At 37.6% G+C, this 72089-nt stretch overlaps 4 protein-coding genes and 2 pseudogenes across 8 annotated transcripts; 2 read left to right on the top strand and 4 right to left on the bottom strand.

Moving 5' to 3' along the window:
* Nucleotides 1–5994: 5994 nt before the first annotated feature.
* Nucleotides 5995–11073, bottom strand: LOC113340993 (non-specific phospholipase C4-like). The gene is made up of 5 exons (XM_026586034.1): nt 10872–11073; nt 8222–9618; nt 7016–7422; nt 6745–6915; nt 5995–6623 (listed from the first exon to the last, which is right to left on the bottom strand). Exons 2-5 carry the CDS (start codon nt 8830–8832, stop codon nt 6280–6282), a joined length of 1533 nt encoding a protein of 510 aa, XP_026441819.1. The 5' UTR covers nt 8833–9618; nt 10872–11073; the 3' UTR covers nt 5995–6279.
* A 600-nt stretch (nt 11074–11673) lies between these two features.
* Nucleotides 11674–12843, bottom strand: LOC113340994 (ethylene-responsive transcription factor WIN1-like). The gene is made up of 2 exons (XM_026586035.1): nt 12529–12843; nt 11674–12436 (listed from the first exon to the last, which is right to left on the bottom strand). The coding sequence occupies exons 1-2, from the start codon at nt 12606–12608 to the stop codon at nt 11947–11949; spliced, it is 570 nt and encodes a 189-aa protein (XP_026441820.1). The 5' UTR covers nt 12609–12843; the 3' UTR covers nt 11674–11946.
* A 1792-nt stretch (nt 12844–14635) lies between these two features.
* On the top strand, nt 14636–18767 carry LOC113341011 (phospholipase D alpha 1-like). 3 transcript variants are annotated; one of them, XM_026586052.1, is made up of 5 exons: nt 14636–14791; nt 14901–15022; nt 15634–15708; nt 16099–17998; nt 18093–18767. In XM_026586052.1, exons 2-5 carry the CDS (start codon nt 14909–14911, stop codon nt 18527–18529), a joined length of 2526 nt encoding a protein of 841 aa, XP_026441837.1. In that variant the 5' UTR covers nt 14636–14791; nt 14901–14908; the 3' UTR covers nt 18530–18767. The 3 variants fall into 3 exon arrangements, with proteins under 3 accessions (XP_026441837.1, XP_026441838.1, XP_026441839.1); XM_026586053.1 differs by having other exon boundaries at nt 14907–15022; XM_026586054.1 differs by lacking the exon at nt 15634–15708.
* Nucleotides 18768–38382: 19615 nt separating this feature from the next.
* On the bottom strand, nt 38383–38491 carry LOC113341113 (annotated as a pseudogene).
* Nucleotides 38492–41590: 3099 nt separating this feature from the next.
* Nucleotides 41591–41717, bottom strand: LOC113341101 (annotated as a pseudogene).
* Nucleotides 41718–44079: 2362 nt separating this feature from the next.
* On the top strand, nt 44080–46529 carry LOC113340887. Of its 3 annotated transcripts, none has more exons than XM_026585938.1 (5): nt 44080–44426; nt 45206–45462; nt 45561–45651; nt 45895–45961; nt 46215–46529. In XM_026585938.1, the coding sequence occupies exons 1-5, from the start codon at nt 44371–44373 to the stop codon at nt 46266–46268; spliced, it is 525 nt and encodes a 174-aa protein (XP_026441723.1). In that variant the 5' UTR covers nt 44080–44370; the 3' UTR covers nt 46269–46529. The 3 variants fall into 3 exon arrangements, with proteins under 3 accessions (XP_026441723.1, XP_026441725.1, XP_026441724.1); XM_026585940.1 differs by having other exon boundaries at nt 44087–44426; nt 45201–45462; XM_026585939.1 differs by lacking the exon at nt 44080–44426 and adding an exon at nt 44609–44756 and having other exon boundaries at nt 45201–45462.
* Nucleotides 46530–72089: the final 25560 nt, after the last annotated feature.

Here is a 72089-nt window from a genome sequence, read left to right on the forward strand (position 1 = left end):
CCAATCTCACACTGATCAAGGTACATTTGCGCTCCTTACGTCTCTGAATCCCAACAGGACTCTACGCACTTGATTCCCTTAGCTGATCTCACCCACAACTAAGAGTTGCTACGACCCAAAGTCGAAGACTTGATAAACCAATTTGTCTCACACAAAAAAGTCTATTTAATAGATAAATCTGTCTCCCACAGATATACCTATGAGTTTTGTTCCGTCTTTTGATAAATCAAGGTGAACAGGAACCAATTGATACACCAGAATTATATTCCCGAAGAACATCCTGAAAGTATCAATCACCTCACAATAATCTTAATCGTACGGTAGCGAAACAAGATATTGTGAAATCAGAAACGACGAGATGAAGATGTTTGTGACTACTTTTTATCTTTCCTATCAGAGATTAAATCTCGAGCAAATCTTATAGAAGATAGTACTCAATCACGGTAGAAAACAACAAGATCAGAAAACGCAACTACAGAGAAAGTAGTTGGGTGTGGCTAAGGGTGCACAGGAACCGACCTGGACCGAGGAACCGTCCCGGAACCGGTGGAACCGAGCCGATATTTGTCCCGAACCGAGGAACGGGGTACAGGTACCGGTCCATAAAATAGGAACCGAGGCTGATGAGGTACAGGTACACGGTCCTGTATAAGTCCCGTACCGTCCGGACCAAAAGAACCGACCATTCGTATCCATTAGATTTAGGGGTACTGAACAAATACAGCCGTTAGATTAAGGGGTGGGGGGTATATATACTACCTTAACGATAGGGTTTCTCATTTTCGTTTTTCTTTTCCTTCTTCGTCTTCGACTCTTCTGGTCTTCCCTCTGAGAGACTGATATAGTTCTTGAGTCTCTGATTCTCTGAAGTCTGAAAGTGAACTCCATTAATCAGTGAACACGGAACACCGAACAAGAACAACACCTCTCGATCCAGAAGAAAAAGTCAGTGATTTCAATGATTTGATTAATTTTGTTGTTTGATGAAGAACAAAAGAGTTAAGGTTGAACTGAAGTTCTGAAGTTGTTTTGGTGAAGAATCAGAGAAAGGTAATTTTTGGGTTCCCGTAGTTTGAATTTATTTTGAGTAAAACTGAATAAGAACTGACGAATCTTATATGGTTTTGTTGTATTGAAGTTGAATCGGTTATATGGAGATTTAATTTGTGCTTAATTGTGAGATTGAGAAATAGGGTTCATCATGTTCTTCCGTAATTTAGAAATTAGGGTTCGTGGATTTTAATTGAGTTATCTGTGATTTGAATTCAAGGAGGAATTAGGGTTTAGCTGAGAACTGATGCTAGTTAGAATTGGAAGACATGAAGATGGAGTTTCTGAAATAGTTATGTTGATCTTTGGTAGTTTATTGCAATGATTTGATTAATTTTTTAAATTAATTTTGTTGTTTCTGAATTTGATAATGGCAAATTGGAGATAATCAAGTATTATTTATGCTAAGAGAATTTATTTATGCTTTATTCTTTATGAGGAACTGTCATGATTAATTTACCTGTATCTGGTTTTTGAAAGTTTTGAATAGGGTGTATCTTCTAACCTTTTGAACTTTTTGATTGGTTCATTTGATTTTAGGCGAAGGGATCGAAGAAACATTTGAAGAGGCTTAACGCCCCTAAGCATTGGAGGCTTGATAAATTGGGTGGTGCTTTTGTAAGTATAGAAATTTCATTTTACTTGAATTATCATATGTTTACATGATGCTCCAGGTGACTGATAGAGTAGTTTGTTGTTTAATACTAGATTTTAATGGGTATTTTGGAGAGGCGTTGCTCTGCTCTAGCTAAACTTGCTTGCCATAAATTCAGTAGGCAAGCTGCTAATGTACACTTTTTTCATGATCATTAGATAAGCCATCTTAAGCAATATGGAGGTTATCATTGGTTGTGGCATCGGCTGCTCAGTTTACACTAGCAATATGGAGTTCCTGCCTTAAGTCATACTTATAATTTGGCTTGTGATAAATATTTTCCTTCCATGAAATCTGAGTCATGCTTTTCTCCTGCTCCTGCCTTGGCTATACTTTAAAACCCCATTATATTGATCATATTTTTAAGGTTTCAACTACCTGGTCTATACCTCAATCGACCAATGTTAGGTGTCACTTGAAATGATTGGCATTATAAAGAGGCAGATATACGTGGGTGGTGAATATTCAGGGGCTGACGCATAAAGTCATGCAATCTAAGATTCTCTTTCTCTTTCCGCCGCATCCTTTCATCTCCATGTTGGTTCTTCATTCTCCTGTACTGATTCCTATTGATTTTGTTGGTCTTAGGTTTTTTCAGGTGAGGGCTTATCCCTGCTGTTTGGTTGGGTACTGAACTGAGGGTTCAAATCCTATTGTGTTTGGTAAATCCTATTGTGTTTGGAAATAATAGATATAGTATAATAGTTACTAACTGCTATTATTTGTTTTTGCAGCGTTACTTGGTCCTATCAACACTGATGACACCACAAGTGCTGCTGACATGGATTAGAAGATCAAGATTCAAGACTACTGCAGCACTAGCTGCACTGCTAGTTGTTGTTTTTCCAGATTTTCTCATTTTCAAGACTTAGTGTGGCTACTGCTACTTTTTTTTCCATATTTCCAAGACATTGTTTGTTTGGTTTGTTAGTAATATTACTACTTATTAGTTGCTGCTTTGAATAAGAATTTGTTATATAGAAAAAATAGGTAAAAAACAGGTAAAAGAAAAGGCAGAGTGGCAGATAGTTTTTTGCTGAAAAGGTACCGACTGGTACCGGTCCCGGACCGGAACCGAGGTACACGGTACCGGTACCGGTCCCAAAAGTTCAGTACCGACCTCTGGGGGTACAGGTACTCGGCCTCGGCAAGAACCGAGCCGAACCGTACCGTGTGCACCCTTAGGTGTGGCTTCACAATCCCAATGAAGTCTTCAAGTCGTTAACCTACAGGATTTTGGAAAAACCTAAGGTTAAAGGAGAATCGACTCTAGTCGCAATTAGTATCACACAGGAGGTGTGGGGATTATTTTTCCCAGTTGCTAGATTTCTCCCTTATATAGTCTTCAAATCAGGGTTTGCAATCAATGTAACCTGGGTAACAAAGCATTGAATATTCATCGTTAGATGAAAACCTGATTAGACTCAAGTTAATATCTTTCAATCTTTAGATCGAACTTAGCTTGTTACACACAAATGAAAAGTGACTTCATTTAGATATGAGTAACCTTACCTAAACGTGTGCACCTTTGTTGGCTCAACATTAGTTAACTGAAGTTAGCCATATGAACACTTTCATATCAACCTTATTCATCTTAACCATAACTAGTTCAAATGACTCAAATGAAACTAGTTCTAGAGTTGTTCAATTGTGTATATTCTTATAAAAGTATACAAGACACAATTGAAGCACAATCGATTTTGATTCACTCGAATCAATTCATGAACATTATAGCCACGGTTAGCAAAAGATTGCATTCCTTATTATATAAATGTATTAGTTCACAATCAAACCGATTTTAGAACATAACCCACTCAAGTATGCAAACGGGTACGCATACCTCAGTGGTCGGACTAAGTTTGGGTTCGCCAGTATGCGAATGAGTACGCATACCACCAAACTCAGTAAAGTCCCGGAACTTGAACCTCACGCCAGTACACCTACTGGTATGCAAACTTAGTTCTCGTACCTCTACTAAACCAATCAGTACGCATATTGGTATGCATACCATGGTTCCCGGACTTGGATTACAGATATGCAAGTACGCATACTGTGCTTATATCCAATTGTTTTAAACTCTCATTTCAACCATTGAAACATTCTCGGAAGACGACAATAGCTGTCTCATACAAACTATTATCTTCAAAGAAATTTTCAAGTGATCGAATGATCAATACGAAACATTCTGAGTCTACATCAAATGAGTGTCTCACACAAATCATGTAAGATGTTACCAGGCGATTTTCACATGATTATCTTTTGACTTTCGTCAAGAATATAAGATGAACTTGGTTAAAGCGAAAGCTTACCAACACATATTTCGAGAAATACGTAAGCGAGTTAAACTCAGCTCGAAATATCAAATGTGTATAATCGAAGTCTATATAGCTATACGACTTTTGTCTCAAATAGAGATAGAGTAGATAGACTTTTGAGTGATAGATGAGTCAAGTCTCCACATACCTTTTGTTGATGAAATACCACAAGCTCCCCTTAGTAGTTCTTCGTCTTCAATCGATGAACGTCGTGAAGTCTAATGCTCAAGTACACTTTCTATCCTAATCCAAGACTTCGCTATAAGTAGACTAGAAGTCAAGACTTATAGTTTTGGCAAATAAACTTGACAACAAGCTTGAGATATCAACGCTTGCGAGTTCGACCGAGCAGTGCTCTAACAACTGTCATTATTCATATCTCTACAGTTTTTAAAGGGCCTATTCACTCTCTTGTCCGCCATTTTGAATAGAATCAGCCAAACCAAAACTCTTCTAGTCAAAATATTGACTCATCTGATAATACCCAAATTTTTCTGGATGATAACAATAATTCCCCCAGTTCTTATCCTTCATATCATGGGACGATTTCAGAGCAAAATCACTCTTCTATATGTTAGTGATCAGGTACCCTAATTTTCTCTCTTATGAATTTCATATTAGCTCTTATATTACACTTACGGTTTTGTGAATTTGAGTCTTTTCCTAAAAGCACAAGTCTGTCTGTCTAGAAACCCCAATTCCTTCATTATGAAAATTTTATATCGGAGTGTCCAAGGCTTTGTAGCCAAAGATACTAGAGACCACATGAATGATATAATTAAATTATATAATACTAATGTAGTTTTTCTAGGAGAAACTAAATTAGTGATGCTAAAGACAAATTTTTAACGCAGAGATATCGCTATCCAAATTCCATATTCATTGGATCTGTAGGATTGTTAGGTGGTCTCATCCTTCTTTAGAAACATGCATGGTTTCCCGTGTGATGTAGCTTGTAGCAAAGATAACATGATTCATCTTTTAGTTACTTCCAATTCTTATAAGCAAGAATGGTTGTTATCTTGTGTGTATGGATCTACACATAATGACGTGAAAAAAATGCGACGGGAATTCCTAAAAGATCTCAATGACAATGTTTTCCATCCATGGGGTTGTTTTGGGTGACCTTAATACCCATCTGCGTGATAAAGGTCAGACATCTAATATATCATCTTTCAACAATTGGATATGCAACACTATTGATGCTGCCAGTCCGATGGACATGGGTTATATAGGCAGTTATTATACTTGGCGTAATAAAGTTAAAGGGAATGGCTATAAGAGGTCTAGAATAGCTATGGCACTCCTTAATGCTCACTGACAAAGAGACTTCCCAAAATCATAAGTCTTTCATCTACCTTTTTTAGGCTCAGATCATTGTCCTGTTATTCTAGTTGCTGAAGAAGATTACATGAAACCTAGAAACTCTTGGAAATTTTATAGATGTTGGCTAAGAGATCCTACATAATCTTAGTTAATCTCTAGGTCTTTGGAAACACCTTCGGACCATAACTCAAGTCAAAATCTCAATCAAACTATGAAAAATATGGCTAGGTGGAATAGAGAGTATTTTGGGAAGATTAACCAACATATCAAACAACTCAAGAGTACATTGTCATATCTTCAACCTCTTCCTCGTACTGATTAAAATAGCTCCCAAATTCAGTACATCATAGATGAACATCAACACTGGAAAAAAAATAGCACCTGAATTTTGGCAGCAAAAATCAGGAGATCATGAAATCAAAGATGTAGTCGATAACACCTCTTACTTCCACTCCTTAGATAATAAAAGAAGAGACAGAAATAACGTTATATCTCTTAGAGATCATAATGGATAGTGGTGCAATACAAGAGAAGAACTAGCTAGCTAGCTTTCTCGCTAGCCACTTTTCTGTAATAGAAACAACTACATCCCCATCTTTGCAAAGTACTCCATTTAACCTCATTCAACAATTGTTGTTTCATTGTTATATATCGAACAATTAAATCTAGGCTAATATTGCATTAAGTATATTTTTCCAAAAATTTCTAAAAACCGATGACCCAAACAGAGTTCCAAGATTTAATTTAAAAAGGAACCGTTAGCACACATAAATAATGGGCATGCAAATGAGTAATTTAGGTTCCACAATATTTATCACCAAACAACAAATATACCAATAATTGTGAGCAAAGACACGCATAAACAAACGTTAGTTGCACAAATGATTAAGAAAGAAATGCAAGATAGATTTACACATTATGGCCCTAGATCATTTAACTGATACTGCAAGCAAAGCAAGAACCCATCTTGTTAGCAAAGGATTTCTTCTCTGCTGGCTCTTGAGATCGCTGGCCAAATGGTACCACAATTTCAGAATCATCGGCTCCATTCTTCTTTGCATTCTCACAATTTTCGCGAAATTTTTCAAAGGCATCTTGAACATACTTGCAACCTTCTGCACAAGTCATGTTTTCGACTAGTTTGTCTGGGTATGTGTCTTTATAACAGTCCCCATTCAACGTGGCAGCCATTTGTACAAGTTCCTCCTGAAATTCACTGAGCTTTACGTTCTCCTCTGCTTCTCGTGGTCGTATCTTTTGTGGATCCGACAATGTGACTACAATTAGCATACATTTTGTTAGCCATAATTGTCAATATGCGATCATAGGTTTTATCTATAGCTTATAAGAGAAAGCAAGTGATACAAATGCATCGAAAATAATAGCGTATAATGTTACCTGGGCAATCAGTTCTCGGAGTATCCCTGGAGAGGACGGATTCAAAAGTACCAGCCCATGCATCGCGCTTTGTCAAAAATTCTTTCAAATTGAAGATCTTCTTAACCGTTGCTGGAATTGATGAATGTTCAAACTCCGATGTCGGATCCGGTCCTGATGGTCCATGCACAACTGAAAGAAACAAAAACTCACATTTTATCACTCTCTTTATTTCAGTGATTTATACACATAATATGTCATTTAAATGAAAGAATTTCGAAGATATACAGACCAATTCCACGTTCAATCCATGGAGAAATCATGATAGTTGGAACACGAACACCAAGTCGATCAAATTGAAACTTATACGGGTCAGGACCTACAAGTCCGTCAGGACTTGGAACTCCGGTAGGAGTAGGGACATGATCATAAAATCCACCATGTTCGTCATATGTGATAATAAACAACATTTTCTCCCATTGTGGACTCGCTCTGAGGGTCTCGTAAACATGTTTAATTAATTTTTGACCCTCTGCGACGTCATGAGAAGGATGATCATCGTTGCCCGGAAACAATTTCAGATCGAAAAAACGTTGTTCAATCACTGTGTAGTTTGGCAGCGTCCCCTTTTCACAATGTTTCTTGAAATCCAAATCAAATGGATGAAACTTGCCAAGATATTTCAGTTTTCTCAAGTTCCTGAATTCATCAAATGTTAATGCACATTTTATTATATAGAAAGCAAACCTTAAATCCCACAAAAATTGTGTCAAGTATACTAACCATTTGGGTAAATTAAATAGAGTTTGTCATCCAAAAGAAAACATTTTCCATGTTTTGTTTATTCATTGTAAAAGGCCACATGACATTTTGCACTCGCCTTGCTCGCGTGCTGGGATATAACCCTTACGTGTTCAAAAACCGAATCCCTAGCAAGAATATCCTAAGGCCTAAGGAGTATTATTGAATTGCATCAACTCTTACAGCTCTGCATTGGCATATCCCAATTCCTAGAGCATATCACCTCTTATATTCACTAATTTAATGGGATACGCAACATCGGGTGATGAGGTGAGAGCATCCAAAGGCCATGTTTCTCTACCTAAGCCCTGGCATCGCATATTATATGCATGCGTAATAAAATATGCAATAATGTCTGTCCTGGAAAAACCATTTCAAGCTTAAGCATAATGGATATTCTTTGTTTCTTATGCTTTCAAGTAAATACTTGTTAATAATGATAAATAATTCTGGTATTCCAATTCATGTTATCGCGTTTACGAGTGCATAGCAATATAATGAGCGTGTAATTGTGAGCAGTCAGATTTTGCATCCATGTATACGCATGTCTATAATAAAAAATCTAACGGTCGAAATGTGGGTATCCATTGTGCACTTCTGCGTGTGACAGTAATTAACATGAAAAAGTTGGGAACCAGATGAATTTAGAATCCAAATGTAAAAGAGGAAATGCGTTGATAAGAACCAAATTACTTACCTGTAAAAAAGAGTAGCAGGTGGATTCTGATAATAAATCCCGAACGAAAATCCGGCTTCATCTAGTGATTCAAAAATTGTTTTCTGAGGGAACCCGGCAATCAACTTATTTCTATCGTTTCTCTCCGCACCATTCGAAGTGGCTGAATGAACGAACAATCGGTTCGGTTGAGTGGAAGCCGGAACAGAAGCAAACCAACGATCAAACACAGCAAACTCAGAAACCAGTTCCTTGTAAATAGGTACAGAATCCGGTTGAAACCCATTCATAACTGTACTGGACATCCCTTTTGTTAATCTCTCTGCATTTTGAGCAAACCCTTTCATTTCCGGAACATTATCTTTCGAAGCTGTTGATGCTTCCCATTGCATACCAAAAATCTGCTCGTATATGTCTTGGATTGAATGACCAGGGTCTGGGTCTACATGTTCCGATTTGTCGCCGAAAAATATCTTGCTCGACGTTAGATCATTTGCTGAAATATGATTGAATTCTGTCCCGGTTACTCCATTGATTTCCGGGTTCAATGTCTTCATCCATCCTAGCATGTGATCAAACGAACGATTCTCTTGAACTAATACTACTATCGTGTCGATCGGAAACGTCGACATCTTTTTTGGTAGTTAGTTTTTCTTCTAAGTTGTGATTATATGGGATTTATAGGTAAGAACAAGCTAAAAAGATAGACTTCTTAGTTTGATGCTTGAAGGGAAAGCAAGAACAAGCTAAAAAAAGGTGTCTTACTTGCTTATATGCATCAAACTGACAAAAACGTAAACATAAGATATTGGCTTGGTCTGGACCATTTAGTTAGTGGGTCCCACTGTGTTTGAATTGAAGTCTTGTCATGATCTTATTGGTTGGATTTCTTACATATTGTTTTATCACCCAGATCAGCACCACGCTACTTGCACATGTACATGTGTGCGCATCTTGGTATGGTCTTCTGGTTTTTGTTTTGATCAAAATCTTCAGATGTGAAGATCATACGAACCAGACCTAACCATGCATGTCAAAGGTGGCGAATAACACGCGATTAGCTCGCGTATTTTCTAGTTTTGGTGATATATGATGCTTGACGAAATGTACCTACGAAACCTACCGGTCCACGAGCCTATATGACCTATGTGCATGATGGGGATAAAGAGTATGGGACTGACAATATAGTAATCATGTGATAACCAAACACGTTTTTTATTTAATGCACACACGTCATAACTTGTTGAGAAACTCCGCATATTCTTGGGAATTTAGACGATGCTAGAGGTAAGTAGAGATGGGAAGCTTCTTCATTCATAACTTTGTGCAGGAAGAGAGGATTTTCGGGTCCTATTATCTCTCATTACGTGTCGCAAAGGTATTGATCATATTCATCCCGACTCATCATGGCTACCTGTCTGTATGTATGAGTGTTTAGATAAAGGCCATATCATGGAAACAAAATCTTGTTATGCGTTCAGACATATATGATTCACAACCTAGATTCAGAGTTGTCCTAAAGGAGTTTACACGGGAAACGTAAAATATCTTCTCGATAGATGTAGCATAAATGTTGGACATAAATTGAAGAAATGCAAAAAAAAAAAATCAGTATAGAATAAAACTTAAACAACGTCCTATACTATTACTAGTTTATCCTAGCTTAATTGGGGGCCATCCGAATTAATTGGGGGTCATGCACTAGAGGAAAAAAAAGTCACCAGAATCTAATTTGGGTCACCCCTTATAAAAATATTTTTTAAATGGCTAAAATGCCTATAAATGATTACTGTTAAAATTTAATTAATTAGTGATAATCTTAATTACTTAGTGATAATGTTACTTAATTAGAGTTTAACTTTTTTTACCAGATTTTTTGTCCGCAATTTTTAGTCTAACTTTTTTTTTACCCAGATAGTATGAAAAATCGTCAAGGTATTAAAAGATTTCATTGACGACCCTCAACAGTCGTTAATGTTTAGACTGTTTAAGTGACGACTCTAAACTATCGAAGATTCATTAATGGCGGAAATGTACGACAGTTTTGGGTCGTCATAAAAATGATCAATTCCCTGACGACCCTTTGGAAGGGTCGTTACTGTTTTGGTTACGCATTTGACGACTTAAACAGTCGTTAATGTTTTAGAAATGTCGTTATAGACTGTCGTTAATCTCTAAAAAGAGTCGTTAGTGTATGACAGTTTAGAGTCGTTATTGTTTTGATCATGATGTACGACCCTAAACTGTCGTTAATGTCGGTGAAGGGTCGTTAATGAGGGTCGTTCTACTTGAAGAAAAAATTGGGAGGCGAATAAAATTTCATGGCCCCCAATTAAGCTAGGTAGTTTATTCTTATTCAAGTGTTTCACGATTCTGACTCTTCATTATGCTAGCAAAAAAAGAAAATTGTGATAAAATAACTGAACAAATATTTCTTGATAAAGTACCTAAACATTTTCTTGATAAACAACCTTAGAAATCGAACTAACTTCTATTCTTTCTACATTTGCTCAAAATACTTTCACCTACTCTCAAATTTGTTCTCAAAACATTGTATTTCAACTCTTCTAGAAAAAAAAAATTCTTTTTTCTTTGGACGCCATTCCAAAACTATCTTTTCATAGCGAAAGAAAATCAATCAAACTGATGGTGAAATTTTTGAATTAATTACCTGCTTAAAATAATGAGACCTCCCAACTGTATAGAGTCCCAAAAGTATACCACCATACCATTTTGCTTAACTTTGACATAATACTACGGTAACTTGGATAGATATGCTTATTCTCTTCTGGCGGAATTCAACCCAGCGTCACTTTGCATTTTCTGGTGTAACAATTTCATTAATACTTTTTTTTATAGAGGTGGCCAGACTCACAGGTTTCTCTTTCTTTTGGAGAAGTTAAATCATGGCAACCTGCGTTTTATAAGTAAACTAAACACAAAGTTGTCCGAAAAGATTTTTCAAAAGCAAACCAACCAGTCATTTAGTTGAATGGTAGATCAATGTTTCCAAGCACCATTCATTAGTATAGTCTTCAAATCAGCCATGACGATAGTTTTTTTAACAAAATAGCCTAATTTTTAACTCGACTTTCTTTATCAAACTCATTACAAAAATAGTACGCAAACATTAAAAGCTTTGTTGTGGTTAGGTTGATATTATTCATTTAATGCTACTAGTGAAGAAACTTATCAACCAATTCAATTTTCTAGCTTCAATATGAATGGATGTTCAGGTTTAGGGTTCAGGGTTCAGTCTCGTGGCTATTCCCTTGATTTTGCGCCCCCGGAGGCACAAGCCTAACTTGGCCACTGGTTGGGTAGTTGGTTCCATGACCATATTGTAACCATATGGGGTTTTTGGGTAGTGCACTTGTGCATTAATGTGCACAATCGTACCGGAACTTACCTTGTCAACGGAGATCAAGATGGATGTACTTATTTAGTTATTTATGAACTACATGTGAAAATTTATGAGAAAGTACCATCATAAAACCGTCACTAAAACTAACGAGAGAAATCGCTGTGGAACAACATGTGAAATTTAATGAGAAAGTCCGGCCACCTTCACTAAAAATAAACGACAAATCGCTCTGCTAACAAAGGCGCACAAAGTTATCATCAAACTTGCAAATAAGAACAACAATTTTACCTACGTAGATGGATGTACTAGTTCTGCAAGCCAATTTAGTACCTTGCGGGCTTGCAGTAGCCGGCATTTGACGAACTCATACTATAGAGTAGAACTATTTCCTATTTAGTAGCTCTTCAATCATTTGCAATGCAATTTTATCCTCGTCTTCACAAATCTGTCCACCATCTTGATCAGTTTGGCTTGTTACCATCGCATTCTTGTCTAGGGACACTTCTGCAGCAGGTAGATCATTTGAAGTTTGTTCATTGTTCTTTCCAAACTCAACGGTCATAATCCAGTTTGATTCAGAATGAGACCCAGCACGTTTTTGCCAAACTCCAATATGAGAGTTTTCAGTATCAAGCCTAAGACAAGTGAGAGAAGGTGATAATGTCTTGCAACCACGGCGAAGTTTTGCACTGAGAATTGTAGAGAGTTCCGCCGAAGATTGGGACACATTATTTGCTTCTGTTTCTGTCGTACTCTTATTGATGGAGAAGTTGGTTTTTGCATTTCGGCCACTCATCAGTATAGCTGCTTCATCATATGCTCGAGCCGCTTCCTCTGCTGTCCTAAAGGTTCCCAACCAAACCCTCCTTTTCCTATGCACAAAAGAAAAAAACAATTATGAGAAATTGTTCGTTATAGCGCGAACCAAAGAGCAGTAACTCAAATTTGTCATTTTGTAACTTACAATAGAGGATGGCGGATTTCAGAGACCCATGAGCCCCAATGCCGTTGCCTGACTCCTCTGAACTTTTTTAATTGTACCATTGTTAGACGCAGGATATTTGTTGATCTTGATATTTGGACAGAGAAAATGAGAGAGGATTCATTCAAGTTGAGATTACGAAGGATCAGAAAGAATATATGGTTGCGTCGCGTCGGTGCAGTAGTAGTACTAGGTACTCTTTGGTTGAAGTTTCTTACTACTTTGGTACCAAGAAACTAGTGTTATAAATCCATGGTGGATCCAATTTATCAAAATCAGCCTAGCACCCAGCGTGACAGTTGCTATTTCATTTGGGCTCTTTTAACAACCCTCATTTAGTTCATAATTAAAAACTAAAACCTATTATTAAATGTCGGCTAACTTAAATAGTGTTTGCTGTTGATGACTACCTCGATCACATATTCATATTATTTTCAAAGGCAGACCCGGACATATCTTAAGAAATGAGGGTAAAGTCTACAGGTCGAAGTAGGAGTGGCCTGAAAAAAGTAAATCCGGAGCGTAAATAATAGGCATTTGGAGCTAATTGCACATGCCAGGCTCCGCCCTGGACTCCAGAGCACGCTCTTGCAACATGTTTTAGCAGAGTATGCAAGTTCATGAGCAGCAATATTACACCGCATCTAGATGAATTTTTTTTAATTTGTGTATTTCACCATGAAAAAATTGGACAACAATGTACTAGAAATAGTAGAAGTTAGTACTTGTGAAATGGACTAGACACCAACTAACTACTTCAAGCATAAATGAAATGGAGTTAGGTTTTAAACATTGGGTTAGGTGCATGATCATAGGAAGGGACGTCAGTTTCACAACCATATCCTGGTACCTCCCTATCCTTAATGCTCTAGGGTAGTTATGCTGTGATTAATGTGTTGTCCAGCAGATATCAATGTTAACTACCTTGGATTGGTGAATGGATATGTACCTGACATTTGACAATTGTGTGAAAATTGAGGAGAACCTGTCACTGCTGCAGGTATTTATTTGTAACCATATATATCAAAAGCCTAACATGGCTATAACATTTTGATCCCACTGTTTCTTGCAATCAATGAATCAAGGTGGAGATGCACATGCAGCTGCTTCTTGGTTACTCCTTTTGATAATGTATTTAGCAGCCAACTTTAGTGCCTTCTTTCGGATTTGTTGCCTTAATTTCTACCTAATTAGATCGGTTAAAACCATTTCACTTTAACAATGCCTTGGAATCACTCGAGGTATAAGTCATAAAAACATTAATGAAAGAAAGTGCATGAGTACACCTAACTGGTCGTCAGGTAAGGCTTGATAAACCGGACTTCCACTCTCCTGCTGTCAAATATTGATCAGAAGCCGGACGCCCCACTGTAATGCTTATTCTCATAGTAGACGTAGGCTCTGTATCGTGTGCCAGATGGATAGTATTTTGGGTTCGTTCTACGGGATTAGCTTTTGGTTTGCTAACTTTTCTTGTTTTAGTTGTAGGTAAAGCTAACAGGTAAAAAGTGACTTTTCAAACTTACTGTAGTTGAAAATGCAAAAGGTAGTTTAAGAGAAAACATAAATTTGATTTCTAACAACACAAAATAAATGTATTTTTGAGTTGGAGGTTGAAAAATCAGAAATCAGTTTGGCGATAATTTCTCACTACAACTTCTCGTAACAGAAAAGGTAGATTTTTGTGAAGCAAAATAATTATGCTTCTGATTTCTGTTTTTGGTATCCAGACGCGCTCTAATAGTTCGATTGGAAAAGTCAGTTTGGCTGTCAAACTTCAAAATGACTTCTAAAAATCGAAAAAAATAGCTTTTTGTGAAGCATTAAATGACATTTTTTCTATGAAATATAAAATTATTTAATAAAAATTAAAAAAAGAAGTAAAATGAATTTTGAGTATATGTTCTTTTTTTTCCACCTTTGTCGAATTTGACTCCCACGTAAAACAATTGGATCCGATTCCGAATATAAGACTTCGCTTTCTTGGCGGGGCTAGGCTCTAGGAGTTAACTTAGGATCTCACTATTTTGTCTTATTATTATTACTTCTATCACCACAATTCTCTTGCTTGAATAACAGATTGTTTCCTTAACAAAATCCGGATTCTTGAAAAACTTTTCTTCCACTTTAAATCATTTTAGATTCTCATTTTCCATCTATGCATTGCTCTACAATGAAGCTATAAAAACTCTTCTATTATCACCAATTTTTTGTCACTCGTTTAGGTGTTAACATTTATACAAAGGTATGATTTAAGTTTTGCCTTATATTTGCTTGTTTGCTATTAGATTTCTCAGAGTTCTGTTCGATTCTTCGTAAAATAATAATCTTTTTGTTCATGACTTTATAATAAGGTGAAGCTATGTCGATGATTCTGCTACATGGTACGCTTCATGCTACAATCTTTGAGGCAAGTTCATTATCACACCCTCACAAAGAAACCGGTGGCGGTGGAGGGCCTGGGTTCCTCCGAAAGGTATGCGATATGAACCAGTAAATAAATATTCATATCATCTTGATTGGATGTCACGTGCTTAGAATTTCATATTCTTCTAGTACTTCATTCATTTTTGGGATACTAAGAAGATGGCACACCATTAAGATTATATTTTCTGATTTTGCAACACTCACACATTGCTCAAATAAGAATACATACCATACCTTCTTTTAGCATTAATGAACTACTGTTGTAATTTTAATGCTGATTTAATCTCAATATAAACTATATTTACATCTCTCCAAAATAAGATTTTTTCTTTTAAATATTCCAAAATGACATTGACCAAAATATTGTAAAACTGATATTATTAAGTTTGGATTTATTTTTGTGGATTTCAACCTCTTTGATTTATCTTGAAATTCAATGTCTTATTTATTTGGCGATGAAATTTGAGATATCCTTCCTCCATATATTTATGTTTGCATCTTTAAATAAAAAATTTACATTTTAATTACTTTTCTCAAAAGAAAAATTTCTTATATATTATTATTATTATTATACGTAGCTATATATTTTCATTTTTTCTTGATTAATATGTTTTATCTATCTGTCGTTATGGTTTTCTTCTTTTTATTGGAAATTTGAAGAACGTTGGTAAAAAAACGGTACCAAAGAGAAGATTGTTTTCAAGGATCAAGAGAATATTATCATGCCAAACTCAGGTCTTCTTTACTTAAATCTAACAACATAATTGTGGGTAATTTGTCGTTTAGTATCTGTATTTTGTCTATAACTCAGCTTTGGAACTCAATTATTTGAAAAATAAAATAAAAATAATCTTTGGATGAAACTTGTTACCCGATTTAGTTAACCTTATTGAGAAATATTTATTTATCTGTATAAAACAAATGAAGTCAAATTTGGTCTATGACAATCAACGGTTAGTCTATTTATCATTTTCCAAATTTTCGGATAAATGGATATAATCTTAGACAAAATCCAAGTAACAAACGAACAAATTACAACCTTAAATCTCATTATTTTATGTTACCACGTATGTCAACTTGTTTTGTTTTCTACTTTTCCTAACAAGTGCTAATTGTTCATTGTAGCTTGTGGAAAATATTGAGGAAACTGTCGGAGTGGGTAAAGGAGCTACCAGATTATACGCGACAATCGATCTTGAAAAGGCAAGAGTTGGTCGAACAAGATTGATTGGGGATGAAGAAGTTAACCCTCGGTGGTATGAGTCGTTTCATATTTATTGTGCACATATGGCATCTAACATTATCTTCACTGTCAAAGACGACGATCCTATCGGTGCAACTCTATTAGGAAGAGGTTACTTGCCTGTCAACGAAATCATCAACGGGCAAGAAGTCGATGAATGGCTTGAGATTATGGACAAAGATCGTAATCCTATTCCAGGAGGTGGTAAAATCCATGTGAAACTACAGTTTTTTGATGTTACAAAGGACCGTAATTGGTCTCGTGGGATTATGAGTCCTAAATTCCCTGGTGTTCCTTATACTTACTTTACTCAGAGAAATGGGTGCAAAGTTTCTCTTTACCAAGATTCGCACGTTCCAGACAATTTCATCCCAAAAATTCCACTTTCTGATGGAAAATTCTATGAGCCACATCGATGTTGGGAGGATATCTTTGATGCAATTACCAATGCACAACATTTTATTTACATAACGGGTTGGTCTGTATATACCGAGATAACTTTGGTGAGGGACACAAGGAGGCAAAAACCGGGAGGAGATATTACCCTAGGAGAGTTACTGAAGAAGAAAGCTCGAGACGGTGTTAAGGTTCTTATGCTTGTTTGGGATGATAGAACATCGGTTGGATTGCTAAAGAAGGATGGATTGATGGCTAGCCATGATGAAGAAACTGCACAATACTTTGAGAACACTGAAGTTCACTGTGTACTTTGCCCTCGTGATCCTGATGATGGAGGCAGCATAGTTCAAGACTTACAAATATCTACAATGTTTACTCATCACCAAAAAATTGTTTGTGTTGATAGCGAGATGCCGGGAAGAGGATCACAAAAGAGGAGGATTGTGAGTTTTGTTGGAGGAATTGATCTTTGCAATGGAAGGTATGATACACAATTCCATTCACTTTTTAGGACGTTGGACACGGCGCACCATGCCGATTTCAATCAACCAAATTTTACTGGCTCTGCAATCACAAAGGGTGGCCCAAGGGAGCCGTGGCATGACATCCACTCAAGACTCGAAGGACCTGTTGCTTGGGATGTTTTATATAACTTTGAGCAAAGGTGGAGAAAGCAAGGTGGGAAAGACCTTCTTATTGAGCTTAGAGAGCTTGCTAACATAATTATTCCTCCATCTTCTGTTATGTACCCGAATGATCGTGAAACATGGAATGTTCAATTATTTCGTTCAATTGATGGTGGGGCTGCTTTTGGATTCCCTGACACACCTGAGGAAGCAGCAAGAGCAGGGCTTATTAGTGGGAAAGACAACATCATTGATCGAAGTATTCAAGATGCATACATAAATGCCATTCGTCGGGCAAAGAACTTCATCTACATCGAAAATCAGTATTTCCTTGGAAGTTGTTTCGGGTGGAAACCTGACGATATCAAAGTTGAAGATATTGGCGCTTTACATCTTATTCCCAAAGAACTCTCACTTAAAATTGTAAGTAAGATCGAAGCAGGAGAAAGGTTTTCTGTTTATATTATTGTTCCTATGTGGCCAGAAGGTATCCCCGAAAGCGCATCTGTGCAGGCAATACTAGACTGGCAGCGAAGAACAATGGAGATGATGTACACCGACATTGCTCAAGCTCTTCGAGCTAAGGGAATAGAAGCGAACCCAAAGGACTATTTAACGTTCTTCTGCCTAGGTAATAGGGAGATGAAGAAGGACGGAGAGTATCAACCAACAGAACAACCAGAACCTGACTCTGATTACCTTAAAGCTCAGCAAGCTCGACGTTTCATGATCTACGTTCATTCCAAGATGATGATAGGTGCACAATTGGCCACTTTTGGAACAAAAATCTTTAATGCATCAATTACATATAAACATATATTTTAATGTGCATATATTCTTTTGTCATGCAGTGGACGATGAATACATAATTGTTGGATCAGCGAACATCAATCAAAGATCGTTAGATGGAGCAAGGGATTCTGAAATAGCTATGGGGAGTTATCAACCATATTACATAGCAACAAATAGGGAACGAGCACGAGGCCAGATCCATGGTTTCCGAATGGCACTGTGGTATGAACATCTAGGCATGCTTGACGAAGCTTTCCAACAACCTGAAAGCCAGAATTGCATCCAGAAAGTCAACAAAATAGCTGATAAATACTGGGATATGTATTCAAGTTCTAACCTCGAACGTGATTTACCTGGACATCTTTTGACATACCCTGTTGCAGTTACTTATGAAGGAAATATTACTGAATTACCAGGAAATGAATTCTTCCCAGATACTCAAGCTCGTGTTCTTGGTACTAAATCTGATTATCTACCTCCTATTCTAACTACATAAATTTGTTTGTCCATTGATAATTCACATCAATAATGTTGCTCATCACTTGATACGTGATATTTGCATTTGTTACTAGTAGTAATTTACCATTTTTTTTCTTTCTTGTAATTGAAAGTGCATGATCCTGTCAAGGAATATGTCATACTGTACGAATGTAATAACTTGTAATTCAAACCATCTACTTCTGTAGCGCATTCAAAAGATAATATATTAAAATTCTTTTGATTGATGACATTAATTTTCCGTAAAACCCATGTGTTCCGCTAATTATATGTTTTTTTTTTTTTTTTTTTTTTTTTTTTTTTTTTTTCTTTTTTTTTTGCATTACTTCGTTAATGGTTGAGTCAAAAGAAGAATATGTTAAAGAATAGAATAGTCGTAACCAGTTAAAGGTAAAGGAAACTACCAATGGTTAATTTATATCACATTGACAAATTACAGAACTAAAGTAAGAATATGGTTAAAAAACCTAGATAAATTGGGGCCATGCGCCAGTGGATAAAAAAGGTCACTCCACCCTAATTTGGGCCACCCCTTATCAATTTTTTCTAAATGGCTAAAAAGCTCCTACATAATTAGTAATAATCTTAATTAATTAATGATAATCTTACTTAATAAGAATTTAACTTTTTTTTTTCAAATTTTTTGTTAATCCATATGTATGAAAATCGCTGAGATCATGGATAATTTTTTTTACTTTTTTTTACCCAGATCCGTATGAAAAAAATCGTCATGGTATTGAAGTGGTTCATTGGCGACTCTAAACAGTCGTTAATATTAGACTGTTTCAGTGACGATTCTAAATAGTCGTTAATATTTAGACTGTTTCAGTGACGACAATAAACAGTCGTTAATGTTTCGACAGTTTTAGTGACGACTCTAAACAGTCGTTATTACTTATAAAAGAGTCGTTATCTTTTCAAAGAGTAATTAATGACGGAAATGTACGACAGTTTGCAGTCCAACCACATCTCTGCTTCTTCTTTTTTTTTCTTTTGCAAAAATAACGTTGGTAGGGAGTCAAACCTGCGACCTTGGGTTCAATAGACAACACCCTGACCATTGAGTCACGCTTCATTTTTGGATTTCTTAGGCATATGCATTTTATTTATAAGTAACTTGGAAAACATATGTAAATTTTCTTAAGCTTTTAACCTATTCATTAGTTTTTATAGGAAAACATACGATTCAAAAATTGACCATGAATAATCTAAGATTCACGATTTAACATACGATTCGATTCACAAATTTTCAAAAACGATTCACGATTCGATTTACGATTTAAAAACCCTGCTAGGCACTCTTAGGCCATATGAATGTAATATTCTGAAATTTATCTTTCCTTTAGTATCATTTGAGTATAACGGAATTAGTTGTTTCCATCTTCCTTCCAATGTCCACTTTAATTGATTAATCACATTTTATTCCAGTCAACATACACAAATCTAACCGTGTAAATCCTACATGGTCATACAATTAAAGTCTGTATCTAGAACTAAAATTTGAATATTAATCAAATTAAAATTTAAATCTCTAAAAATTAAAGTTTGTATCTAAAACTAAAATTTAAACTATCGAATGAAAAAATACCACACTCGAAATCCTTAAAAAAAAGTATTTGTAGTGTTCCACCAACGTTCTACTATAACTCGCACAATTTGAGTCATGTGATTTTTTCCTTTCATGAAATATAAACGCTTCAAAGGATATCTTCGCAAGGACTGTTGAACAGCTTAGTGAGGGAGCCCGAACACTTCGGTTATCTTAGACCACCCACCTCTTAGTTTAGGTAAACCAACTCGCTCATGATGGTTAGATATATGCGTAGGTGATACACCAGGTCCAACTAGTTTCCTAACATTTACAAACTCTTTTTCTTTATCCTAGACTCAGACGCCATCACATACTGTGATTGACAATTTTCCTTTATCTTTTCTGTTTCTTTTTCTTTATCTAGTTTTTTTGGTACTCATTCTCAAAGAAATTAAGCAAAATATCGCTTTAGTTTGCTCTATAGAAAAGAGAAGAAGAAATTTGTGTGAATGAAAACTGAAAAAGAATGGTGATATTTATACACAATACAACACCGCCAAGGGCGATCGAGTTTAGATCGCTGGAGGTATAAACTCGACCTAGTAGTCAAGTTCTGATCGCTAACGGTCGAGTTTCGACCATTTGATAGAGACTCGACCGCATACCAATGTTCCCATAAGTGGCGCGGCCAGTTTGTCAGGCCACTTAGCATGGCATATGGGTGGGTTAGCCATGGTTCCACACCATAGGAACCGTCCCAATACTCAAAACAACTTACAATTAGGGCTAAGGTTTTATTTGATTTCTTTCTCGGCTTTTTCGCCGACTCGGCTTGGCTGAAATACGAATGACGAGGAAAAGGGCAACCATCTGTGTTGGTGATTACGAAGAAGAGCAGAACAACAACAAGAGGAAGAAAGAGACTATTGGAAGCGTAATCGATGATGATTCATGTGAAATTGTTCCGGAGGAATTAGTAATCGAAAATGTTTTAACGAGACTACCAGTTCGGTCACTCGCCCGATTCAGCTGCATAAGTAAGTACTGGTACAATTCAATTTTCAATGATACAAGATTTGCTGCACAACACTTATCTCATCAAAATAATAATCGAAAAATCGTCTTTAGCCTCCTTAATGTATTCGAACAAGATTTGGGGGAAAGTTGTTGCATATTCAAATTACAACAAAAATCACAAAATGATAAAGATGTATTTGTTGATTATGAATTATTATCTAGGGATCGCTACGAAATCCCAAATGAACTAGGTTATTGTAATGGTTTAGCTTGTGTTACCACAATGAGTGAATATGATGAATAATATGGTGTGATAAATGTAATTAACCCGGCGCGTAGCAGCGACGGAACCAGGAATTCGTGTTGGGGTGGGGTAATATTTTTTTACGTGAGCTCTCTATTTGATTTTTCTCAACTGCGATTAAGATGAGTGCAGCAAAATACCTATGTGTTCCCCTTGAAACATTGAGCTTTGGATCAAATGTGTTCACCATATAACTAACATTAAGGGGGTAAATTTTTATAATGAAAATATTTGTGTTGATTTTACTCGGCGGCGAAGGCCGCTAATTTTTTTCTTCAGGTTTTATAAGTTTACTACCTCGGTTTAGTAAAAAGAAAAGGCAAATAACACATAAAACAAGATGGCCAAATTGGGGGATTGGACAAATTGGGGGATACTACCGGCATGGTTTTTCAATGCCATCAATCGATCGACCATGCCGGCAGCATTAAAAAACCATGCCGGCATATATCCCTCAATTATTCCATGTATCCCCCAGTTTGGTGTTCTAAAACAAGCCTGTTATTTCTGATACTCAAAAATATTGAAAAAATAGTAAATTTTACCCCATAACTAAGGTGCATAATAATATTTTTATTTATAATAAAAACAATGACAATCAGTTTCCTGAAGGGATTCATAAAATCTAGTTAGCTGAAAAAGAAAATGTTTCTAGGATAAACAGTTAATTAAACGAGGTTAATATAGATCTAGTATTCCTACTAAAATAATGTACATGGGAAAACCACGTAATTTGAGAAATATGTACTTACTCTCCTGTAAATTAGTCGTAAACTACATATACTGGTGTTGTTAGATACTCTTCCAAATTCCATCAAGTTTGCTTCTCTTCCGTATACTGATGGGCTATCTTAATTACTACCTAGGCTATTTCATATTTTGAGACAATTACTACAGCATAAATGAGGTTTTACTGGATTTGGGGGCTACATCCTAGGTAAGCCACCCCCACTTCCGTCCCTGGCACGGAGTGAATCACTTGTCCTCCTTTATTTGAATCCGATTACAATTCGGGGTGGCGGCAATGACATTGGACTATATCTATGTCATGGTGTTGGTTTTGATTCATCTTTACAACAATATAAGGTTGTAGTTATCTATATTACAACAGCAGCAGCCAATGTGCATCAGAAGGCGGAGCATGCATTTGTTTGCATGGTTTATACATTGGGAGGAACTAAATGGAGAAAGATAGTTACTAGGTTTTCTGAAATCGAACCCAAACCACAACCAGCTTCATCTTCATTTCCACTGTAGGTGTAGATAATCCACAGGGCTAGGTGGCAAGATCCTAAGCTATGATACACCAAAGAAAAAAGAGCGGTGAAGCACAGGATAGAACCAAACGGCGCAAAGAGCGAGGTATCACGTGGGTCGGACGTGATGGCCCAATAGGTGTCGGATGTGATGTGACCATTATCCTCTGACAGGTCGGGCGAACAATCATAAAGCACTTGGTCAGACGAAGGAAGATGGTCAAACAAAGGAACGAGAAGAAAGAAGGGTGACATCGTGTTAATCGGACGATTAAGACTCGTCCTCGGATGAAGAACTATCGGTCAAACTAGAAATTCGGGCGAGCAGTGAAGGTCCGATAGGGAACAACTAAATTGATGTAATGTGACCAACATTATAATTTTGTTATATGTCGACCTTGGCCTATAAATATAAGAGAAGGTCGATAGAGAGAGGCAGGTTGTAAGGGGAGAAAAAGGAGGCACCATACTTGAGTTGTGAGAGCTTCACCATTTGAGAAGGAGAGAACATTTGTAACAAAAGAAGAGAAATAATAGCATTCACCCTTTCACCCCGTGGACGTAGGTAATCATACCGAACCACGTATATCTTTGTGCCTAGGTTTGTTGTGTATCTTCACTTTGTGTTAATCGATCTTCTACTTCGTTGGATGTGGTGTGTGGTTTTATGCCACCACATTCTGGCGCCGACTAATGGGAACGTCTAAGTTCTCCGGATACCTTGACTGCATGTGCCGATAGAGACGATCCAAAAGCTCCTAAAAACACTTTTGTGTTTTAGTTGATGCTATGGGATGAACTCTGCTCGGTGAAAGTCTGTATATGATCGTTTGGTTTGAAGTCTGTTGAGATAGTTAAGTTTTCGTTGTTAAGATCGAGTCGTTAGCAAACATGTTCAGTTAGGTCGATCTTGAACAGTCGACTAGTCTTGCTTGTAGGTGAGTCTGTTTTCGTGTCTTAATCTTCGTTTTCATAGTATTTTTCGCACTTATCTTCGTATTTTGATCTTAGTTTTTGTCTTGCGAGTTCAACAACGGAATACCCATAAACTTCCAAATAACATCTTTGATGTGTGGTTGAAGTTGCTTGAGGTTCCATGTCGGCTGGGAAAATTCCAAAGCAACAGGATGGCGAGATCATCGGTCGCTGGTGAAAAATCTAAGGATTCAAGGGAAGACATCCCTTTGTAGTTCCAAGGGAGTGCATGAGTCTTAATCCAGTTTTTTCCATGGCATGATGACCTCATAAAAGTACGAATTGGGACCTTTTACCCACAAAGAACTAGGTGTTAATGATTTAGAGTCTAGGGAATGTAGGACAAGTTGTAGTTAATACATAGTCATGGTACTGAAAGCGACGTCGTGCCCTTGAAAGCGATGTAGCATGATACCCGTCTAAAAGAGACACTTAGAGTCTGAACAGGGAAAACTGGCGAGGTCAGCATGACAGAGCAGAGGGAATCGTACTTTTGAAACTCAGTTTTAGTGTCAGTCACCTTTTTCTTCTAAAAACCGTACGTACTATAGAAACTTTTCAAAAATAGGTCAAAGTAAGGTGTTGTCTGTTTTCGCTGACGTAGGTAGGGACGACTCTCGGACTAATAGCACACTGTATCCGATGGCTAGCACGTCAGGGATCGGAAGAACTCTGAGGAACCGCACGATCTCCAATAACAGCATGCAAGGAGGAGTAATTGGGACGAGGCGAGGGAGTAACGGGCATCCACCACCAGAGGAATCACGAGCTGCTGCAAGGGGTATGCCAACTGTGGACGAGGAGATCGATCTGGGACGAGACGGTGACCCATCGCCTCTGGAGAGAATCGCCTCGCCCTCGAGGAGGGATGATCAAATAGATGGACTTACTGCGTCATACATGGAAGATGATGAGGCAGCATTGATCCTGCATGCTCAGAGACGAAGACGACAAGTTGAGTATCAAGAAGCCCTCGGGAAAGAGAAAGAGCGACTAAGGCGAATACAACTAGGACGAGAAACATCTATTGGAATCGATCCGGCGTCATCGACTCAGATACCCCCCGCAGTACCACCTCCACCACCTATGATGACGGCACCACCCCTGTCCATTTAGGCCATCCAAATGGTCACTCTAGACATGAGAGTACATATCCAACACTGCTCGCAATTCTAGAAAGCCAAAGAAGGCAAGAGGCGGCTTTAAGGGATCTTCAATAGAGGAACCTAGCTCTAGAGTTCGAAAACTATCAGCTACGGAACTTAAGGTCGAGGTCGAGAGGATCTTTAGCAGAGGAACCTAGCTCTAGAGTTCGAGAACTATCAGCTACGGAACTTAAGGTCGAGGTCGAGAGGATCTTCTAGCCGAGGGATAGCAGGACACCAAGGCCGAATCGGGTAGGTACCACCTGCGGTAGGGCCAAGCAATTACGGTCGATCAGGACCACCCCCAACACCACCTATAGGAAGATATGGTCCACCTGGGGATTCATCGACAGACGACGAAAGGCACGAGAGGAATAATCAACAGAGAAACACAAGGTCCTACAATGCGACTGAAGCCAAGCTAAGAGAGTTAGAGGAAAAGATAAGGAAGTTGTCAAGAACCGACGAAGAAGATAAGCTCGTCGAGGTCATAAGTGAGGCCGAGAGGACCCCTTTCACCCAAGAGATAGAACTAAGGGCCTTCCCACCTAAGTGCATGCTCCCCACCTTCCCATCAAGGTTCGACGGCACGGGAGACGCAGTTGAGCATTTGAAGATGTACACAATGTCCCTAATACAATGGAAAAACCATGAGGTGGTAATGTGCAAATTCTTCCCTGCAAGCTTGGAAGGCAAGGCAAGGAAATGGTTCTACAACCTCGCACCAGTAGCAATCAACAGTTATGAGACTCTAGTCGAAGCCTTCCTTGAGACATACATGCACAACAGAAGACCTCGGCCCAGGGTCAACAGGTTATTCACCTTGGTCTGAAGGTTCAGAGAACCTCTCAGATCATTGACCGATAGATGGAGAAATTTGTGTACAGAAATTGGGAAAGTACCCGTCGACCAGCAGATATTCGGGTTTGAAAACGCACTTGGGAGGTCGGATCCCATCTGGATAGCCATGTTCACATAAAAACCACAAACATTGAAAGAAATGAGGAAAATGCAAGAACATTTCATCGCCCTAGAAGAAATTCAGGAAGAGTCAAGGGATAGGGGAGTGCAAGAGGCTAGTGCGGCGCCCGAGTCGACATCGGACGATGTTCAAAGGCGGCCTGAGAAGAGACCGATCCCACCTATGCGAGGAAATGGGAAGAAGGAATGGGTGGCTAAAGGAAAGAGGCCGAGGCGCGAGGCGAGAACGTACACCCCTTTGAATGCACCACTAGAATAAATCTTCAAAGAGGTCGAAAAAAGGAGTGACATCATATACCCAGCTTCAAGAGGGGTACAGTTCGAGGAGACCAAGGATCACCCGGAATATTGTCATTATCATCAATATCGAGGCCACTCTACAAATAACTGTCGAGAAGTGAAAGACATCGTGCAACACCTTATTAGAGATGGTTATCTGAGGCAGTTCGTCCGACACCCAGCCCAGGCAACCGCAGCGCCCGATGCACCCGTTCATCAGGTACGGATCGACAGATCCACACAGTTTGTCAACACGATTTCTCATTCCGCCACTCAAGCATACAATCTGAATCCTGGAATCATGTCAAGAATCCACAAAAGAGATCATAATGGGAAGGAAATTTTCAGTGTAGCAAAAGCTTTGCCGATGGAATCCTGGATGATGCGACCCATCTTTTTCTCGGCTCAGGATGTCCCGATGAACGGCCAAGCTCACAGTGATCCCTTGGTTATCACCCTACTGATTGAGGAATGGGGGGTAAGAAGGATACTAGTAGATAGTGGGAGCTCAGTCGAAGTACTCTTCTACGATACGTTCAAAAGGATGGAGTTGTCAGATGATATACTTGTCCCATCGACATATTGTATCTATGGTTTTAATGGGACCGTAACCATCCCAAAGGGCGAAGTAACTCTAAGGGTATCGGATGGAGGTGGTTACCTAGATACGTTAAACACATTCTGCGTGGTTGATGTCGCCTCGCCCTATGAAGCTATAATCGGAAGACCATGGATCGCGAGAATCAAAGGAGTGGCATCGTCCTATCATCAAAGGCTACAATTCACAACGTACAAGGGGATAGCCGAGGTCGTAGGAGATCCACAGGCAGCCCGACAGTGCATGAAGGTCGATGCCCGGATAAATGAGGAGCACCGAGCACGACAAAGGGGAGAGAATAAAAGGGCTAAAGAAGCCAAATTCGCAGAAGAACTGGAAAGAGTTATTTCGCAGGCGGTCATGACTTACGAAGCACAAGGAAACGAGCCTTCATAGCAACTAAAAGATACGGCGCTGGTGAAGGAATCAAAACCAAACTTCTCGGCCGTGGAACCTACTCGGGAGATTAATTTGGGAACTGTAGAAGAACCAAGGGTGGTAAGGATCGGGTCCTTACTATCGGACGAACAAGTTAACCAGATCGTGGCGGTGCTAAAGGAAAACATGGACGCATTCGCATGGAACATGCACGATATGGAGGGTATAGATCCAGAGGTATGCTGTCACCATCTAAGGATCGACCCAAGTTTCAAGACAGTCCGACAAAAGATGAGGCGAATTGCACCAGAATTACAGGCGGCCGTCGAGAGGGATCTAAAGAAGTTACAGGAATCGGGAATAATTAGGAAATCGCACTACCCACAGTGGATATCTAACATGGTCGTGGTACCAAAGAGAAACGGATGAGTCAGAATCTGTATCGACTTCAGCGACCTGAACAAAGCTTGTCCGAAGACAGTTTCCCTCTCCCAAGTATCGATCAACTGGTGGAATCTATAGTGGGGTACGAGGCACTAACGTTGATGGACGGATACGCGGGGTATAACCAGATCCCGCTGGCTCCCGAAGATCAAGAACACACCTCATTCTTCACACCAAGGGGCCTATACTACTACACCAAGATGTCGTTTGGGCTGAAGAATGTAGGCGCCACATATCAGAGGTTGGTGGGAGATATGTTTGAGGACCAGATCCACAACACCATTGAGGTCTATGTCGACGATATGCTAGTAAAAAGTCGCCTAGCCAAGAATCACATCTGAGACCTGCGGGAAATTTTTCGAACGATGAGAGAATATAAAATGAAAGTTAACCCGACCAAATGCGATTTTTGGGTCACATCGGGCAAATTTTTAGGATATATCATCACTCCAGAGGGGATAGAAGCAGATCCCGAGAAAGTCAGAGCCATCCTCGAGATGCCGTCACCAGCCACAATAAAAGACGTACAAAAGATGAACGGAAGTATAACATCATTGGGGCGATTCATATATTGGTCGTCCGATAAATGCAAGGATTTCTTTAGCGCTCTTAAAAAGGGAGAGAAATTCAAATGGACGGACACCTGTGAGGAGGCGTTTCAGAATGTTAAGCTACATCTTGCAAGTCTTTTAGTATTACAAAGACCCGAGCCGTCGGAGGTCCTCACATTATACCTCGGAGCAACTTCATATGCTATCAGTGCAGTCTTAGTTCGAAATGAAGGGAACGAGGAAAAGCCCGTCTACTTCATTAGCAAGACATTGAGTCCGGCCGAGAAATATTATACGAGGATGGAACAGATGATTCTAGCGCTAGCTTTCGCCACCTTGAAGCTAAGGACATATTTCCAAGCCCATCGGATCTGCGTGCTCACAAAATCGCCTATTGAGGCGGTACTGGACAATGCAGGACGATCTAGAAGGATCTCCAAATGGGGGGCGCAAATTAAACAGGTCAACGTTTTCTACGAAATGAGGACAGCAGTGAAGGCACAAGTAGTGGAAGATTTTTTGGCAGATTTTCCACTAAGAGATGAAGATGAGGTCGAGGACATACCCGGAGTGGAAGAAGATCGAGAAGACCCGGCCGACTTACTCGAAGAAAGTATCCCATCACGTGGGGAAGTATTCGTCGATGGAGCGTCAAACAAAGATGGATCGGGACTTGGATAGTCTTTACCACACCAAAGAGACGAAAAATGGTTCATTCGTTTAGATTGGAATTTAAGGCGACAAACAACGTCACCGAGTACGAAGCTGCGATTCACGCCCTGAGATTAATCGTAGAGATGGGCCTACAAGATGTAAGACTAACTAGCGACTCGCAGTTGGTGATCCGACAAATCACAGGAAAATACGCCACCCACGACCCGATTTTGCATAAGTACTGGGAGCTCGCCCAATTCTATATCGACCATATCCCCAGCATCAATTTCGCTAGATATGCAAAAAAGATAATCGAATTCGGACACATTGGCATATATTGCATCCCAGCTCACAGACCCAAATGTGGAGGGTATTCGTGTCATGAGACTCCTCGCCCCATCTATACCAGAGATACCCGAGGTGTACGTCGACGTGGCTATCAACACGGCCGACAGATATCCGGACGGAGATTGGAGAAAGCCGATTCATTCGTACTTGGACACAGGCGAGTTACCCAAGGGGAGACCCGAGATCAACAAAGTGAAAAGAAAATCGGCCGCTTACGAGCTAAGGGACGGAATCCTATACAGTAAATCAAACCTGGGACCACTCTTAAGATGCTTAAGTAAGGAAGAAGGCCAGACAATCTTGAATGAACTACACTATGGAGCGGCCGGAAATCACAGCTCGGGACGAATTCTGTCAGCGAGAGCGAAAACGATGGGATACTTCTGGTCGTATATCAACGATGATGCAAAACAAATGGCGAAAGCTTGCGATGAGTGCCAGCAGTATGGTAAGAAGATACATGCACCTTCAGTAGATATAAACTCGGTAGTAAGCCCCTGGCCCTTCGCAAAGTGGGGGATCGATATCGTGGGACCATTACATGTGGGATCGGTGCAGATAAAATAGTTAATAGTAGCGACGGATTACTTCACTAAATGGGTGGAGGCAGCACCACTGAGACATATCCGTGACAAGGACGTCTTCAGGTTTATTTGGGAGCACATCATATATCGTCTCGGATAACAAAAAACAGCTCCAGGGATAAAACATCGACCTACTATTTAACACCTACAATATCAGAAAAACAAGGCTACCCCCATATACCCTCAAAGTAATGGCAGGCCGAGATCACAAACAAAACTATCGCCGATAATATGAAGAAAAAATTATATGGAGAGTACGGTAATTGGTGCGAAGAACTCTACAATGTTTTATAGGCCTATCGAACCACTCGAAGGGAAGCAACATGGCTATCACCTTTCATGCTGACCTATGGAACCGAAGCGATACTACCAACTGAAGCAATGATACCCACCACAAGAACTGAAGCCTGGAGGCGAAACATATCGGCAGATCTAATATTGGCCAAGCTCGATGACTTGGAGGAAACAAGGGAGATGGCGTTGCAAAAAATGGAGAATTACCAAAGGAGATTACAACGAGAATACAACAAACGAGTTCGACCAAGAGAGTTTCAACTGGGACAGTTAGTGTTGAAATATCTAGACGATTGGGAACGCGACAAAAGGGGCGGTAAACTAGCGTCAAGGTGGGGAGGACCATACACAATCGTGTCTAAAGATGGCGAGGAAGCTTATCGATTACTCAAACCATACGACAAACCCGAGCTAAAACCGTGGAACGCACAACATTTGAAACTCTATTACCCATGAGGGGTTCGAGAGAAACAGGAAAACATACTTGTCATTCATTTATTTAAAACCACGAGGGGTAGGAAATATGACATGAGCGACCAATGGTCATTCATACTCGGGGAAAAGCCAGTGAGGAAGTGTCGAGGTGACTTACACTAGAATGGTCATTCGTACTCGGGGCAAAGCCGGTGAGGAAGTGCCGAGGTGACTTACACTCGAATGGTCATTCGTACTCGGGGCAAAGCCAGTGTGTAAGTACCGAGGTGACTTACAGTCGACTGGCTATTCGATACTCGGGGTAGTGGCAGTGTGCAAGTGCCGAGGTATCCTAAGGGTACTGGTGGTTGGAAGCCAGATACCAAAGGTTGTTAAGATACGATTTCTTCTCAGCCAGGTAACCTACTTACATCTGAAAGGTTACCCCCATCACAGGTGGTCGTGACCACTTGCCCGAGTTGGTTGGTCGATAACCACTCGGGATTATCGGGTCTAGACCTAGGGAGACTATAACCCTTCCACTGAATTTAAAAGATAGTGATGAGATACCTCGGCTGGGACATGGAATCGGGCCCGATGACCCTCCTTGTTGAGTGTGTTCGACAGAAAAGGCACTAATAATCAATACATGTGACATTAAATGCAGGTGCGTAACATAAACAACAAGATAAGGCTGAAATTATCAAGAGAATTGTCAACACAGTGGAAAAGGCAGAAATTGTCAAGGAAAATAGAAAAGAAAAAACAAGCTTGGCGACGCAGCACCCCATTTAAAAGAAGTTATTCAAAGAAGCATGGGACAAGTGTTCAAACGAATTACAACCCGCAACAAAGGGCAAATTAGTGGCGCAGCACTACAAAAGGCGTGATCAACTCCTGGGTGGAATAGCACCGGCCCCTCCTTTAATCTGAGCAACCTCGCGACGCTTTTGCGCGATGTACTCGTTTATACCGGCATTGATCGCCTCAGCACGCTCGCTCTGATGAGCGTTTCTCTCATCCACAATCTGCTGAGAAAGCTGTTCGGACCTCGACTCAGCGGCTTGGAGCTTAACCTTCTCCTCGCCTTCAGCCTTCTTCCACTGCTCCACCTCTTGCCCGAGGTTGTGCACATCTCGCTCCAGATCCTTAGCACGACCCTGCTCGGCTGCAACAAAACATTATAAGCATGTTAAACACGGAATATAGCAGAACACGGAGTAAAAACAACAAATTAACTCGGTCTTAGGGCCACCCCAGCATGCACTCCAGAGACCTGATAGGGTGGACAACACAGATTTTAACGACTCCACGGACTTGGAAAACTCATCCTCGGCCTTAGAAAGCTTCAAAGTTAACTCATTATAGTATTGTTCATTGAATTCATTCGAAGGGCAATATTTCTTGTGATCGCTCCACTCGGCCCTCTGACGATTATAGGAAAATTGTAGCATCGATAACTGGGCTTGGGTCCACTCCAGGTCACTGGACAGCTTATCGAAGCCCTTGGTCCTTTCAAGAAGATCTCGGTTGAACTGTTCGGACACAGCTTTTCCCCTCAAAATTCGTCGCCGATCTTCATGAAAATCTCATTTTTGAAGCCTAAGGGAACCATTTTGACTCTCCAGATTATCGGCTAGTAACATTTTATCACCAGCAAGTCTCTGAAACATCCCCAAGCTATCCCGCAAGTTATCTATCTCCTTGGGGACATACTCAAATATACGATATCTGTCCAATTCCTCTTGAAGTTGCTGGATCTCGGCCTCCTGTCGGTCTATCTTCCCATCCTTATTGCAAATTCGTTGTCGAAGATTCTCCACATGATATTTCTCGATATCCCATTTTCTCTTCATAAGCCTATACTCTGAAGAAGCTTCTAGATCTATACCAGATATTTCGGCTAGAAGAACAATAATCGACTCGGGACATTGGTACGAAGAACTCAATCAACACAACTATATAAACAATATACCTTGAGCATCGGCGAGTTTGATCTCCAGGTCACGAGATCGTTCCTTCTCCTGCTGAAGAGCATCCTCCAACTTCCTAATTTCTTGTCGACGGAGTGCAGCCTCCAACCTCGACCGATTCAACGCCTACAAATTCCATTCTAAGACGAGATTAGTAAGGCCCGAAAACATCGAAACAAAGAGTTCAAACGAACCACTTACCAGATTATCAAAGACCGGCGCAATGTCAGGATACAGGGGCACGGCAGCAATCATCTGCTCATCAGTATAGGAGCCGAACTCCTCCAAGTGTAATGCGCCAAGAGAATCACACATAGGGCCCGATATGGTAAAAGATTTTATAACACCCGATGGAGACCCAACATCCTTCTGGGGCATCTTTTGGAGCGATGTATGGGTCGGCCCCTGAGCTCCAGACTACGTGATAGGAGTCATAATAGCAGTTTCCGCAGGAACCTCCCCTTCCTTCTGACCACCAGCATCCTCATCAAATAGCTGCTCGTCCCCGAATATATCGTCCTCATCTTCTTGATCGGGGATGTCGATCACAATGTCCGAGCTTTTCAGCACCACTCCCTTCGCCGCCACCTTTCCCCGAGAAGGATTACGTCTTGGAACCAAACCTTCACCACCAACAGTATCGGACCCTCCAACATCTTCATCCTCGCGCCTAGGGATTTTCTGCACAAGGTTCAGCGTCAGAACACGTGAAGGCAAAAAACAGGGGCAAGTACATGTACTTAGATTAAAAGCTATATGTTTGTTACCTTCCCCTGGTCTTCCTAGACCCTTGTGCCAGCGCTCCTCTTCTTGGAAATAGAAGCCGATTTGGTAGGCTCTCCCTGAATCTTAACCTACGACAAGAATGTAATCAATACACTAAGACGATACAGCAGGAATCAAAGAAAGTGGAAAGAAAGCAACATACCTTATCATCGTTAATCACCCAGAATGGATAAGGCTCTGCAGGAAATTGAGGAGGAGGAAAGCTACCATGCAAAATTTGGCCCCGAACAAGAAGTGGAACTCGGTCTCAGTATGGGTCATTGGTGTGGCGAGCATGCTTGTTGGAACCTTTACCAAGGGGATCAGCATCTAGCATCAATCTGTCAACACCCTCGGGCATAGATTTCTGACGGTAAGGGCTAGCATCAAAACCAGCAAGGTCGCTATTGGTAGCTGTCCCGCTTCGGTAGTTCACGATAAAATTGGCAGAAGTGTAATCGGGAGCGTCTCCAGGCTTATAGGTCGACCAATCGGCCGTAGAGTCGTGATCCTCGCCTAGGTCTCTCCACTCATTCATCAGACGGAAAGTGTTGCCATTCCACTGAGTCAAGGCCCGATACGGACGAAGCTGCGACAATACCTCATAGTAGAAAGGACTGGCAGGGTTTTATAGAGGAAAGCGAAGGCCAAGTTCCAACTGCCCACGAGTGACGATGACCTCCTCGGACGACTGCTCATGCTTATCGACATCGGTCTTCTTCAACACACCCGTTTGGCCCGAGATAAGGGTCACTTCATATTTTTGAAGACCGAATTCTTCCTTCAACTGTTCAATAAACTCATCATCCGACACGTCTTTGGAGACTCTCTTATCATCCCTACATGAAAAAGAGGGAGAATCATCAGGAAAAAGGGAATTTATAGCACGATAATCGTGATGGGAAGGACTCTCAAGCCAAAATAAGGAATCAAGAGAAACAACATCGCTCTCGGAGAAGGTATCACTGACGCACCTTTTTTCAGTCATTGACGGAGAAGAAGTAGCCATGGCAGAGAGCAAACGGATAAATATGAACTCTGATGAAGAGAGAAGTAAAAAGAGGAACCAACCACGACTGTCGCAAACCTCACCAACGGAAACAACGAAGATGAAAACTGAGAAGATAAGAAGGTCACCGGAGTTAATGGCGTCGGCAAGGAAGGAAGGTGAAGAAGAAGAAATAACAGCACTTGGTTTCTCTGAAAATGGCGAATAGAGGAAAGAGAACATAAAGGGAGATATTTATAGGATGAAGTGTCTTGACCGACGGCAGCGGTTACAAGTCATAAAGGGATGTTTATTGGGGAACTGCATGGAGGAATTCTCGGCATGCTCAAGGACGTGGGAAGATGGAACGATTTTCTTTCCCTCATGCCAAGCACACGAGCGAAAGAAGGGGCATAAATATAGGTGTAGATAATCCACAGGGCTAGGCGGCAAGATCCTAATCTATGATACACCAAAGAAAAAAGAGCGGCGAAGCACAGGATAGAACCAAACGGCGCAAAGAGCGAGGTATCACGTGTGTCGGACGTGATGGCCCAATAGGTGTCGGATATGATGTGACCCTTATCCTCTGACAGGTCGGGCGAACAATCAGAAAGCACTCGGTCAGACGAAGGAAGATGGTCAAACAAAGGAACGAGAAGAAAGAAGGGCGACATCGTGTTAACCGGACGATTAAGACTCGGCCTTGGATGAAGAACTATCGGTCAAACCAGAAATTCGGGCGAGCAGTGAAGGTCCGATAGGGAACAGCTAAATTGATGTAATGTGGCCAACATTGTAATTTTGTTGTATGTCGAACTTGGCCTATAAATATAAGGGCAGGTCGAGAGAGGGGGGCAGGTTGTAATGGGAGAAAAAGGAGGCACCATACTTGAGTTGTGAGAGCTTCACCATTTGAGAAGGAGAGAACATTTGTAACCAAAGAAGAGAAATAATAGCATTCACCCTTTCACCCCGTGGACGTAGGTAATCATATCGAACCACGTATATCTTTGTGCCTATATTTATTGTGTATCTTCACTTTGTGTTAATCGATCTTCTACTTCGTTGGATGTGGTGTGTGGTTTTATGCCACTACATCCACCTAGAAGAATGTTGGTAACAACAGCTTGGAGAAAGTATCGTAGATCAGGCACCCTTTGTGGGGGTGATCTTTATTGGAGGATAACAAATGATAACCGACCCTTTGAGAATAATGAGGAGGAAATGTTGCTTTCGTTTGACATCAACAGCGTGAAGATTGGATTCATTCAACTCCCAACTGAATGCAGTACGGCGACAATGAGAACGACCGTTCAGACAGATTTAGTAGTTGATCATCATCTTCTGGAGTTCAAAGGATATCCTTGTGTTGCAATTTCCAAGAAGATAATGCAAAGCCACAGAGATCACCGTCATCATCGCCGCCGCGGTCAAAGTAGTGATCGAGGTAGTTTTTGTTGTTGTCATTTTGACATTCATATGTATATACTCAAGGACAAGGTTAAGCAAGTATGGACCAAGGAGGAGTTTTTCGATGTAACTTTTAGGGACACTATACTTAGTTTACTACCACTCCCCTTCAGTCGTTGTTGCTTTGAGACTACTAATACTACTACCCCTCCTACACGTATGTTGAGTTTCTCTGATCAGGTGGTTTTGTATTGGTTTGACGGTGAATGTCTTATATACTACAATTGTCTACTAAACCGTCTCAAGGTGGTAAAAGGCTCCCTCTCCGCCGGTGGTAAGGATATTTTTGAAGCTAAGATGAAAGGAATCTCCCCAGGCCGTAGTATTGGTCAGGATGGTAATAGTCATTGCCCATACATGGATTACCAGCTACATGCTCAAGTGGAAAACATCCTTTCTTTGAAAACCTTCATTCCTCAAGGTGGGACTGTTCTTATATTTGAATCTTCTGATGATTTCCAAGAGTTTGTAAGTGAAAAAGAAGAAAATGTACCCGCAGGATGGCTGACTACAGGAAGGAATTCAGCAAAATTCGATGTTTTCTACTAAGCTAGCTTTGTCTGTCAAGCATGTTTTGACAATGGTCAGTTTACTATCACATTATTCAGCTTTATGTCTGTCAAGCATGTTTTCTTTTCTTTCTCTTTTTCTTTTGTGGTCGAGTGAATTGACAATGGAACACCTAATTTGCTCAAACAGGTTTTCAATTTCACTTTAATTGGTTATTTTCATGAAATTAAGCAATCACACTGGTTATGTTTGCTGCTGGGATCTCGGTCACATAGATAGAATTCCGGTCTTTCCTACTTGAAACTCATAGATATAAATGTTTATGCAATGTGAGTTATTTACAAACTTAATTATGGCTAGCATTTGGAGCTGACATGATCTCAGTTGTAACATTTTTAAGTAGAGGAATCACATTGTTGTTCTTTAATACTTTTAAGATCCTCTTTTATGTTTAAATCTAGGCAAGTTTCATGTTGTTGCGGTTGAGATGCATAACCTTGGGCTGCTGATTTACATTGTGCATTTCTACGTTATCATTCTGTAAAACCAAACAATATGGGATTTTTGTTTTAGTAGATTAAAGGGAGCACCCATTTCATGAGAAACTAGTTTTCCTTTTCTAGATATCTTGTACATAAATATTCTGAATAATGACAAGGAAACTAGTACGTATATCTTGTTTAGGCGTATGACCATCTAGGTTCAGTATTTTGTACATAAATATTCTAAATAATGACTCGAAAACTAGTACATATATCTGGTTTAGTGCTTTGATGGTCCATGGCTCGTGGGTTCTTCTGTTTTTTGTTTTTGTTGTTTTTTCTTGCCTGCTTGGGCTTATGTTATGCAAGAGTGCAGCGTTCGTTTACCTTTACCGGGTTTGTTCGTCAAGAGCATGCAGTAGCGGGCTCATAGGGGCGTTCAACAATACCAGTGTGTAGTATGGTCAGTCTTCTGCAGATTCCCCAATTTCTCTTGCCTTGTCCATCCATGTCATGACTTATGTGCTGCAGTGTATGGTTTTGGGAATTTTGGAAATAATAATTCCGAACTTTTGTTCTAACTTCTTCATATCTTACAGGTGATTCTGTATTGTTTTGAGCCAGATGTTTGGACTCATAACCACAATACACATTAAAGTTAATTTTTATTGGATCAGTTTACTTATTAAAGCATATTTAGCTCTTGTAGTTTTAGCTTTTTTATGTAGATATGTTACATATGTGATCTGTATGTGTGTACATATATATATCAGAAGTTCAAGTTTCGTGTATTTGGCATGTCCCTTAAATTTGTTGTGGTTTGTAAGACGGTTTCAAAGTAAATCTACTAGTAATGTTTAGAAGTCAGGACACTATCCGCTTCTATGTTTTGTTTTTGGAATATATCTACTACTAATGCTTTCTCCAAATCCTTAACGTATTTGCCGGCTGAACCTGTTGTTGTGAATCTGCAGGAGAAGACGTCTAAGATGATAATGCGCGAGGCAGAACCCGGTGTGGGCAGTTCGTCTGAGAGAAGCTTTCGTGAAATGACTCAATTGGAGATAATGTTGTTCAGTCACGCAACCTGGTGTATCAATCTCGGACAAGCACAAAACACAAGAAGCATCGAGCCATATAGTGCCCCAGCAGAAAGCCGTTTCTTCTGTTTCAACAGGCCAAAGCAATTCAGCAGAAAATATGGAGCAAAACACTTGTGTCCCTGATACACCGGCTGGAAGCTCAACATCTTTCTTCTTCAAGCTGTGCACGCACCACGCCGTAATGGAACGTACACAACTTGACAATCCAAGAGTCTTGTATTGGCAAAGTCTTTCATTGACTGAACCAGTTTCTGCCTTGCTAATGATGCTTATGGCAAAAAAGATTGAAGATGAGAAAGCAACAGCGCTCAGGTGGGAAAGACCTTCACTCTGAGCATCCAGCGGATGACACCCACTCAAGGCTCGAGGGACCTGTCGCCTGGGAATTCGTATATAAATTTGAGTAAGGGTGGAGAAACCAATGTGGTAAAGACCTTATTGAGCTTAGAGATGTTGCTCGCAGAATTATTCCTCCATCTTCTGTTATGTACTTCAATTGGTTCGTTCAATTGATGATGGAGCTGCTTTTGGATGAAACCAATTGATAATTCTGATTATCTATCCTGTTGCAGTTACTTATGAAACAAATATTACTGAATTACTGGGGACTGAATTCTTCCCAGATACTCGTCGAGCAAGTGTTCTTGGCACTAAATCTGATTATCTACCTCCAATTCTAACTACATCCAATTTTTTGTCAGTCTTACATCAATACTGCCCGATACCAGGTGTTTCCATTTGTTTCTTTCATGTGATGCAGCACATTGACATACTACAGAACTAAAAGCAGGGGGGGAAATCAAAAAATGTTTGGACCATTTCTCGATTTGTGCGTGTCATCCTTGACCAACCAGGGGCCATGCTAATTCTTCTCTGAATCTTTCCATCTTCTCAGTACCGTCCCGAAGAGACAAGCATAAGCTGCAACTCACGGTGTATAAACACACATTTGCTTTATAAACCAACAGAATGTAGAACTAATTAAACTAGAGAGAGCCCAATCTCATGTGTCGCCATTTTTGATACGTCAAACGTTCGAGGCTCAGGAATCACAACTTATATTTTACTGCACAACTGAACTTCATATCATGTTGTTACCTCGTCGCATAATCTTTCTTCCGTCGCATAATCTTTCTTCCGTGAAGCCGACACCCCATATCAAAATTTATATGGTGATTAACGATTAGTGTTTGTTTTTTTCCCCACTAGTTAGGTAGGTGTCAGATAACGCAAAACATATTCCCATAATCTTAAGATATATACGAGTAGTTAAATATAGAAGCTAGTTATTATGAATTACTGCCGTATAGAAATAGGGTTTTGCTGAAGTATATATAGAGAGAGATAGGGTTTCGCTGAAACTTCTGTCTTCCAAAAACTTAAAAAGAAAACGTAAGATAGAGAGAAAGAGCCGACTAATAGCTTTAGCATCCGTAGACAAAGCTTTGAGAAGAAACAAGAACAAGTAGTGATGATGCCTGTTGGGATCCTAGTCTCACATTGGTTAGATGGGGCTTAATTAGTAATTTATAAGTCAATGGATTCTCTCTTCTAGACAACCGATTTTCGAATTGAGTTCTACTCATGGGCTTATGACGAGTTCAGGTTCGTACCCTAACAATGCCGTTGTGCACTACTTAAAACCTAATGATCTTGTATACAAATATTCAAACGTTTTATATATATATATACTTACACGAGATATATTATTTCGTGATAAAACCTAAGATTGATTTCATTAGGACTACTAGCATTGATGTAAAGTTCGACGTGTTAGCTAGATTAGTTAACCTCTTGTGAATGGATAGTCATGCGCGTGTATTCCAGTAGTTCCTGTAGAGATATGTAACGATAAAACATCAAAAATGAATAAAAAATTACTGGAATTAAATTTATATCAACTACTTAAAATGAATACAGTTGATCTGATTGGCACCACCCATTCTGTAACTTGTTTTTAATACAATAGTACGCCGGTATGGCTTAAGAATGAATGTTGTTATTATCCAACAACGCAAATATATAAGAATGATTTTTTGGGACCCCTCAAAAATGGAGGGGGACTACTCTTCATTTTTTGGGTGGATATTTTTTGAGTCACCCCTTATCTAATTCTTTTTCTAATACCAAACTTGTCCTTGGTAATAAAATTGGTTAGTGTATTAATTAGTGAGTTAATTAATGATTAGTGAGATTAAATTAATAATTTGATTTTTTTACTAAAGAAGAATTATTGAGAGGGAGAAGAAGAAGATGAAGATGATAATGAAGATGAGGGTTTTGGAAGAAAAAAAGTTAGATCTTTTTCTTTAAGAGCCACAACAAGAGTATGATGTTTTGGGTACTCATGGATACTTCAAATTTAGTTAATGGTGCTTGAATTGGCCAAAACATTCCTAAAAATGAACAATTTACAAATTGATTTCCATTTGGTTAACAAAGTTCGGCTACAACATTTGAAGAACGGGTAGCCGAACTCATCTGCAAGTGTAGTTCGGCTAATATTTCTAAAAACACAGGTAGCCGAACTCAGCTTTAATTGATTTTTTTTCTTTCAGAGAAAAGTTCGGTTAGGAAAAAAAAATACGACGTAACCGAACTAAAAGTTCGGCTGGGAAAAAAAATGAAAAAATTGTGCGACGTAACCGAACTCAATATATAGGTTTTTAGAGAAAAGTTCGGTTAGGAGAAAAAAATTGCGACGTAACCGAACTTTAGTTCGGTTAGGAAAAAAAATGGTTAGGAAAATAAAAGTTGCGACGTAACCGAACTTTTCTCTGAAGGAAAAACCTCCATTAAAAGTTGAGTTCGGCTAGTTCGACAAAGTTTTCACATAATTCCTACCCGAACTTCTCTTTGCAACTTACATTTTCAACTCATTTTGATGATTACTTGTCATTTTTGCAACCAAAAACGAATGACATGTAATGGGTTTGTTATATTTTTGATTTTGATTTTGTTTTGTTAATGATTTAAATTAAGTTATATATATAGGTGGTTGTGGTGGTGGTTCAAGGTGGTCGGTGGTGGTGAGCGGCGATAGTGATGGGAGGAGGTGGTTATATATATATATATAGGTGGAGGTGATGGGAGGAGGTGGTAATATTATATATATAGGTTAAGAGTATGTTAGTAATTTCCATATTTTAGGACATCCCTTATCATTATAGGGTGGACATTTCTATCACAAAGTAGTCCCCACCTTTTTTGAGTAGTCCCAAAAAAATCGTTCACCTTTTTATAAAGGAAAAAGAAAAGTAATAAACAATAGTGGGCCGGTAAGTAAGCACAGACCAAACTACTCAATTTGTGAAATTAGTGGCGAGAAAAAGAAAAGAATAAGCAAGCAAAACACATGAAATAGCAAGAAAAAAAACAAACTAAGATATTAGTCTATTATGGGGTGATTTGGAATGAGAATTTTGTTTTGCTTTATAGGAAAATCAAAAAACATTGAAATTAATGTACTAATAATTAAAAAAAACATGATGATGTTAATAAAAACCCAATTTTTTAAAGAAAAGTTCAAAACCTCTAAAGTATTTTGACCAAAAAGATGCGATTTTGATGAACTTGAGCCCGCTTTTAATATGTTTCTTATTTTTCTTAATATAAAAATAAGTAAATAAATTTTGACAAAGCAATGCAAAGCTACGAACAAAAACTGTAAGCAAGAATGCATTTTTAGTGGGCATGTAGAATGTTAATTGTTTCCTAGGCTCAAGGAATGAATACCAACCGCCCAATGATCATATTGTTTTATCAAAATAAGATATCTGCAAAAATAAGCCAGCTGACAAGTTCTATCCATGGATTGAACATCAACAGACTTTGTTCAAAAATGGATTTTCCTATTATATTTTAGTAGACTATCACTGAAATCTTTGGTGAGGCTCAAATGTGTTTGTACACGTTGGGAATGATCTTTAATTTGTAAAGACTCACGGCTGATTGAATTGCATCTTGGTCACTTTAAAAAAAAAATTATAAAGACTCTTTGTGGTACTGAAAAAAAAGTTTTGACCATTTCTCAATTTGTGCGTGTCATCCTTGACCAACCAGGGGCCATGCTAATTCTTCCCTGAATCTTTCCATCTTCTCAGTATCGTTGCAATTTTATCGGATGTCCCCGAAGAGACAAGCATAAGCTGCAACTCACGATGTATAAACACACATTTGCTTTATAAACCAACTGAATGTATAAAGACTCTTTGTGGTACTAAATAGATTAAAATGAAATCCATGTAAAGAAAATACAGTGTTACGTCACGGCTATATTATTCGTTGAACACACCAATGAAAGCAATGCACATTTTACCATAGGAGGAATCAGATTTTATGATTTTTAACGATATCATGGGACCAATAAACAGATTGTTCGATTTATTTGAATGTTATATTTCAGTTGTTACAATAGAAAATTTTAGTTGGAGCGTTTGACCCATTTTTTGGAGTACGTGAAGTAAACCCTAAAATTATATATCCTAACAACTGAAATATAATTTTTGACTAAACCGAACAACCCATTTAGTGGTCCAATGGTGTCGTCATGAATCATAAAATTCGATTCCTTCTGTGATAAAGTGTGTTGTTTTCATTGGTGTAGTCAACCGATAATATGGTCTTCAAGTAACACTACCACTTATGGATTTCGTCTTAAGTTGTTCAGATACCACAAAGAGACATGATCGTTTTTTTAGAGTGACTAAAGTGCAATTCGATCAACCATGGATCTTCACAGATTAAGGATTCCTAATGTGTATATAAGCACTTGAATCTCATCAGTGATTTCACTGGTAATGAACTCAAATTTAACGAGAAAATAAATTGTTGAAGGAAGTTTGTCGATGTTAAGTAAATGGATAAGACTATTAAACATAGAAGAAAATTGAAGTAATTCATTAAAAAGTAGAAACACGATCGTATGACCTTCTTAGATTTTATAATTTTTTAACTTCATCTTCTCTAAACGAAAATTAGTGGTAGAAAGTTGACAGAATTATCCATGAATTGAATATGAATAAACTTTGTTCAACAATAGATTTTTCAGTTAAATTTGAGTAAACTATCAGTGAAATCACTTGTGAGGTTGAAATGTGTTTGTACACTCTAAGAAAAATTACATCTTGGCCACTCTAAGAAAAATTGACCACGACTCTTTGTGGTACCTGAAAAGATTAAAACGAGATCCACGTAAAGAAACTATATTGTTACTTCACGGCCATACTTTTCGTTAAACATACCAATGGAAGTGATGCACATTTTACCACGGGAGAAATCATATTTTATGATTTTTAACGATATCATGGGACTAATAAACAACAAGTTATTTTGTTTATTTGAATTTTCCGTTGTTACCACATAAAATTTTATATCTTCAGTTGGATTACTAGAATACGTGAAGTAACCCCTAAAATTATATATGGTAACAACTAAAATGTAATTTTCAACTAAACCGAATAACCCGTTTACTGGTCCTATGATATCGTCGTAAATCATAAAATCTGATTCCTTCTATGATAAAGTGTGCATTCCTTATGTTACCGATAATATGACCATTAAGTAACACTACCACTTATAACTTTCTTATGTGGATCTCGACTTAAGTTGTTTAGGTATCACAGAGAGGCATGATCGTTCTTTTTTAGAGTGACTAAGGTGCAATTCGATCAACCATGGATCTTCACAGATTAAGGATTCCCAACGTGTATATACACATTTAAATCTCATTACACTGGTAATGCACTCAAATTTAACTGGAAAATAAATTGTTGAATGAAGTTTGTTAATGTTCAGTAAATGGATAACACTATCAAACATAGAAAAATATTTATTAAAAAGTAGAGACACTATCAAACTTAGATTTTATTAGTATTTTAGTTGTTTTCTTATTCATCCATGACACATAAGAATTAACAACTGCTTTCCCTTTAAGTTTTTATGTTTTGCTAGCTAATTCTTGGATTTTTTTCAAAATCAACTTTATTCTCGGAGCTTGGTGCATGATATTAACTTCATCGCATCACCACTTGATTTAACTTTATTTTTTATTTTAAATGTTCTTTTACTCTTTTTTTGTTCTGGTTTTCGATTCTAGGAACATTATTGCTGCTAGTAAGCCATTTGGTCATGATTATTTATTCACACAAGAAATGAATAACCTGGTTAACTACATATCAATGACCAGACTTTCGATTTCTAGAACTCAAAAAGCGAGAAATTAGTTTGGTTATGATAAAAGATTCTCTAAAAACAAGAAAAATCTAATTTTCGTTAAAGCAAAAAATATTTCTCAGCTTCTAGTATCCTAAAAATCCAAAGATGAAATTTAACTCATCATATGTTAGAAAATGCACATAAGTCCAGTTCCAGCACAAGGTAAGGAGGTCTGGGAGGAGTATATCTATGGGCCGACAGCATCAGTACCCATAATAATGGAATAATCTATCTCACCTTTATCCATTTATTATTAATTCTTTTTCAAGTTATTTTCATTTCCCAAAAATAAAATAAAAAATAGAGAGAGCCAAACCGTTAATTTCTCTCTCCACTAAAAGGGGCAAATCGAAGAGAGGAGAGGATACTACTGAACTGTATTAGTGAGAAAAGAGATTACAAAACCCTAGAAAAAATAATAATTAGGGTTTTAATTCGATTTACTTCAGTTTGATTTAATTTTTGTAACTGAAGATTGAAATTAAAGAAGTGTATATTTAATGGATTTGGTATTTAGAAGTGGATGTTGTTTGTACATTGATGGTTGATTTTGTTTTTATATTTTTGAGAGTATAAATGCTTCTTGGGAGATCTTTCTCATCTTGGTTCCATCAGATTCTTGCATGCATGGGGTAAGTCATTTGATTTTCTGAACAGATCCCAGATTCTATTATGCTTAATTTTGAGATTTTTTGAGTTTAAAAAAGTTTGATTAGGATCTTATTTTAGCTTGTTTTGTAAGCAATAATTTGATTTGAGTAATTTCAATTCTTTCCTTGACAAATAGAGTGAGGGATCTGGTTTAGGTTTCAGATTCTACTTTTTTATGTTTTTTTTTATCAATTGGGTCTGTGTACTTTTAGGAAGAACTGTTGAGATGTGATTTAGGATTTGGTGTGATCAATTTTAGTTGTATGAAGTGTTTATCAATGGAGAAATTTAGAGAAAGATGGAGATTTATTGTAAGTTTTGAAAGAGATATGGAAATTTTTGTATGTTAGTATTTCAGCTCACTGAATTTTAGTTTGTGGTCATTTTCGATATTATTGAATAACTTTTGTGTATTCAGAAATGCTATATTCATAATTTGTTTTAGACATGAGACCCATATTATGACACTGAAACTTTCTGTAGGATTCATGGTCTAGTTCTTCATTTCGCTTAGACATGAGACCCAGATTATGTGACTGAATTTTATCTGTAGGAATTAAAGTCTAGTTCATGGTTATTCATTTTGTTTAAATGTTGTGTTCCGATAGGAATTATCGTTTTTGTTTTTAGACTTTATGATGAGAATTAAGAAGATCACTTTTTGCTATATACAACATAGATGTAGGATTTTGAGGTCTATGGTTCTGGTGGGTAGGTACTAATCATCTTTGTGGTAAAAACCTCTTTTGCAACAGAGCAGAGGTTGTCTTGGATGTTGTACAAAGCCCGCACCAATTATTGCTGTGGATGAGCCATCAAAGGGACTGAGAATTCAAGGGCGAACTGTGAAGAAACCCAGTATATCAGAGGATTTTTGGAGCACTAGCACGTGTGAGATGGACAACAGTGCAATTCAGTCTCAACGTAGCGTCTCATCGATCAGCACATCAAACCAAATTCTAGATTCCCAGAGTGGAGCTGGCAGCACAAGCAATCCACCTGAATTTGTTAATCATGGCAAGTTTTAGCTCACTCTGCTTTCTTATCATGATGGCTCAGAATTTGCAAAATTCTTGTGTTATTAGTTGCTAAGAAATGGAAATATTTGATTGCAGGTCTTCTTCTCTGGAATCAAACTAGGCAGCAGTGGGTAGGAAACAGAAATTCTGGTAACCCAACACCACAGGTTCAAGAGCCGAGGTTAAGGTGTGTTAACTTTCTCTTCCTTAGGTTATCATAGGCTAGGAAAGCATGAACCTTTGATCTTGGTCCTCAATTCGGAATTATTGAACTCAACCTTTCCACAGCTTTGTGTCAAACCTGAGTCAAATTCAACCTCTCATCAATATGTCTTTTCATATCTAAGTTAGAATGTTTATGATCTTGGTACATTCTTTTCTGGCCATAATGTTCCAATTATACATAGTTTAAACATTCATGTTTATGCAGCTGGAATGCAACCTACGATAGTTTACTTGGAACCAACAAGCTTTTCCCCCAGCCCATACCTCTCTCTGTAAGTCAACTTCTAGTCTACAAATACGAGAATGGCGACTTTCCTGAACACAATTGCTGACCATTTGTACGGGCCGGCTGATAATAGAAAGAAGTATATGTTGATCATTTCGCCCCCACATCATGGTATTCAGCGATTTTATGTGGTCAGAAAAGTGGTCGTCCTTGCTTATATTTCTTATTTTTGAGCAATAGTACTGTCTGGCGTTGTGGTTGTCATGGTGCTCATGCAAAACTTGTTTATTTGGGGGCAGGAAATGGTAGACTTTCTTGTGGATGTTTGGGAGCAAGAGGGGATGTACGACTGAAGTATTGTGTAACACGCTTGGTTGGAAAAGGTTTCCCTGTGTTTACTCTGAAAGGTTTCCTCGTCTTTATTTATACTTTCAGGGTATGGGGGTAAGAACGATAACAAAAAAAGAAGAAATTATTAGAGGAAATAGGGTAATTTGTACCTGATCAACTGTAATATTCATATATGTTTTTTTTTTTTTTTTTTTGCTAAATCACATGAATTGAGGAGAAAATTACATCAAGGAAAAATACTAAAAAACAGGCCAAACTACATAGGCCCAACAATTGCCTCTTTACAGCCTAACATTTTTATGATTTTTGTTAAAGGGAAAGCCAAAACATTTAGGGGGAAAGCTGACTTTCGGTCAAATGTATTTGACCTAGACTCGGTAGGGTGGAAATATAAATTTTTACGAAAACTCATCCCTAACGTTGATTCTTCCTCTTAATCTTTTACTGGTATCATCACAAGACAATAGTACTAGTAGATCAATGACCAAAGGTAGTTGCAAGATACGCTTTGGCCTCTTTATCCGCATATATATTTGTCCCGCCGATTGCTTAAGAGGGAAACTTCTGAATCATTTTGTTTCTTCCTTGTAAAAGACCGAATTGCCGATCAATCCAACCTGATTGTTAATTCAATTGAACCTGATTGAGCCCATGACATTGTGAAGTAGCTTATAGTCCAGTACAAAACATCAAAGCATGTTACGAGGGACATCTTATCGGCAACACTACCACTCGCGCACTATGTAGGCTAACCGTTGTTTTCAAAAACACACGAGTATGTTTCAGTAGCTAGGTGTCGATATACTATTGACTAACATTTGTAAGCTTATCACTAGTTTTCATCTTATTTTATTGGAGTACTACATGAGTTGCGTATTAATCATCATGATTATCATAAATGATCAACCTTAGTGATGAATTGATAATGCATGCAAAGTAGAAAATAACTCACATTGCCACCAACAACAGTGCTAATAATCAGAAGATGACATACGTAATCACCATGATCTTATTTCATCCGTACAACTACATATACACCTTATTTGGACCAAATGATCGGATTCGAGATAGTGCATAGTATTTTGTGTCTCCGAGATGCATCACTTAAATTATATCAATTCTGCGGACAAAGTAATAAACATGGCCATAAAATAAAGTTGTTGGTTCATTGATCATACTACCTTATCCCTATGATTTCCGCTGCAATAACAAGTTAAAATTTTAATTTGCCAAAAAAGAAATTAAAATGAATCAGGTTTCAGAGGTAATGATGAATCAATACCAACGTTAAAAAACTAAGAGAGAATTAAGGTCAGGGATGAGTTTCAATGGTAATTTATATTTGCACCCTAATTGAGTAAAGGTCAAATACATTTGATCAAAAGTCAGCTTTCCCCCAAATGTTTTGGCTTTCCCTTTAACAAAAATTATTTTATCTATTAATCTGAAGTAAGAAACTATCGGCATCTCAATTCTCATTAAAAGTGAGGTCTCCCCATGTGAATGTTTTTCTCATTAAAAAGTGAGGTCTCCCCATGTGAATGTCTTTCTCCAGCTGCAAGAGACGCCCCTTTAGCAATGCAGTCTGCTGAAAATTTTGGTTCTCCAAAAACAATGCCTAAATTGGATTGTTGTGAGTTTACTGACAGCATTAATCGATTCCATCTCACTTTTATAAACCAAGGCACACAACCTTTAGCAAACTGTTTTAGAACCAGAAACTAATGGTATTCTGTAAATCCCACTCGAAGCTGATGATATTCTGTTAATTCCACTCAACTGCTAGTTCAGCAGCACATACTACAGCATAAACCTATGCCATGTAGTTTGTAGCTATACCAATGCCTCCGGTTAGAGTGCCTACCACCTGACACTATGATCTTTGATGCAAACTCCAAATCCTGCTGCTCCAGGATTTCCAAATGAAGCTCCATCACAACAAAACATATTGAATCCACTATCTAGTGAAAGCCAATGACATTCTTTTAATGAATTGAAATTTTGAGTTTTTAATGCCTAAGTTAAAAAAAACTCAATAATCTTCATATCATAGCTCCGATTCCATCTATTAGAGCAACCACAGTCACGACCAAATTTGGGGACTATACCCAAATTTAGTCCGAAAGTGAAGCGTAGTGGAGAGGACCATAGTTATATTTGGTCTGGAAAATTAGGGTTTGAGACCAAATTTAGTCGTCAACCCAGACCAAATGAACATATAGTGGGGCGTAGGTATTAATCGCATGTGTTGTTAAGCGCAAGTATATTGAATGTTTCAAATCCGGCGTGAGTATAACTAACGTACCATAGCTGAGCATAGACGCAATGTACGCCTGAATGGGGCGTAGTTATAAACTCCGTCATGCAAGACTCATGTAATACCTACGCCTCACGTGGGGCGTGGTTATTAAATCCGCCCAAATGGGACGCTTTTATAAAGTATGTCTGTCATGGGACGCAAGTTTTATATACGCCTGTTTGGCCATTTTGCAGACGTGTGTTATATCTCCGCCTGTTATCTAGGCGTTTGTAATACGTGCGTCAACGGCTAAATTTTAGACTTTAGACCGTTTGATTTCATTGCAACGGCTCTTTCATATATCTATATATATAAAATGAATTCCTTTACCATTTCATCACTACTACTCGTTCATCTTTGCATCCAATAACTTCCATACTACTCTCGTATCTCGACGTTATTTTTTCCGACATCTGCACACAACATAAATACAACTGGAAATCATTTTAACTTTATTGTCACTAGAAATTCTTTTGTTGCTTTATCTCCACTACTACACATACGTAAAGTTCTAAATTTGTAAAGTATGTTTGTGTCTGGGTTTTAGCTTAGAAAACCAATTGATGCAGTGTGTATGATGAATAAGTTGTAAAAATATCACTTCACAAGACTTGCTCTAACAAGCAGTTTTTTTTAACCATTTAAGTAAGATAATCACTAAATTAAACTTATAACGATGTCTTCTTACAGAATTTAGAGATCAATTGAGAAAACCATATTCAGCAGATGAAACTCGAGCAAAATCAAAACTCGAGTACAAAAAAAAAATTACAAACTTTGTGCACCCCAATTTCAAAATTAAAACATGCAAAAACCATACCTTTAATCTCCAAGCACAATTCTACACACCCAATTAAGAAAACACTACAACAAACACAAAAATCATAGATTAAAACAGATTGATTAAAATAAATAAAAATCAATTGGAATAAAACCTTTTTTTGATTACATACTTGGTTGAGAAATCTTAATCTTCATAAAAACATGGATTAATCTTCATATAAACATGGTATTTGGAGTTTTTGTGGATATTTTTGATTAATTTTTACTTCCGATTTTGCAGGGTTTTTAGTTTTTATGTAGAGGAGAAGACTCTGGAAAAGAAGTAGAATACAGGTGAATACGCCCAAACTCTAATTATAATCCACCGCCCACCGGACGGTGTTTATACGACCGTCCAACAACCAAACGCTCATATAACCAACGCCGAACAAGACGCACCTAATACTTACGCTTGTTGTCTGAGCGTTGTTATTATCGTCGTCTCACTCCAGGCGTTTGTAATACTGACGTCCGTCTCCAAGCATGCTCAATACCCATGTTCCATGCATACGTTCACTATACCCGCGCCTCACCATCATACGTTCGTTATATTTTCGTTCAACATGGGGAGCTATTATATTGTTTGCCAGACTAAATTTTAGTCTTTCGCTATTGCACTTCACCTCCACTAAACCCAAATTTTTTTAGCTTTTAGTCTGGATTTTACCAGTCATTCTCATGCCTCCTTCAAATACTATTTTCAGAACCCTGCTTTTGATACCTTGTTCATTAGGTTTAATCCCATCAAAGAATTTCTTTTTTTTATGGAATCATAGTTCTTTCAAAATGCTATAGGATGCTGTAATCCAAACTTGTTTTATGGGCTTGTATTGCTAGCAAATTTCCAAATATCATCAAAATATTTAGGTTGAGCAAAGTTAAAAATTGAGCTTATCCAAGTCCAAATGTTGATACTACTTCTGCACTCCCACAGTAAATGTTGCATACTATCTTGGGTTTCCAAACAAGCACAACATTTAGAGACCATTTCATATCCTTTACTAATCATAATGGTATCATCTAGATTAATTTCTTGAATAAGTTTCCATACATTACTAGCAATACTAAGATGAAGTCATCACTCCATATTAATTCATCATTGTTTCCATTCACATCTGGTAGGTTTAGAGATTGAATCATTTGTTGAATATCAGGTGGAATGGACCACTCACCATTCAACTTAATATTTTCTGTCACATACGAAGAAAAACTCACTTTATCACTGAGAAGAAAGTCACTAATCCAAATATCAAACCAAACTGATATCCTTTGACCATCACCAATACACCATATAATGTCTTCTTTTAGAGATTCCCAAGCCCATCTCAATCCTGGCTAAATTGTGGATAACTGCCATTTTGTACTCCATTGTCCATGTTTGTTTTTATATTTAGCTTTGAAAAATAAAGAGTATTCTTCAGAGTTAATTATTTTTGAAAAGACGAGGGTACCCAAATACACCACAATCTTTTTATTGCAACCTATAAGTCCTCTTACCAAGTATGATCATCTATGGACAAAGTCGAGACAATACAACAATTTCGGTATTCACATTTTGTGTGATTGTTTATGGATACAAGATCGCGACAATGCGACTACCAAAGTGTGATACTGGATAATAGGTTCGGACTTAACCAAACTCTATAGGATCACTATCAAGTATGACGGAGTTAACGTAAAGTGCAATTTACTTTAAATTATATAAACAAATATAATTGTGGAAAACAAAAGTGAATGGCACAAAAAGATTTTGTTAACGAGGAAAACTTCAAGTGCAGAAAAACCTCGGGACTAGCCCAGAATTGAATACTCTCGGAATTAAGCCGTTATACAAAATCTAAACCAACTTCGTATAGTTGAGACCAAGCAACTACCCCCTAGTTCACTTAGTTCACTCAGTATCCCTGAGCTTCCGACTTCGAAAGTCACGCACTGGTACAATTCCTTTGGATCGTATTCCAAACAGCAAAGGAACAATGAATCTGTTTGGTAACAACTCTATTTATTCTTTCAAGATAAAGATATCTCAAGTCATATGCAAAGGTTATTTCGTCTCCTTTGCCTGGCTAGATCAATCTATCTAATAACTACAAAAGTAGTTAAGTTTAGATTCACAATCAATCAGTATAAATATCAACAAGAAACTATAAAGCGATGCCGATCTCACGCAACTAATCAATCGAATAAATCCAATTCTAGTTGGATCCTAGCCGATAAAGGAACTAATAAGAAATCTTCTTCATCTTCAAATCTTCTTTAATCTTCAATAAAAACCTGCACAACACCACTTGAATCTCTTTTGATCAATCACGCACAGAACGGAGTCTGTTAACAATGGATTATCACAAGATGTCTTTAGATGTAACAACAGTTATAGAGATCCCATCGATACTTCGATCTAGTTTGAGTGAATCTTATATCAGAAGAGAAGATTCTCAACAATAAACAAACTAGGTACAATCAAAGTTTCAACAATCGTTAGTCAATCAAATCAATCGAAAACTAATAACACTGCAATTATCTAGTTTCCCACCAACGGTACTCGTAGAGCTTCTTGATCCCACGGAAGTCTTTAAACGAGCGGTCGTAAGAGATTTAACCTAATTATGATGCTTTCCTCTCCGATTAAACAGCTCCACCAGAAATAACAAGAAGATAAAGTCTGCATGGCTCTTAGGATAGTTTCATAGAAATGCAAACTTAGGTATTTATAGACCAAGGATGTTTGGACATCAAGGAATTTCCATAGCCGAAAATATTCTCAAGATATGCAATTAATAAAAGAATTAGGTTTCCTAATTCCAATATAAATGCTTGTCCAATATTTCCGAAATCTCTCAATAAAAAATCTCCAATTAGTAAATGCACATTACTAATTTTTATTATCTAGATATATGCATTTAATTGTTGGTAATTAAAGCATATAAAACCAAAAACCTTAATTAAAAGATTCTCAATTTATTTCGACACGGGATCTCCTTGAGTACTAAGGGATATCTTTGAACAATAAATGATAAGATTTATTGTACGTGTTCAAAGTATGTTGACATCTTTTCAGTGTAAATCCCCTTATTCATATTTACATGGATTTACATCCTTGGAATCAGTTTTACCACACTTCCAAACAAGTTTAGAATTGGTTGACCTGTATTCCAAGATAGTTATGTGATTGATCAAATCACATACATGAGTTCAATCGGTTCTACCAATCACTAGGATCGGTTATACGTTAATATGGAAATACTTATGATTGGCTACACAAGTTACTAGGATTGGTTACAACAATTACCAGGATCGGTTACCATATTCCCATGGTATTGCTTGTGATCGGTCACACCAGTTACCGGGACCGATTGCCAATTACAAGGATCGATTATACACACACTATGATCGGTCACACCAATTACTAGGATCTGTCACACCAATTACAAATATCGATCATACAATCTCATGGTGATTACTTAGGATCGGTTACACCAATTAATAAAACCCAGTCACACCAAATCATAAGTTATCCATTATGATTAGTTATACCAAGATACATAACATAGTTACGATCGGTTCTACCATCTCTCACATATTGATCATCTAAATATTTGCAATGAATAGCCGGATCAATAAGCCTAATGATTTCCCTTTCGATTCACGAAACAAGTTCATTAATGTACTTCCTTTAAACGAATGTAAAACATTGTTTCCTAGGATGAAATCTTCACCATAACCCATTCTCATAATCATAACAGTATATACAAGATATGTCGATGTCATATCTACAAAGTTCAAAAGATAAGCATTATACTTCGTTGTCTAATTCCCTAATACTATGATCATACAATTATGACCATGTCGCATCACTAGAGTATTATACAATATGTACAGTATATACAACTTTGTAGTTATGTTTTCAATATAGCACGACTTGAAAGATACGTTAGGAATGAAATAATTCAAGTCAATATTACTAACCTCAAGTGGAAGGATGATGTCGTCATTGTAGTTCTCTACTTCTTCACTTTCATCAGGTCTTCAGTGTTATACTTGTATGTCTTAACATTCCTAGACTTTCTAGTCTAACCTAAACGAAGTTGACTCTAGTATATAATCAAGCGACTTTAGATTAGTTGTGACACACTAAAATATGATAACCAAACTTGACATACCAACGCTTGGTGAGTTCAACCGAGCTATGCTCTAACAATCTTCCACATCATCTTCACAAGAAAAGATTTGTTTATGATTTTTAATCTATGAATAATCAAACCACCTTCACTATAAAGTGTGCACACTTTTTTCCATGAGAAGTTTGTGTATTTCGTGACTTCACTATCACCTGACCATAAGAAGTTTCTTATAATATTCTCACAAGTTTTTATCAAAGAAGAAGGCCATTTGTAAACCGCCATGTTGTACATAGGAATAATGCACCGTACTGATTTAATCAAAATAAATTTTTCTTGAAAATATAGAAGTCTACCTTTCCATGTAGCAAGTTTCTTTTGCATCATCTCCACCATAGGCTAAACTGTAGACATTTTCACTCTACCAACATGTAAGATAACTCCAAGATATTTATCTGGAAATTCACTCATCTCCATTTGCATCATGTCCTTAATTTGGTATTTCCTTAGTGTAACTTCTTTATCAACTACATTTTTACTTGTAGAAGCCATTGATTTAGGTGTTGAAGGTTTCTGAACCATTATAGAGTCTAGACCATGATGTGACTGGAACTTTTTCAGCTGATACAGTTTCATCATTGTCGTTGATAAATTTCACAACACTTTTTTCAATTGCATTATCTTCAGCAATTTGAAAAACCTTTGTAGAATTTAGAAGATTTTCCTCCTTTTCATTTGCTTTAGTATTCTCAAAATGTTCAGCTTCTTCTTGTAATAGACTAAACATCCCTTTAGAAATGTGTACTTAACCTTTAGAATTATAAAAATTTTTGTTCATTTGAATTATTGGAGTTTGTCAAATATCAAAAGGCTCTTGAACAAGGATAAAATTTTGATGGGGTATTTTTTGATGGGGCATTCTTCTTATTAATGGATTCCAGCAAGTTCTGTTTTCAAATATATAAAAGAAGTGCATTTTTGGATAAAATACTGGTTATCTTAATTGGTGATATTTTATCCTTAATATTTTTGGTAACAGAATGTGTTAAAACAATTAATAGGAAACACACATGTCAAGATATGATTTGTCCCCCATGACCCCATCAGAAAACTCCCTCATCAAAAATTTATCCCCTAAACAATTGTTGGAGATTTTTGAACAGTTGTAGGAGTACTATTACCAACTTGTTCTTTTGTGTTTTCAACATTTCCAACACAATGTTCTGTATCATCATCTTTTGAACTTGTTTAAATCTACATTCAGTTTGAAGATGACCAACGATTTTTACATTTAGAACAAAATTTAGGAAGTTTGTTAAAAATAATACCTTGAGAGAAGCTACCATAATTAGATAATCCACAATTTACCTGGAATAGATTTTGAAAGATCAATTTCAATAAGAATTTTAGTAGAAAACCCACTTTCATATTTCAAAACATGACCCAGTACCTCCCATCTCCCAGATTTGATATATTGTTTATCCTCCTCATTAGATAATTTGATTGTGAATGTTAGAGCATTGCTCGGTCGAACTCGCATGTGTTGCTATCTCAAGCACGTTTTTCAATGTTAGTGGTCAAAACTATATGTCTTTAACTCTAGTATAATTATAATTAAGTCTCGGTCTAGGATAGTTAGGAATAGTTGAGCTCCAGACTCCATGGCGATTATCTTACGAAGACGAAGAACTACTCAAGGAACCAGTGGAACTTCATCCGACCAAAAGGTATGTGGAGACTTGAACTCATATGTCACTCAAAAGTCTATCTACTCTATCTCCTACTCTTGAGACAAAATTCGTATAAGTATGATAGTTTTCATACATACACATTTGCTATTTCGAGCCAAATTTACTCGCCTATCTTTTTCTCGAAATATGTGTTAGTAAGCTTTTGCTTTAACCATTTTCATCTTTACCCCTGATGAAAGTCATGACGACGTTTCAATCTTGAGAATAGCTTTGATGACGATAGTCGATTCTTTATGTCTAACGACTATTATAACATTATAGAAGAATTTCAATGATTGAAATGTATAGTTGAGATTACGTAACCAACTACGGATATAAGCATATATAGTGTGTTCGCACATTAGTGTATAAATCCATGTGCCGGAAACCAAGTGCGTGCATATGTGTGCATGCGGTATTTGTGAAGGAGACAGGTTAGGTACGCGTACTGGCGGAAGTTTTCATACCGAAAATTTCTGTTGTAGTTTGTGAAGTTTGCAAACTGAAAACCAGTCACCTAGGTATGCGTACCCGTACGCGTACCCACGGAAGTTTTCAAACCGAAAATTTCTGATGAGTTTTCAAACTCAAGTCCGGTAGCTATGGTACACGTACCCGTACGCGTACCTAAGCTGGTTATATTTCTCAAATCGTAAGTTCATGAACTTAAACAATAAATCAATAAGGAATGAAATCTTTGCAAACCGTGGCTATATTGTTCATGAATTGATTCAAGTGAATCAAACCGATTTTGTTTCAATTGTGTCTATGTATAAAGACCTAAGCAATTGAACAACTCTTGAACTAGTTCTTATGAGTCATTTGAACTAGTTATGAGAAAGATGAATACGGTTATATGAAAGTGCTCATATGGATAACCATTGGTTAACTATTTGTGAACCAACTAAGCGTACACGTTTAGGTACGGTTACTCAAACCTAAATGAATGCATTTCATTTGTGTGCGACAAGCTAAGTTTCGATCTAACGGTTGAAAGATATATATTATCTTGGATAAATCAGGTTTTCATCTAACAGTGAATATTGAATGCTTTGTTACCAAGGTAACTTGGATTGCAAACCCTGATTTCAAAACTATATAAGGGAGACGTCTAGAAACTGGAAAAAACTAATCCTCACACCTCCTGTGTGATACTAGTTGGTTTGCTAGAGTCGATTCTCCTTTAACCGTAGGTTTCTACCCCGTCGGTTAACAACTTAAAAACTACACTGGGATTGTGAAGCCAAACGAAACTACTTCTCTTGTAGTTGAGCGATCTGATCTTGCCATTTTCTATCGTACGAGTTCAGTTGTAAGATTTGCTTGAGATTATATCTCCGATAGGACAAGATAAAAAGAAATCACAAACATCTTCGTCTCATCGTTTGTGATTCCGCAATATCTAGTTTCGCTACCATACGATTTAGATTACTGTGAGGTAATTGATAATGCTAGGATGTTCTTCGGGAATATAAGTCCGGCTTATCAATTGGTTCCTGTTCACCTTGATTTTATCAAAAGACAGAACAAAACTTGTAGGTTTATCTGTGGGAGACAGATTTATCTATTATCGTAGACTTTTCTGTGTGATACTGATTTGTTTATTAAAGTCTTCGACTTTGGGTCGTAGCAACTCTTGGTTGTGGGTGAGATCAGCTAAGGGAATCAAGTGTGTAGTATCCTGTTGGGATCAAAGATGTAAGGAGCGCAACTGTACCTTGAATCAGTGTGATATTGATTAGGGTTCAACTACAGTCCATACCGAAGTTAGTTTGTAGTAGGCTAGTGTTTGTAGCGACTTAATACAGTGTGGTGTTCAATCTGGACTAGGTCCCGGGGTTTTTCTGCATTTGCGGTTTCCTCGTTAACAAAATTTCTGGTGTCTGTGTTATTTCTATTCCGCATTATATTTTGTTATATAATTGAAACTTCACAGGTTGTGCATTGTATCGATCAATTGTGAAATCCAAACTTTGGTTTTTTATTGGAAATTGATTGATCCTTGGATATTGGTCTTTGATACCATCCAAGTTATCTCTCTTGTATTTGATAAAGACTCGCAGATTTCCATTTGCTTGAGTATAGATCAAATCGAGAGATCGAGATATTAACTCTTTGATATACTTTTATCTAGATTGAGTCTGACTGTTTAGTTGATTCTCTATAAAGTATATTGGAGTTAGTCCATACAGATTGCTAATCTAAATATTGGGTGAGGTTGTTAGACCCCCGCTTTTTCAATTGGTATCAGAGCAGGCAAACACATTTAAGACCTTAATAGTCTGTGTTTGTAGCAATCTGATTCTGTGGACAAAGTATCTCCTATCTACGCATAGTCTATGTCTTCCCATACTTTTGACTATGTCAAGTGTCTTGGTTTTTCCTCAAAGGATAATTCCTTAGCTGATTCTTCTGAATCCAGAGAAAGAAACAAGACAATTGACAAGGTGTCAGAGGAAGAAAGGAATATCACCAGAACTAAAGAAAATCCAACTGAGACAATGGATTTCCATAATCATTCTCAACTCTTGGATGAATTTGAGAAGTCTCTCAGTCGAGAACGTGAACTCTATAAGATTATTGAGTTCTTCTCTAACAATATTAAAAAAACTCACTCAGGAGAATATGCTACAACAAGAAAAGATTAGTATCCTTGAGAATATTGTTAAAGAGGGAAAAATTAGAGAGAAACGTTTGATTGAGACACACCCCTGTGATTCAAACAACCTTCGTGTTGAAACAGAGAATATTGCTGCATCTCTTCACCTATCCCAAAAACATTTTGTCTCCTTAACTAAGGAAAACACTGTAATGAGAAATTCTTCTGTGTCACATGCTAAGTTACCTGACATGAAGAAAAACTCACCAAAGGAAGTCCCTGCAAAATATAAATGGCTCAGATATCCTTCAACAATTCTCTTCCAATAAATTGTTCCTTCTGTGGGAAAAGGAATCATAGTGCTAAACATTGTTTTACTAGGAAGAAATAGATCTCTGATCTTCAAAATCTTCTTCTATTTATCGTCAACCGAGTTAATCATCTGGCGGCATCAACAATGGATCTCACTCCCACAGAAAACCAGAATTCTCATAAAAAGATTTTTAAAGATCACTATTTTCAAAATCTTTACCGGAATCGTGTTTTTACTCATGGTGCAAACTACACCACAAAAACACAGCTTCCCAGTGGTTATGAGAATAAAACTGGTAGATCTAAGTCTAGAATGTAGAGACCTATCTCAGTTAATCCCCTAGAACCAATCTCTAGAGGTCCTAGACTTAGTCATCAAAAAACTCTATTGAATGGATTCTCTCAAAGGACTGTAAGAAATTTCTATGGAGTTGAAAACAGTCAAAGAGAGATAAGAAATACAAAAGTCAGAATGTTGGATGGTATCCCCAAATCGTCTCTTAACACTCATGGGGAGATTATATCTCATCCTACTACCTAACTTTAGGTATTCATATCCTTGTGTCTAACTTGAGAGTCACAAGGATGTATGTTTATGAGATGCTCAAGTCTTAGGTCGATTACCATCTGTTCTAAGTATGATGTCTGTTTTACAGGTTGAGACTTCTGTTTATTATTCTCTCTGTATATAATGTATATCTTTTGCTCTATCTATTCTGGTTAGATATTGAGCCATGTTTAAAAGAGACATTATGAAAAACAGTATGTATTTACTCTTGGGTCCTTCTTGATCTTTTGGTATCAGTTTCAGGCTCACGAACGTCCAAGTCTTATATAGGAAACTCTAGGATTTTCACCTAAAGGTGTTTCTCTCTTGATTGATAACACATATATACCTCTTGTATGCGTTTATCCTCTTCCCAGAAAATTATTTTTATGGGAACCTTTGTTGATCCTCAAGAAGAAGTGAACACTATAATGGAAGAAGACTTCAAAGGATGTGATTCAGCTCAAGATCTAATCCTGAAAAAGATGCTTGATCAAAGAAAAGATTATAACTCTTGGATAGGAGAATCTGTCAAATATTTAATTCTCGTTCAAAATGAGGTAAAGAACGAGCTTGCAAATCTTTAATTGCAGATAAACCAGCTTATTGATGGACAAGCAAACATTATTGATAATCAGAACATCCTGATCAGGAACCAGAAAAAGGTCATCCTTGATTGCGTCAAAGCCAGGCACCTTGCCCGCATCGTTGACTGAAAAACTAATGTTCTAACTCATGAACATGTATTTCTACGATCAAGAAAATCAAGGATATCATTGATACTTTTTATGATGGACCATTTCAAAGGTATGAAATCGTCAAAGAAAACTGATTTTCTTCTTTTCTAGTAAGTCTCCGGTTGAGAATTATATTCTTGTGTTTTTTAGGTAGAATAACTAGGGTTTGGAATAGCCATTATTGTGAGTACACATAGCTATGTCCAACGTTTTCATATTCATGTTTTTAGATTTATTTATTTAAACTCTAAAGTTGATTTGGAAGATGATGATTGCAGTATTAATCTTTATGGTTTTATATATATTGTAATATTTTATCGGATATGTGTGTTTGCGTCACTATTATTTTCCCATACGATGTCAAAAGTTATCTCTTTTATATGTCGATATGCAAGTATTGATACAAGATTGATGAACTTTTTACAAACAAAAGTTAAGCCTATTATGTCAATTTATTGATGAAAGATAGGTTAAAATCTTTTGTTAACAAAGATTGTGTCTATTATATGTCGTTATGCAAATAGTGATGAAATAGAATGAATCTTTGTATATGCCGCAGTATTGATCTTTCCCTGATCCATATTATGTGTATACTGCAATGCTCGATAAGGTTTTCTTGTGTTGATCATAAAACGATTGAGTTAATCATTATTTTATGGTTAACATAGTCGTAGCTCCGTAAGTTCTCTTATGTCGAGCATGTTCAATTAAATTGATCTCTTTTGTGTTTCATTTGATTGTGTATTCCGATTAAATTGTTCATGGGTTTACTTGTGGTTAGTGTTAGAGCATTACTCGGTCGAACTCGCATGCGTTGCTATCTCAAGTGTTAGAGCATTGCTCGGTCGAACTCGCATGCGTTGCTATCTCAAGCATGTTTGTCAATATTAGTGATCAAAACTATAAGTCTTGATTTCTAGCCTACATAGCTAAAGGTATCGGATTAGGATAGAAAGTGTAGTTGAGCTCAAGACTTCATGGCAATCATCATACAAGACGAAGTACTACTCAAGGAACTGGTGGATCTTCATCGACTAAAAGGTATATGGAGACTTGAACTTATCTGTCACTCAAAAGTCTATTTACTCTATCTCCTACTCTTGAGACAAAAGTCGTTTTGATATATAGACTTTCACTATACACATTTGCTATTTCGAGCCGAGTTTATCTCGCCTATCTATTTCTCGAAATATGTGTTGATAAGCTTTCGCTTTAGCCGAATTCATCTTTACCAAGTGACAAAAGTCATGTTATGTTTCAATCACTTTGAAAATTGCTCTGACAAAAAATGGTCTGTGAATAACGGTTGTATAACGTTATCTGAGAATGTTTAAATGATTGTAATGAGAGTTTAGATTACATAACCATTGTTGGATATAAGCATTGTTTTGGAAACACATATATGCATAAGTCCTATTCCTTGAACCAAAGTTTGCGAACTTTGTTGATCAAGAAAAATGGAAGTGGCGTGAGCCAAGTCCACGAACTAAGTCCACGACCTTGCGGAACTTCTCGACCCGAGATTTTCTGCTGGAGTTCGTGTACTCCTTCCATGAGCTTAAGTCCGCGAACCCAGTCCGCGACCTTGAGCAGGTTATATCTAAAGTCGATTGTTCTTGAACTAATGTTTAAATAAACTAAGGAATGCTTTTGCAAGCCGTGGATATAAAGTTCATGAATCAATTCGAGTGAATCAAACCGATTTTGCTTCAATTGTGTCTTATGTAGCTACATAAGATTTCCTTGCAATTGAACAACTCTCTAACTAGTTCATTTGAGTCATTTGAACTAGTTATGGTGAAGAAGAATAAGGTTGATATGAGAGTAATCATATGGCTAACCTTTTGGTGGACTTGCTGAACCAACAAATGTTAATGTTTTGGTACGGTTCATAAACCCAAAATTGGACATTTCATTTGTGTGTGACAAGCTATGTTTTCGATCTAACAGTTGAGAAATATTAGCTTGAATCTAATCAGGTTTTCATTTAACGGTGAATATTGAATGCTTTGTTACTAAGCTAACATTGATTGCAAACCCTGATTTGAAAGTGTATATAAGGGAGAACTCTAGCAACTGGGAAACCTAATACCCACACATTATGTGTCATACTAGTTGTGCTAAGCTAGAGTCGATTCTCCTTTAACCTTTGGTTTCTTTTTCTAAACCAGGTTAACAACTTAAAGACTTCATTGGGATTGTGAAGCCAGACCGATACTACTTTTCTTGTAGTTGTGTGATCTGATCTTGCATCTTCTATCGTACGAGTACAATTGAAATAATTGTCTTGAGATTTTATATCTCCGATATGCAAGATATAAAAGTAATCACAAACAAAATTCGTCTCATCGTTTGTGATTCCAAAATATCTTTTTTCGCTGCGCCGATTAAGATTATTGTGAGGTGATTGATAATACTAAGATGTTCTTCGGGAATATAAGGTTGGTATTATTGATTGGTTCCTGTTCACCTTGATTTATTAAAAGACGGAACAAAACTCGTAGGTATATTCGTGGGAGACGGATTTATCTATTATCGTAGACTTTTCTATGTGATACAGATTTGTTTATTAAAGTCTTCGACTTTGGGTCGTAGTGATATTATTTTTCAATGATGTTGTAGTAAGATGATTCGTTCACTCAGATTTGTTGAGAATTTGTTTTAAGACTTAATAAAGAAAATAAGGAAAAATATATATACAAAATTTGTCACAGGATGAAGAGAGACCGGGACTCGGGATTTCACTACTTTTCATATTGTTGTGGTTCAGTCATTACTTCTAGACAATATAGCTCAAACAAAAGAAGTTGTGACTCTAGTTCTTTGCCAAAAATAGATTTCGTAAAATATTATTTGTAAGTTAAAAGCATGATGCATCTGAGGTAATTAAAACTAAGCATGCAGCATCTAACAAAATAACAAGTAATTAATAGAAATCATAAAGCAATTAAATCTATGCAAAAAGTCAATAAAAGAATTAATTCATTTACCACAATCATGAAAAGTTGCTTCCTCCATTGTCCCGGTGGTGGGGTTTAGCTTCTCATGGTGAAAACACACTCAAAGGAATTTTCCATTGCTCAAAAAGGTGCTTACATGGATGAAAAGGGAGGAACAACAATTAAAACCGGGTTTGTAACAATTATATTTGTTACAAACCAGAACGACCCACAGTATGTGTCACTGATACTGTTGCTCTAAGACTGCTGCCGCTGGGTCGCAATAACTGTAGCAAAATAAGACTGTCGCCGCTGTGTTGCAAAAACTGTAGAAAAATAAGACTGCTTAGTGTGGGTCTTATGTTCTTCGTATTCTTAGTGCAGCAGCAGCAATGGAGGTTTCTGAAACTCTGATTTTTCGTCTCTGTTGTGTTCTCTTTCTCTCCCCCAACTCTCCATCCTCCCTCTATGATACCTTGTGAACATATTTATACGTGATTGCGACATTGAATCTCCTCCATTAACTCCAAATAATCTTCATTTACTCGGGTTATTTTCTTTTCATTTTTATCACTGATATTGATTTTCACGCGTTCTGAAGCTTCCATATTTCCATATTTAACTTCTTCACACTCCAAATAGTGGTTAGGTTCTTCCAAACACGAGCAGCACACGTCTAACTCGTTGTAATCCCGTGAATATCTTCTTCCGTGTACGTGCTTCCCTGTTTTCTTCTCACGGATTTTTCAGCCAAATTAGATCGAAACAAACACCCATACCAGCTTTGTTATGACATATCACGTCTACCCACTAAGTTTCATCCCTTTAGTCTACCCAGAACTCCTTCAAGAATCGATCGAAAACTCTGCCATTGTTGTTGCCATTTTTCCCGCCTTTTTTTTTCATTTTTGAATTTTGGGAAGAAGATGTCCTCCCCCTAATCCTGTACGAGTGTCCCTTTAGCACTTTTCCTGGGGTGCAAATAGTATTTTTGGGGTAAATAGTAATTTTTCTGGGATTCCTTCAGCGCATTTCTGGGGTGCCTTTAACACATTTCGGGGGTGCCTTTAGTACTTCACCATGGGGTGTAAAACACCACTTTTCGAGCCAATTTCACCGCAAGAGCTTATTTTTCCAAAAACATCTATAAAAACATAAAACACCATAATAAGTATGAAAATCGAGTACTAACAATACAGAACATTGAGGACAAATTAGTCACAAAAATGTGTCTATCAAATACCCCCAAACTTATTATTTGCTAGTCCTCGAGCAAAATTAATCTAGAAAATAAAATCGAGTTATTCTCGAGAGGGTTTACCAGAAGTGTACCCACAAAACCTTGACTTCTAATTGGTCACAAGTATCCAAAGAGCTATGAGGACATACATATTCTCAACCTATCTCCAGGTAACTAGAATGCCAGAGAAATTAAAGGTGTCAGCTCTAAAGCTGACTAAAGCAAAGGGGAGACACATCTGCAACACTGCTAGATAAAGAGATATCCGCTACACATCTAGATAAACATTGTAAGATACATCCACTGATTTACAGCTGGATAAGATTAGGAGAGAGATAAAGATGAGAGGGACATCTGCTACACAGCTGGACTAATTACATGTGATGAGTTGAACCAGTGCTAGAAAGATCTTGTGCCAGATGGAAAGCGGACTAACAAAGCAACCAAAATGCATCTCTCTTCGACTCTCTCATAGTGCTCAGTAGAAACAACGTCTTCTTCGGCTTCAACTGTTGATGATAAACTCTCGAACCTCGTAGAACCTTGACAATAAACTTTTCTCCTTAATTTCTTGCTTGAAACTTCTTTATAGATTTCTACTTCCCTATGGCCTTATTGAACAAAACTTAACGATGATTTATTTTTTTCATTTTTCATTTTTTTTTTTAAATCTGTAGACAAAAATAACAAGACAAAAATTTAAATGGCCATGAGAGAAGGACTTTAGAACTTGGATCTTCGCAACTTGTGATGTCTTGGTATCATGAACTTCAACAACTTATATCATTTGTTCTTATAACTTTTTGTAACTAAGTCTTCAACTTTGATTTTTGAAATATTCTTTTCTATTGTTACTTCTAAACCTTAAACGTCTCCAACTTTCTTCATATATTTTGATGTCGCTCCGCTTGTTGATGATGATAAGTTTCTACTGAGAGAGAGTCGTAATAATCCAGTAATTAAGACTACATTGTGAGGTTGCTTTGTGTTTCTGGCATTTCCTCCTGACCTACTCGCCTTTCCATCATGGATGGTTAGGTCCATCACGGTTACCCTCTAAAAGGAACAAGTTCTCTCCTGAATTTCAAGGATCTCAATGTCTTTTTCTCTAATGTCTCAATAGGTTGTTATCTCTAGCATTCCAATTTCTATCTTTTCGGTGAGAAAAAGTATGTAAACTTAGCTAACCGGGTACTATGTGACGCTAGAAGTTTCAAAAATGCGACTAAAATGTTTCTCCCATACCCCCAAACTTAAATCTAACATTGTCCTCAATGTTCTAAAGATAAAATTAAAAGCATGAACAAGGAGAAACTGTTACCACTTGAAGCAAAAGAGATAAGGAAAGATATTACCGTGTCGCAAGAATATTGGGTTACCTCCCAAGAAGTGCTAAGTTTAAAGTCTTCAGCCAGACATCGGAAGGAATTAGTCACCTCATAGAATCATATAGAAGTAGCCGGAATAACTGTGGGTCATCTGGATCAAAAAGTATTACCCACAAGAAGAGAAAACTGCAACAGACTAAAAAGATACCGAACATACCCTTGTTTAAGACAACTACATCTAGTTGTGGCTCAGGTTCAGGTTTTATAACTGGGTCTAGATAACAGGTTTTCATCGGTTGGATTTTCTCAAAGCTAAGATCTGGTTCAGGTATTAGAGTCTGGAAAAACTCAACTAAGAACTTAGAAGCACATAACAACAACCTGAATAATTGGGGATCCTCTAAGTCAATTAGATTTGACTCACACAGCTGACCACAATGAAAGAGGTGGTCTTCCTTAAAAAAATGTGTGGACCCTAATATCCTAAAGTGATTAGGTTTAGTCTCAAAACTTAATAACCGACACATCTTAAAATCAAAAGTTCCCACAATTGGAAGAAAAGTTTTTGGTGGGAAAACAAAGTCAATCTTGGTATCATAACCTGGGTTAACCACATCAACCAGAGGATGGGTTTCTAACAACTGGGCTTCTTTCTGGACATCATTAGGTTCGGAAAAACGTGTATGAAGATAATCTTGTAAGATGGTTGAGGCACAAATGTCAATTCCTACAGGAGGGTACTTTCTAAGAGTTAAAGCACACGGAGAATGATAATCACCCCCAAACTTAGAGTTTTCTGTGTCTCTAGAAAGACTAGTCACAACTTCCCTAATTTCTAGGTCATCAAATTCCTGGAAATGGTCAATAGATTCTTCTAAGTTGGGTTCATCCTCACTCATTTCTACGAGTTTATCATCTTCTAAGACTAGTGTTTCTAAATCGCTAGATTCTAAAATAGTATTCTCATGGTAGACTCTTTCCTCTAAACCATCATCACAATCATATAAAGGATTATCAGAGAAAGTTTCATATAAAGGCTCATCAACTAAGGTTTTAATCATAGTTACCTCCTCCGATTCACTGATAGGCACATCAAATAATGGATTATCCAACATACTGCAGGCTAAAGGATCATGAAATACATCGTCTAAAACGGTGGTATCTCTAGTCAAATCCTCATCCTTTTGAATAGGTGAATAATTATTAAAATTATTTGGATTTGTACTAGAAACAACACGATCATTATAAATCTCAACCGGAGTAACAAATTCCTGATCACTATGCCTACATATTTCATGTTCTCCATCAATACTATCCTCATCATAATCATCACTATAATAACATGAGAATGATCGAACCTTATCAAAACAAGTAGTGTTACCAATTCTAACCTCGTCATCTTGATTATGTGAATAAAAAATATCCTTATTTTCGAGGGTGGTATTGGGAAAACTACACTGGAAATTAAGACTATCCTGAGCAAGTTTTTCCACAATCCTATTTGTATTCTCAGTAAATTGCTTGAGGGTCTCTTCTAGAGATATCTTAGTTGACCGCTCTACGGACTCTTCTGGGAGAAGAATATTATAAGTATCTTTCATAAATAACTTCCGTGCTGACTCATTGAAACTCTTGAGAGACTCTTCTAGAGAAATAGAAGGATTGTTTTGCTCGTATGACCTGTGGGTATGTGGATAGTAATTGGGCTCAAAATGGTATGGACCATAACCTTCAAAGGTTTCGCGTTCCCAATCATTATTCACACTATGGTCATAAAAAGGATAATGTCTAAGCTGCTCAGTCGGATACTCATTGTATTGGCTATTATAATACCAGTTCGACATCCTAACTGCAAGGGAATTCTAAACAAACACAAAGAAGGCTGACTCGACCACAACAAGCCTAATTTATCTAGCAAACAAAAAGCATGATGGATCCACTTAGATTGTTTCTAGACCAGCTTCTAATCCTTCGAAAGGGAATTCGTTACAATTTGAGCAAACCCCTCTGGAATCAATCAGAATCAAAGTAAGTTGAATAGAGGCGAGGGAAGCTGCGTATAGCTTTGATACCCAAGGCCTCACCGCATTACAAGGCGGAGCAGTCACGCATTCAACTCACAAAAACCAACATGAACTTTGAAGTATGCTTAAAAGAGTAACCAATATTTTTCTAATGACTTTCCTATTAAGCTCGTTACCCTATCGGTCTCGTTCTAGTCCAAATTTTAAGGTTTAGGTTCGCATAGGTTACGTGTTCCTAAGGCGGGCAAGAAGGAAACGGTGATGAAATCCGAGTCCTTATCTTGATTTGGCCAGGCCTTGCCCTTTACTAGAAAATTAAATCCGATTTCAGGTCCTCAACATATAAGCATACAAAATCATCCAGTAAACCCGCTGACGGGGGATTCGCGGGTGTTTAGAATTCTTACCTCCCGTTCCAGACGGGGGATGAACCGTTGAAGTCGACTCGGGCCACGACTCCTATGTCATGTACGAACCCGAGGGGCCGAGGCGATATCGTAATCGTCGTCCTTCTCTGTAAACAGTTTATTTAAAAGTACCCTTCCGTAGGGCTTTAAAAAAAAATAAAAAATGTCCAATGTCCAAAAAAAACTTTACAAAAAAAAAACAAACTTAATTACAGTTTCTAGAAAAAAAAATATCTATATACAAAAAATTTCTTCTTCACTCCTTTTGGATTCCTCCTTCTTTTTTTCTTTGGCTTCGCTTTTGTTTTCAGCACTTTCTCCCCTTTTCTTTAGCTCAGTTCCAAATCTGAAAGAAAACAAGAAATACCAAAAGGCGTAAAAAGGAACAAATAAAAAAAATAAAAAAATAAAAAACTACAAACAAATTTATAAACAAATCCGCGTCGGCGGCGCCAAAATGATATTATTTTTCAATGATGTTGTAGTAAGATGATTCGTTCACTCAGATTTGTTGAGAATTTGTTTTAACACTTAATAAAGAAAATAAGGAAAAATATACATACAAAATTTTTCACAGGATGAAGAGAGACCGGGACTCGGGATTTCACTACTTTTCATATTGTTGTGGTTCAGTCATTACTTCTAGACAATATAGCTCAAACAAAAGAAATTGTGACTCTAGTTCTTTGCCGAAAATAGATTTCGTAAAATATTATTTGTAAGTTAAAAGCATGACGCATATGAAGTAATTAAAACTAAGCATGCAGCATCTAACAAAATAACAAGTAATTAATAGAAATCATAAAGCAATTAAATCTATGCAAAAAGTCAATAAAAGAATTAATTCATTTACCACAATCATGAAAAGTTGCTTCCTTCGTTGTCCCGGTGGTGGGGTTTAGCTTCTCATGGTGAAAACACACTCAAAGGAATTTTTCATTGCTCAAAAAGGTGCTTACAAGGATGAAAAGGGAGGAACAACAATTAAAACCGGGTTTATAACAATTATATTTGTTACAAACCAGAACGACCCACAGCATGTGTTACTGATATTGTTTCTCTAAGATTGCTGCCGATGTGTCGCAGTAACTGTAGCAAAATAAGACTGTCGCCGCTGTGTTGCAAAAACTGTAGCAAAATAAGACTTCTCAGTGTGGGTCTTATGTTCTTCGTATTCTTGGTGCAGCAGCAGCAATGGAGGTTTCTGAAACTCTGATTTTTCGTCTTTGTTGTGTTCTCTTTCTCTCCCCCCACTCTCCATCCTCCTTCTATGATACCTTGTGAACATATTTATAAGTGATTACGACATTGAATCTCCTCCATTAACTCCAAATAATTTTCATTTACTCGGGTTATTTTCTTTTCATTTTTATCACTGATATTGATTTTCACGCGTTCTGAAGCTTCCATATTGCCATATTTAACTTCTTCACACTCCAAATAGTGGTTAGGTTCTTCCAAACACGAGCAACACACGTCTAACTCGCTGTAATCCCGTGAATATCTTCTTTCGTGTACGTGCTGCCCTGTTTTCTTCTCACGGATTTTTCAGCCAAATTCGATCGAAACAAACACCCATACCAGCTTTGTTATGACATATCACGTCTACCCACTAAGTTTCAGCCCTTTAGTCTACCCAGAACTTCTTCAAGAATCGATCGAAAACTCTGCCATTGTTGCTACCATTTTTCCCGCCTTTTTTTTTCATTTTTGAATTTTGGGAAGAAGATGTCCTCCCCCTAATCATGTACGAGTGTCCCTTTAGCACTTGTCCTAGGGTGCAAATAGTATTTTTGGGCGTAAATAGTAATTTTTCTGGGATTCCTTCAGCGCATTTCTGTGATGCCTTTAACACATTTAGGGGGTGGCTTTAGTACTTCACCGTGGGGTGTAAAACACCACTTTTCGAGCCAATTTCGCTGCAAGAGCTTATTTTTCCAAAAACATCTACAAAAACATAAAACACCATAATAAGTACGAAATCGAGTAGTAACAATACAGAACATTGAGGACAAATTAGTCACAAAAATGTGTTTATCACGTAGCAACTCTTAGAGTTGGGTGAGATCAGCTAAGGGAATCAAGTGTGCAGTATCCTGCTGGGATCAGAGGCGTAGGAGCATAACTGTACCTTGGATCAGTGTGATATTGATTGGGGTTAAACTACAGTCCAGACCGAAGTTAATTTGGAGTAGGCTAGTGTCTGTAGCGGCTTAATACAATGTGTGTTCAATCTGGACTAGGTCCCGGGGTTTTTCTGCATTTGCAGTTTCCTCGTTAACAAAATTTCTGGTGTCTGTGTCATTTCTTTTCCGCATTATATTTGTTTATATAATTGAAATATCACAAGTTGTGCATTGTTCAATCAATTAGAATATCCGACCTTTTTGGTTGTTGATTTAAATTGATTGACACTTGCATATTGGTCTTTGGTACCATCCAAGTTATCTCTCTTTGATAAAGACTCGCAGATTTCTATTTGCTTGAGTAAAGATCAAATCGAGAGATTGAGATATAAACTCTTTGATATACTTTTCATTGACTGAGTTTAACTGTCTAGTTGATTCTCATAAAAGTATATTGGAGTTTGTCCATACAGATTGCTAAGCGAAATATTGGGTGTGGTTGTCAGACCCCCGCTTTTTCATCAAGCATGTTTGTCAATGTTAGTGATCAAAACTAGATGTCTTGATTTCTAGCATACTTATGACTAAGTCTCGGTCTAGAATAATCAGGAATTGATTCGTTGCTCAATTCCTGATAATTCCTATCAAGATAGTAGTATTTTCTTCTTTTATGAATAATATAGGGCATCTCTTTTTATCAAAAGAGTTTCCCTTCGCAGTACTAAAAACTATCTGCAGAAATTGTTTTTTTATAAGTTGGAAAACAAGAAATCAGAAACACAAATCTTTTTGGGTTCTCTTGAAGTTCTTTGATAGACTTATAAAAACAGTTCCTTGGGTGTTTCTCAACACTACAAGATTTAAGAGTTGTTGGAAAGAAACTCTTTCTTGGTGCCATGGTGAGCAAGACATTGTTCACCTCAACACAACTTGTTTGTGTTGAAAGTGCATTGATAGACACATTTTGTGTGTCTAAGTTGTCCTCAATTTTCTCTATTTTGGTACTCGATTTTGTACTTATTGTGGTGTTTTGTGTGTTTGTAGGTATTTTTGAGAAATAAAATTTTTTGGAAAAATCAGCTCGAAAAGTTGCTCGGGGCACCCCCGGAGGATAGTTGTTAAAGGCACCCTCACTTTGGATAAGGGCACCACTAGACACCCCAGCTGTTAAAGGCACCCATATTTTGATCAGGGCACTTCATCCTCAACATTTTGAATTTCAAATATGGCGGGAAACTGTTGCAGTTGAAGAACAGATTAGGGCTTGATTTTTGGGCGTGCTAGAAGTAGACTCAATGGCTGAAACTTCATGGTTCGACTTGATTGATCTTAACAGGCATGGTACGATCAATGTTTTGGGTTAGAATTGGCTGGAAACTCAGATTACGTAATTCAGGGAGTTACGTATTTTATAAACCCGTTAATGGTTGTTTTGGTTTTGGACGACTTCTAGGGAGATTACAACGCTACAATTGGTTGGATTGGGCCTCTTTCAGATTAACAGGTATGCTAAGTCCATCAGAACCGGTGAATTTGGGCTACATCATCGGAGAGAAGAAAACAGAGAGTACTGTAGAAAGTGAGACAATCACGGGATTTTATGAGCTGTAGTGAGTTTTAAACATGTACGACAGAGTTAAGCAACCATTTGGAGCATGTATAAGATAAATATGGAGATTTTATAGCTGCAGAGCGTGTGAAAATCAAAATCAGAGAAAGAAAATCTGTACCCTGCATGGAGAATAATGAAGAATATTTTGCAATCAAGACGAGATATTTTGTTGTTAATATGTATAAATAGGCTGATGGGATGTTGTAGAAGGGTGATGGAGAGTTGGGGGGGAGAGAGAGAACACAACAGAGACGAAAAATCAGAGTTACATAAACCTCCATTGTTGTTGCTGCACCAAGAACACGAAGAACATAAGACCCACACTGAGCAGTCTTAGAGCAACAGTATCAGTGACACATACTGTGGGTCGTTCTGGTTTGTAACAAATATAATTGTTACAAACCCGGTTTTAATTGTTGTTCCTCCCTTTTCATCCTTGTAAGCACCTTTTTGAGCAATGCAAAATTCCTTTGAGTGTGTTTTCACCATGAGAAGCTAAACCCCACCACCGGGACAACGGAGGAAGCAACTTTTCATGATTGTGGTAAATGAATTAATTCTTTTATTGACTTTTTGCATAGATTTAATTGCTTTATGATTTCTATTAATTACTTGTTATTTTGTTAGATGCTGCATGCTTAGTTTTAATTACCTCAGATGCATCATGCTTTTAACTTACAAATAATATTTTACGAAATCTATTTTTGGCAAAGAACTAGAGTCACAACTTCTTTTGTTTGAGCTTTATTGTCTAGAAGTAATGACTGAACCACAACAATATGAAAAGTAGTGAAATCCCGAGTCCCGGTCTCTCTTCATCCTGTGACAAATTTTGTATATATATTTTTTCCTTATTTTCTTTATTAAGTCTTAAAATAAATTCTCAACAAATCTGAGTGAACGAATCATCTTACTACAACATCATTGAAAAATACCATCATGCATCCTCACCAAGAAATGCCCTGCTATGTATACGGTGAGGG

The sequence above is a fragment of the Papaver somniferum genome, unplaced genomic scaffold (genome assembly GCF_003573695.1).
Source record: "Papaver somniferum cultivar HN1 unplaced genomic scaffold, ASM357369v1 unplaced-scaffold_24, whole genome shotgun sequence".
Lineage (NCBI taxonomy): Eukaryota > Viridiplantae > Streptophyta > Magnoliopsida > Ranunculales > Papaveraceae > Papaver > Papaver somniferum.

What these genes read in the sequence shown, in the direction of transcription:
- LOC113341011 (XM_026586052.1), top strand. Translation starts at nt 14,909, where the DNA reads ATGTCGATGATTCTGCTACATGGTACGCTTCATGCTACAATCTTTGAG. An exon ending in GGCCTGGGTTCCTCCGAAAG is followed by an intron (nt 15,023 to 15,633) that starts GTATGCGATATG and finishes GGAAATTTGAAG; the next exon opens with AACGTTGGTAAAAAAACGGT. An exon ending in TATTATCATGCCAAACTCAG is followed by an intron (nt 15,709 to 16,098) that starts GTCTTCTTTACT and finishes TGTTCATTGTAG; the next exon opens with CTTGTGGAAAATATTGAGGA.
- LOC113340994 (XM_026586035.1), bottom strand. Translation starts at nt 12,608, where the DNA reads ATGGTACAATTAAAAAAGTTCAGAGGAGTCAGGCAACGGCATTGGGGC. An exon ending in GAAATCCGCCATCCTCTATT is followed by an intron (nt 12,437 to 12,528) that starts GTAAGTTACAAA and finishes TTTTGTGCATAG; the next exon opens with GAAAAGGAGGGTTTGGTTGG.
- LOC113340887 (XM_026585938.1), top strand. Translation starts at nt 44,371, where the DNA reads ATGCTTCTTGGGAGATCTTTCTCATCTTGGTTCCATCAGATTCTTGCA. An exon ending in CAGATTCTTGCATGCATGGG is followed by an intron (nt 44,427 to 45,205) that starts GTAAGTCATTTG and finishes GCAACAGAGCAG; the next exon opens with AGGTTGTCTTGGATGTTGTA. An exon ending in GTTCAAGAGCCGAGGTTAAG is followed by an intron (nt 45,652 to 45,894) that starts GTGTGTTAACTT and finishes ATGTTTATGCAG; the next exon opens with CTGGAATGCAACCTACGATA.
- LOC113340993 (XM_026586034.1), bottom strand. Translation starts at nt 8,832, where the DNA reads ATGTCGACGTTTCCGATCGACACGATAGTAGTATTAGTTCAAGAGAAT. An exon ending in CCTGCTACTCTTTTTTACAG is followed by an intron (nt 7,423 to 8,221) that starts GTAAGTAATTTG and finishes TGATGAATTCAG; the next exon opens with GAACTTGAGAAAACTGAAAT. An exon ending in TCCGAGAACTGATTGCCCAG is followed by an intron (nt 6,624 to 6,744) that starts GTAACATTATAC and finishes TGCTAATTGTAG; the next exon opens with TCACATTGTCGGATCCACAA.